Below are 63,293 nucleotides of genomic sequence, written 5' to 3' on the forward strand. Positions count from 1 at the left end.
TTCACTCCTTTTCCAAGTTACGAGCTTTTACCTTGTAGCAGAGCAGTATTAACATCTAGTTGGTTCGTTTAGGGAACAAAGAGGCTGACCGTGGGGCTCACCGAGTGGCTGCTGGTAACACTGATAGCTGGAGAAAGTGTTTCTATGTAATATGCTGAGGTGAAGACCTTAGTAGAGAAATGTAAAGACTGAATTGAATTTTAAAACTAATGTGAAATCTTGGCAGAGAACATTGTAATAAATAAATGCCTTAAGAGTATTTAAAATATGCTTCCATATTTCAAAATATGACATGTAATGTGACAGGAGACTTTATGTGTTTGACATTGTGTCTGAGGAACAAAGGACCTTGGGACCTGCTGTTCACAGGCCTTGCCAGGCTGCTTGAATCCTCAGAGGCCTAGACATTGGCCCACAAGGAAAATTTAAAAGGTTGCTCTGTAAAGCCATTTGGTGTCTTTTGACCAATTGCATCTCTGCTAAGAAGCAAGAGGTATTGTTGCCTGGATGAATGAGGATGTGGTACAGCCCTGAGACATTTTGAGTTGAAAAGCTTGATTTTCATTGAACATTTTTCTGATGATTTTTCCAATTATTCCTGAAATTCTATGTATCGTGTTTCTTTGAGAAATGAGGTGTATCCAGTTTTTAAAAACTAACAAATTACTTTTGGGAACTTGCCCACATCTCTGGGATTTGAATGGGGGTTGTGTCCCATTTTACTGTCTTTTTAAGTTTACATTTAACATGTTTTTCTCCTCTGCTCCCTGTGCCCACTGGGGACTCCTCTTTGGCTCCTTAAAGTTTGCTGCTTAGAGAGGCTGTTCAGCAGGCAGGCGATGATGCTGCAAGTTCTTTCTGGACCTCTGGCAAAGGGAGTGATCAGTGAAGGCCATCGCTACCTTGGAATCTGCAAGGCTGGGTGTTTTGGTACCTGCTGTCCACAGCCCTCCACTGTTATCGGAATACTTTGCCAGTGCACTAATCTCTGTGGAGATAAAATTTATTAGCGTGTTACTAAATGTTAATTTTCTTTTTCAGAAAATACAGTACCATGTCCGAATTAATTATTAATATTTAAAATATTTCATTCCTTAACTCTCCCTTATTTGCTTTGCCCACAGCCTATTCAGTCTCTGTTTGGCAGAATTCTGCAAAATGTGTGTCACCCACTACTGAGATTGTTCAGATCCTGATGTGTTTGTATTGATTTGTTTCTGGTGATAGCTTGTCCTAAAATGTGTGTAGAAAGCAGATATTTTATGATAAAATTGTTGTGTAGTGCATGCTTCGTGTGGAATTCAGAGGAAAACCCAGATTCAGTGATTAACAATGCCAAAAAAAAAAAAATGCAAGTAACTAGCCATTGTTCAAATAACAGTGGTGCTATTTCTCTTTTGTGGCCTTTTAGACTTTTGTTGCCCTAAAATTCCATTTTATTGGGAACCCATTTTCCACCTGGTCTTTCGTGACAGGGTTTTTTTCTACTTTGAACAGTTTCTAAATAAAATTCTGTATTTCAAGAGTGTCATGTCTTCTGGAATTTGTCTTGCCCTGGATATATGCTTTAGGTTCAAGTGATAAAGTCCCAATGCTTCTTTCCTAAATTAGCGCTGATCTTTTCAAATCTTTTACTATTTTCTTTAATGTGCTTGTTTGTACACCTGCTTCCTTTTCTCCCCCTCAGTTCTTCACATTATTTCTCAGTTCTTCACACTACATCTCAGCCTCTTGCGTTTTTACATTCTCATATTCCTGAGAGGTCTCTCCTCGAAGCCCTAGCCTTGGCCTAGCTGCCCTGAAATCTTTTCGGGCTCTCTCAGCCTGAGAAATACAACAGGATAGGATTTGGTGGACACCATGGGGGATGCTCTTTTTTGGCTTTTTTTTTCTGAAAATATATTTCAAAGGTAGCGAACACAATTTTTATCTATAAAATGACCTGAATTGTCACCATTTTTCCTACATTTTAAAATTCCATATGCTTTAAGAAATGAGTTCTAAAGAAGAATTGTTGCCTTTTTTAGTATGAAATTTAAATGGGCAAAAAGTAGTCTTCCGCATGATTTTGAGCACCTACACAGTTATTACGGGTGTTTGTAAACCCAACGCGATACTGCTTTTGACTAGAGTTATACCCACACCATTACTTCCTGTAGAAGTAAAATAATTTCCTTGCAATGTCATTCACCATCAGAAGAAAGGTGACCCCATCTGTGTTGGCAGTCTCTTAAGAAGACACCTGAAGAAGGTGTGGAGTTGTGAAGGTGCTGTCGGGTGAAGTCACCTTGGGAGGAGTGAGGCTGCTGCTGACTGTACTTGGCCTGAGTCCGTTGACCTAGTCGTTGCTGAGGTGCAACAAATCTTTTGATGTGACTGATTCCGGGTAGGTTACTAGTGCTGTAAACTTGAACAAGCTGTTTGGTTTGCTTGGCACGTTCTGTTGCATGGAGGATAAGTGAGCAAATGGGTTTTCTGACTGAATTTGGATTTAGTTCACTCGTCCAGCTAATGGTCCTCAAACCTCAGAATCACCTTTGGTGCTTCGGTGATAAAATGTTTCTGAAGTGTCTGCGATTCGGAGGGGACTGAAAATCGTGTTTTAGTATGTCCCTCAGGTGTCCTGGGTTGGTGGAGTCCTCCGACCTGTGCTTTGGCCTTGCAGAATGTGCCTGTGACCTTGAGTCTCAGTTCTGGCAGGGGGGACGTCAGATTGGCATACTTGCAGGTCCCTCTACCTTGTGGCATGAGCTCACTGAACTCTCTTGTTCTTACCTGCAAAGCTAGGATGATGACGTTGGCCGAAATACCCCCGCACTGAGTGCTTGTGGGATCGGCATGAGCTGACAGATAAAAGCAGCCACACTGTTATAATCCCTGCATGGACTCTCCAGATCATCTGAACTCTGTTTATGGGTCAGAAAAGCTTAGGACAGGGTTTTTGTGTCTTGAGACTTCAGGATGGTGTTCCTTACCCTAGATAGTCTTTGGATATTTTGTAAAATAAGTTCTTTTGATGTTTCTTTTCTGGCTAGGCTGCATTGATGTGTCCAGCTCCTTTCTATTTTCAGAAAAGATTCATTTCCATCCAGTTTTTCCCCCAAGTGAAATTGAGGTCTAAATACACTTTCTACCATTTTCTTTTACATGAAAATTCATGATGTACTAATTCACATCCACTGATTTGAAAAGTTGTATGTTCTTCAGGGTTTACTCCAGAACCCAAATGGTGTTGGAAATACCAGTTTTGCTAATAACCAAAGGGGTTCTAGAGATGTTTTTCTTTAAGGGTCTTTTCGAAGCTTTGGTATGAGGTGCTCCTTTTGTGATGTTTACCATAGTTCACCATAGTCTTCAAGTAGAACCTCGACTTTAAGCCTCATCAGCCTAGCCAGATTAGCTCACGAGAGCGTGGGTGCTCCATATCCAACTGCTGTCAGCAGAGAGCTTGCAAGTAATTGCTTTGAGCCTGTGTTCGGTTTTCATGAATTGCCAGGCATTTCGCTGGTCTGGCACTGTTGCTGTTGATTTAAAATTAGGAATATGTCATACGTTTGAATTCACACATTTTACTCATAAAATTGAAAAACCAGATGAGATCATAGTTATTTCTGACACTTGCTGCTTTTTTCTCGTAGTTTTCACGTGTCCACATGTGAGAGCCCTGGACTGAAAGGACACCCACGGAGGCGTTCAGTACACTGAGAGTGAAGTGGACTGTAGTTAGAAGCACATTGTTGTTCAGGTAGAATCTGTGAAGGGTCAGTTTTCCTTTTGGTTTAAATCTAAATTGGAGGGCCTCCCCGGTGGCGCAGCGGTTGAGCGCTGGGTTGCGAAGCTGCCCGTGATCTCTGTGGTGTCGGTTCGATCCCCGGCTGCTCCCCAGCCACCGGAGGAGGGTCCCACATGGCGCGCAGACCTCTCCTGCCGCCCGCTGCTCCCCTCAGCAGTGTACTTCGGTCCTTCTGCCTGCTCTGCACCCCGCTCTGGCTCTGGTGAATTCTCTCACCCTCCCGCGCTTCTGACTGTACCCAGTGCATGTATAAACAAACAAACAAACAAACAAACAAATAAATAAATAACATGCCTCTATTAAAAAAAAAATTTAAAAAAAAATCTAAATTGGAAACTAATGTTACACTAATCCTTGGAGCTCAGGATCTTGCTGTCTGAGGTAGTCAGGTAGCTTCAGTAATTTGGTTTTCCAGCCTCAGAATCAGATTTCTAGGTCCCTCAATCCAGGACCTTTAGTTTAGTTTTTATTTTTATTTATGCATAACTGAACTGGGGTGTAGGCCAGTGGTGCGGGGGTGGGGTGAGAGGATTCACCAGAGAAAAGAGTGGGGAGCAGAACAGGCAGACCTATTGAATGAAGTACACTGCTGAGGGGAACAGTGAGCAAGACAGGCGAGCTCTGCTGAGCCGTTTGGGTCAGCTCCCTGGCCAGGGGTCGAACTCGTGCTGCAGTGGCTGTGGATAGCTTAATAGTGCTGGGACTTAACCCCTTGTGCCACCAGAGAGGCCCCAGGACCTTAAATTTTGAGACACACACATACACACTTAATATTAAAACTTAAAATGTAAATCAACCTGTATTTCACTTGTATTTGAGACTCTGAGGTTCTGAAATGTAAAATGAAAATAGCCTTCACAGGTTTCTGCTGGTGGGGAGAGGCAAACTAGTCCTGTGACCGTTTGAACGCAAACCGGGTTAGCCACTAAAGCCTAGAACTTTGTAAATCGTGTCAAAATATAGATCCAGAATTGCAAAATGATCTGTCAGCAGTTTGGAATTATGTTATATCTTAAAAATGTCACTAAGTTTTCCCATTAACTTGATTTACTTTTGAGTGTTTTGTGCAGTCTGTAGGAATCACTGGTGGTGATAGTGTGGGTGCAGGTGGGAGTAGTAGTAATGGGTTGAATTATGGATTACTTTAAGTTTTGGTGGTGAATGAATTTGGGACTGCTGGTAGGTGAGTTTGAGTCCACCACTTTTTGGCTTTTACTAGTTCCCAATGGGGTCAGAGAGCAGTTTCTAAGATTCAGCCTTGTTGGCTGATGGTATTGGAAGCTATTCAAGTTAAGCCTGAGATCAAGCACACAAGTGCCCAGATTAAATACATAAAGGGGTCGGGTGGCACCTGCCCGCTGACCTTGACCAGAATGAACGAGACAGTGCCATGGTCATAAGGTCAGGGGCAGGAGTTGAGACTGGGGTTTTCCAGGCTTTGTATCCTCAGTCTGCAGAGCATGACATTTCTTTGGCTCAGAAATGAAATGAGGATGGTTTCCCCAAGATCCTTTCTGGGCTAGAAAAAGTTACATGGGTCTGTACGAGCAGTCCAGGCAGATGTTACGTCTGGAGGCAGTTTTTGTCAGTGGAAGGACAGTGTTGCTCAGCTACATCTCTCCTGTGACTTTTTGAAAACAGTTCTCACTGACAAATGATGTGAAGTGTACAGCTTTTGTGTTTTAATACAGGTTTGGTGCTAAAAGAAGCTATGACAGGAGAAGTAACTGATTCAACGTGTGTATTTGACTCCTCCCACATGCCAGCTGCAGGGGGCACTTTGCTGACGAGTCACCCCTGTGTCACATCACTCTTCAGTGCAAGACTGGCGTGCCAGTGTCTGTCAGTCTATCTTTGTGTAAGTCTGAGAGACCTTCAGATAGATGTCTTTCCTCTCTTGCTTGCTTCTCACTGTTTTATCATGTTCTTACATTTTTCATACTGGGGCCTGTTGATGTATTTTAAGGTAGCTCAGTGATTTTTTTTTTTTTTAAAGAATTAGCATACCTCGAGGTCATCTGGATTTTAGAATTCTAAAGGTTTCTAACATGAAACCACCTTTTTGGGATATTTTATATGTTTTTCTACAAAATACTGTGAGAGTTGAACATGTGTAACTATGTGATTGCTGTTTTTACTCTGAAACTTTAAACCTTGCTTGGAATGGAATGGAATAAGCTATTTGTGTTTTTGACAGGTTTTTATAGACTATCCCAGTTTGCCCGTGTGCATGCCTCCTTTGCTGTTAATTTTTAAGGCAGAGAAAAGAAATAGCAATTGGATGTTAAATGGAATAAAAATTACTTGAAGACATCTCTTAAGAATTTTTAGCTTTCTTTTGACTTAATTCCTACCCACCCACCCCCAATCTTGAAGATATATTTCTCTTCCCCTAGGCAGGGGATTTGGTGGGGAAGGACATCGGTAAGAAGCTGTGGAACTAGACTTGACAATCTGCCTTTTCCTTGAATCATAGTTGTTTAAATCCTTGACATTTGAACCTGGAGTTCTTTGGCATGGTGTGGTGGGAAGAGCATTGTTTTAAATGTCATATGACCTCAACTCAAGGTGTGACCTCAATCCTAATCTTCAGGGTCCCCTCCAATTGCAATGTAGTGTGTTGAAAAGGAAAAACCCTTTATTCATGGCTATCAAATTGCATCTTAAAAGTTTGACAAATTATAGGAGGACAGGAGTGTTGACATTTTCCAACCCAGAACGGTAAAGCTGGAACAGACAGTATTGGCCGTGTTGCTGATCAAGGGGAGTGCCTTTTCTGGGGTACTTCCATGTGTCTGTGTTCACTGCAGCCCTGGCTGCCCAAATTGCCCCCATTCCTCCCAGCGTCCCATTTCCTTTCCAGGGGCACAGTCTCCCTAAACTCGTCTAAAATAGGACTTTGAGCTTTTTTTTTCCAGAATTATTTTTGCACAGAGGTTTATCTAGGAGATTTTTTCTAACTGCCCTTCCCCTAACTTCTGGGTTTTTAAATTTGGTCTGATTATATTTTTACTTGAATTATTGATGATCGTATTTTCACTCATTTTAGTTGGGAAGTTTCTGAACTTTTCCTTACTTAAAAAGTGGATTGCATCTTAGTATTTCCCCCCCTTTTCTGATGTTTTTTTCAGGGTGGGAAATATGTATTTATTGTGACAGAAAATAGTGTATTTTAAGCCCATGTAAATTATTGATAAATGCAGGAATTGTAATTAGGAATGGTAACATTGGATTGAAAAGTGAACACATGCAGCAAAAAGAAACCCAAATAACAACAGTGGGAAACAGTTAAATGTTGAGCCTTTAAAAAAGAATAAACCCTTCTAGTTTATAAATTCCCACTTTTAAAAAACCCCAATTTAAAAGATTGCTTGCACCTTTGATGCATTTATCCACTAGTTTCCCTGATGTTTTACAATATAAGATCCTTTGTCGCTCTCATTGACGATATGGGAGCAAAAGTTTTCCTTTATGCTGGCTCAGAACTGGGGAGAATGTCTTGCTTGGTGGTCAGTTAGCTTTTTGGTAACATCTAGGTCATCGTGAAATATGACTGAGATGAGTATTTTACAATCTGGAATCCATCTCTAAGGAGATTTACCCTTGACCAACTCATCTTGGCTGCACTGTTTCTTGGACCAAGATTGAATAGTGCCCCATCCAGTCCAGGCCTGCTCTCAAGTCTGGGCTTGTAAGATCCCCACCCTCCCACAATGCCGTTGTAGCCTCCTCTTTTCAAAGAAATGGAGCTCATGCAAAGGGCAGGCTAGAGAGCGACTGTGCCTTTCATTGTCCCAACTTGGAGCCAGTGGCCTTTTGATTTTGGTGACCCTTGCTTTTTATCATAAGGGTCCCTGGCATTTTCCAGTTTCCATGAGTGATAGGCACTCTTTGCCATACTTGTCCTGTGGGGGGTTCTGTGTTCGTTCTTGTCCTGGCTGCATGTGCTGTAGCTCCTGTCACTGCTGTAAGTTCAATATAAATAAAAAGAATATCTCAAATGGATAAAAAATGGCTGCCTGGTTGTAGTTTGTGGGCTGGGCTAATATTTTGTTGGGTTCTGCACATGGAATTCTCTCATTTTCCCGATTCTAAACATGCCACTCAGCAATCAGGTGGAGGCCTTTGGAATTCCGTGGTGACATCATAGAGGGGCTACTTTGGATGTAGGGACGACCGCCAAGATGTCTGAGACGAGTGGGAAGTTGAAAATCAGTCAACTGCTATCAGGTTTAGTCAGCAAGTTAAACCAGGGAGCTCAAATTGAGTCAGGGTGAGTGAGGGCTTGGGATTTAATTAGTATTTAAAAGATTGGGCACTTGGGCTCTATGATACATTTGCCTGAGATCAGAGACTGATCAGGAGACCTCTGATGGCGTTTGGCTTTCTAATGAATGTAGCAAACCAGTAATCCCCCTTCCATCCCTAGCAGGTGCTTCCCTGATGGTTGCTCCAAACTGTCACCCCAGTTTTGCCCCATCTGCACCCTAAGGATGTGGATTCTTGCTTTCTAATTCTGACCTTACGGTTCTCTAGTTCTAAATAGAAAGTTCATGCTACACCTAATTTTCCCCTTCCTTTCATCCAGTAGTGGAAGACAGCTTCTTACTCTCCTGTCCTTTTCAGTGTCTTCAATATTTTTTTCCCCCACTTGTTGCTTTTGCCTCAGTCTATGAACGTGCATAGAACCTCTCTCTCTGGTTACAAACTTTTTTTTTTAAAGATTTAGTTTTATTTATACAAGAACTGGGATACAAGCCAGAGATGGGGGAGGGTGAGAGAATTCACCAGAGACAGAGCGGGGAGCAGAACAGGCAGACAGACCAAAAACACTGCTGAGGGGAGCAGCGGGTGAGACAGGAGAGGTCTGCCGCGCCATGTGGGTATCTACCTCACTGACCAGGTATCAAACCCGCACTGCAGAGGCTGTGGACAGCTTCACAGCGCTGTGCTCAACCTGCTGTGCCACTGGGGAGGCTCCTGGTTACAAACATTTCTCATCCAACTTTGTGTTGATGAAATAGTTAAAAACATAGGAAATAGTTGTAAGAATAGTATAAAGAACTCCCATTCGCCCAATTGACTAGTTGAGTGTTTTGCCACATGTGCTTTATTATTATCCATGTGTTTGTTGAACCATTTGAGAATAAAGTACAGGCATTATGCTCCTCTATCCATAAATACTTAAGTGTGTATTTCCTAAGAACAAGGCCATTCTCATAACCACAGTACAATTGTCAAAAGCAGGAAATGCTCTAAGAGTGTAGAGTCTATTCAATTTCTTCAATGGTCCTAAAATGGCCCTCAGTGTTCCCCCGCCATCCAATTAAGATCATGTGTTGCCTTTAGTTGTTGGCTTTCTTTAACCACCTTTAATCTGTCCTGCAATTTGGGGTGGCCTGGTTCCCATGAGTCCATTAGGCTGCCCATGCTGGTGGGCAGCACTACCTGAATGATGGGTTGTTAGTGCACTGCACTATGGGTATGTGCCCTCGGGTGATACTAATCTCTTGGTAGTGAAGACCTCAGAGCAAAGCAAAATTCACTTTTTTTTTTTAAGATTATTTATTCATGGATACAAGAACCGGGGTACAGGCCAGATGTGTGGGAGGGTGAGAGGATTCACCAGAGACAGAGTGGGCAACAGAACAAGCAGACTGACTGAAATACACTGCTGAGGGGAGCAGCGGGCGAGACAGGAGAGGTCTGCCACGCCATGTGGGCATCTCTGTAGGCTGCTGGGATCAAATCCGTACTGCAGACTAGACAGCTCCACAGCACTGTGCTCAACCGCCTGTGCCACCAGGGAGGCCCCAAAATTCAATTTCTTAAACATACCCACGCTTGCCTACTTTATAGAAATGTGGTGATACACGTGCCGGTTAGTGCAGAGACAATGTGCGCACGCTTTTTTTTTTTTCTTCATAATGGCTCCCAGCGCCCTAATAACCCATATCAACGGGTGTGACGTTCCTTAATTTTCTCAGCACTCATGATTTTTTTAATTAACTTTATTTTTTTAATAAATTATTTTATTTTATATAATTCAGCACTCATGATTTTGTACTTCAAGTATAGTATCCCCTCAGAGCCAAGCAGGAAGTGCCCAAGTCAAGGCCCCTGACTTGAGCCTTGAGCTTTAGAGTGTCCCTCACCTGGCTTTGTCCCTCTCCACCAGGTGAGGAATCCTAAGGGACATGGCCACCCAACGTACTCCCCTTTCTGCTCTCCAGCCTCCGAGTCCAGGAATTTCTACTCAAATGACTTTGAACCTGACTGCAGGGCAGTTCCTTTCGCAGGGCATCATTTTTTGAGAGCAGCTTTTCCTGGGTCTAAGGTGGTGGTGGGACAATGGAAGTGACAGGGAGGTGCATCTCAGATGCATGGGCTGAGCGCCACATGCCAAAACCCACAAGCCCTCCCCAGACCATTCTTGTACAGGGGTCTTCCACAGGTGAGAGATACGAATCACTCCCACCTCTTTACCATTCCACTGAAATACTTCTTAAAGACGCCATCAGCCTTTTTGAACTGAAAAAAAGTGCAGCATTTTGACTATAAAAATGCTCCGTAATCTCACCTGCCAGAGATAACTCCCATTAATTTGGAGTATATTTTTCCAGTCTCTTCTATGCCTGTGGCAACATACATTCTTGACAGACATGGACTTGTCAACGCACTTCTGTAGCTTGTCTTCACTGGTGACCTTTAGTTGTCATGTTCCAAGGTCATTATCACCTTGATTCACTCTGGAGCACCCATCCTCGCTGGCTCACCCTGACTTTGTGTGTTCCTCCTTTCGCTAGCCCCCCGTGTAGTTCCTCCTCAAGCGACAGTCCTATTTCCCAAGTATTTGTGTCTCATTTCTCATCGGACAGCCCGGGATCACATGCATGAAGTCACTTTTCCTCCTTGTTCTCTTTTCTGGAAATGCTTCTTCTAGCGTTGCCCTCAGTCACCCGGGTTCTTGACTTCCAAATCTTTCCTTTGGCTCTTTGCTCTCCTTAGGCGCTCACTTCTGAGCTGTAGCCAAGATACTGTCAGGTTCGGACACGACTGGCCAGCCTCCAATCGCCATCCATCTTATGCTGATGAATTATCACAATTGTCCTTTATCCTGTTCAGACTCTCTGGTGAACTTTTTAAAAGTCTCCATTTTTCCAATTTTTCTTCTCGCTCACTATCTCTCTTCCCTCCCTCACCTCTCAGGGGCACTTTGTCAAACCAAGCTGGCTTGGCCGCACTGTCCCCTGTGCACGTGTGGCCTTGTCCTTCCGCTGGCCTTTCCTCTGCCATCCTAGAGTGCCCTCTTGATTCTTATGAAGGGACTCATCGGTGGGGTGGAGCCGTGCCCCCAATGATCCTAACAACACCTTCTTCCATCTTGCACAGAGGTGCAGTGACCCAGTGGAAATAGGCCCTTTATGTCCTCAGAGCAGATCCCCATGACTGACTCTTTGCATCACACCCCCGACCCCCTGAGGAGGCTAGGAGGCTACTGTCAGAAGACCTGTCTCCAAAGGCATCCAAGGGCAGGTGTCGGCAAGGGCAGGTTGGGGGGTGTGAAATGGAAAGACCCACCCTGTCCCACTTCATGAACATAAGTTAACCTTTTGGGCACATGCCCACACCTGGGCCTAATGTGTGAATTGCGGTTGGACCACTGCGTGGGCCCTTGAAACCTTTGCCCTTCATCCAGGAGCACAGCAATTTCAGTCAGGCAACTCCTTACCATCAGGGGGAAGAAGGCCCCAAGATCTAAGCTGGGAAAAACTCCCTGCTGGAGAAGCCCCTGCAGGAAAAGTGACGCTCATCACGTGTGCTGGGCCGGGGTTGGGATGTCCATGGACGGACTTCTTTTCCACCCTCCTGTGATGTGGCTGGGTGGGTCCCACACTTGGTCCTTATAAAGACTTAACTTGAGTTAAAGCAACTATGATTCCTTATTCTAGGTTAAAGCCAGTGTCTCCCCATGACTTAAGAGAAAGCACTCAACACGAAAAGGTAAGAAAGCCAGCAGAGTCGATAAAGGGAGGGATGTTCTTGTGTGACCCCAAACACCACTCATCTGCATACAAGTCTCATCATCAGTCTCAGGGGCAGCGAGCTCAGGTGTCTGTAGGCCTTGTGAGGCCTTCACTGTGTGCTGCAGCGGCTGGTTTTTCCCTTGAAAGCACCACATGGGTCAAAGGCAACAGATCGGGCTACCCATTCGCAGTCTCTGCAAGGACTAAATTTTGTCTAGCCAAATTGAGATAATGCTGGGATGGGCTGTCCATATTTTTATCCAGCCAGATAAGTATTATGTGTGTATTTTGTACTTGGGGTTGGGGAACATAGAGATAATTAGTATAAATTAAATGAAGATAAATATGCCCTTGCTTTCAAAGAGCTTCCTCGACACTTTTAATGTGAGGCTAGTTTGCTGGGACTACACATGTTGAGGTGTCATTTAGGTTCAGCCCAGCTTGGCAGGGTGGGTGGGACGGAGCTATCTTGCTGGTGAGGAAACGTGACTTGAGAAGTGATAGGACATGCCCAAGATACATTAGCCTGTGAGCAGGGAGCCCGGCAGAATTCTAATGCAGAGCTCCTGACACTTTGCTGTTTCCAGGGATGGTCATACACGGCATCATGCCACGCAGGCATGGCAGCTATGAATAGAGTTTGGGAGTGCAGAGGTGGCAGTGATGATTCTTACCTGAAAGTTAGGGAAACTTAGAAGAGGTGCCATTTGAGCCAGACTGGGGAGCATGGGTGGGAGTTACCCCTCAGGGCTGCGGGCCCTTATGGCGCAGTGGGTGCAGTGTGAGCAAAGCTGGACTGCTTGCTGTGTTGGGGATGGTAGAGGGGAGTTGGTGTGCGGACCAGCGTGTGCCCATGGGAAGCCAATTTAGGGCTACATGGTAAAGAGCAGGGGATTGTCATGCTCAGGACTTGGGCGTGAGGGCACAGCTTGCACAGTGCCAGAGCCAGGGGTGTCACCATCAGATTTGCCTTCTAGAAAGGTGATTGGTGCCATGTTGGGAGAGGGGGAAGGGAGGCAAGACTCTGGTCATAGTTAGGGGGAGCCACTAGTGCTGCAGTGGCTGCGGATAGCTTCATAGTGCTGAGACTTAACCCCTTGTGCCTCAGCTTCATAGTGCTGACTTAACCCCTTGTGGCACCAGGGAGGCCCTCATCCTTCCTTTTTTATTTATTTTTAATTTTATTTTATTTTTTATTTTTTTGGTATTTTTTTTTTTCTTTTAAGATTTACTTATTTATTTATACAAGCCCTGGGTATAGTAGGAAGCTTGGGAGGGTGAGAGAGAATTCACCAGAGCCAGAGCAGGGAGCAGAACAGAGAGATTGACGAAATACACTGCTGAGGGGAGCAGCCAGCGTGGCAGGAGAGGTCTGCGCGCCATGTGGGACCCTCACTGGTGACCGGGGATTGAACTGGCGCTGCAGAGGCTGCGGGCAGCTTCGCAGCCCAGCGCTCAACCTCTGCACCACCAGGGAGGCCCTTATTTTATTTTATTTAAGATTTATTTATTTATGCATACAAGAGCTGGAGTACAGGCCAGAGGTGCGGGGGGGTGAGAGGATTCACCAGAGACAGAGTGGGGAACAGACCAGGCAGATTGACTGAAGTACACTGCTGAGGGGAGCAGCAGGCAAGTCAGGAGAGGTCTGCTGCGCCATGTGGGTAGCTCCCTCGCTGGCCCGGGGATCGAACTCGTGTTGCAGAGGCTGCAGACAGCCCCATAGGTTGCATCTTAACCCCTTGTGCCACCAGGGAGGCCCCCTTCCTTTTTTAATCGATTCTTACCCCCCATGTATTTCTATTTTTCACGATTTTATATTTTTTAAGTAATAAGTCTAAAGTAAGCTTTTTTTTTAGTGAAAAGAGTCTAATATTTAATTAATAGTGATTTTTACATACTTGGTACCTAAGTTTAATTTTTCTTTATTTAGGGATATTTTACATGTCAAATATCAACGTGTTGCCTTATGCTTGAAGTTGGTAAAAGTTAAGAATACATTTATAGGGGCCTCCCTGGTGGCGCAGCGGTTGAGCGCTGGGTTGTGAAGCTGCCTGCAGCCTCTGCAGCCGGTTCGATCCCCGGCTGCTCCCCGGCCACCGGAGGAGGGTCCCACATGGCGCGCAGACCTCTCCTGCCACCCGCTGCTCCCCTCAGCAGTGTACTTCGGTCCTTCTGCCTGCTCTGCTCCCTGCTCTGGCTCTGGTGAATTCTCTCACCCTCCCGCGCTTCTGACTGTACCCAGTGCATGTATAAACCAAACAAACAAATAATAAATAAATAAATAAATAAGACATGCCTCTAGAAAATTAAAAAAAAAAAAAAAGAATACATTTATAAAAGATGTTCTCAGTTTGAGTCCTGGATTCTCTTTTGACATGTTAGCAATTTCAAGATTCTTTTTTTCTTGTAAAAACTTAAACTTTTTTCCACCTTGTCTTTTGGATTTTTGAACCAGATTTTTTTTTTTTTTTTTTTTTTTTTAATTTTCAAGGCCCAAAGCTCTCAGCATGTTAACGCTTAATGGTTATCCCACAGCCGCACCTGAGTCTTTTTTGGGATGTTAGCCTGATGATCTGAGCCTTTGGTGATCTGAAACCTTGTTTAAGTGTCAAAATGAGTCACATGTAGGAGCTTTGCAGAGGCAGCCTGGAAGAGGGCTGGAAAGGTGGGGCGGCTACTTGGAGAATCCAGGAGAGTGAGTAGGAGGGAGCTGAGAGACCCTGACAGGGGGTCTGCATGACTGTGATGTGTGCAGGTGCGCTGGTCCCACCCAAGTGGGATGTCTGAGCTGCTTGGGGCCAGATCTGATGGACTGGGGTAGCTGGAACTGGATTGCTTGTGGTCCTCAATTCAGACCACTAAAGATTTGAAACAATATCGTGTCCTGTTATGTGTAAAGTGGGATCTTGACTATGTCTGTTTACCTCACTTGAGCCTCAGTTGTGACAGCTCGAAAAGTAGAATAATAGTTACTCAAAGTCAGGAGAAGCAATCTAGATCTTTCTTGGTCTTCCTAGGTCTGCAAGTGATTAAGACTTATTTGTGTGTTTTGCTTTGTAATACACCATAACAATATGCACCCTGTCCTCCTGGGGGGGCTTTCTTTAAATAAGATGTACATAAAAATGTTCAGGTCAGGAAATTAACCCTCTCAGTCCCTGGTTCTTGTCATCATATTTGTTCCAGCTACCCATCCCCGGCAGATTAAAGAACACGGAGGGTGTTATCTCCCCGATGCCATCCAAGACCACCTTAACTCAGAGCCAGACACGCAAACTCCAAGAACCTCAGCTGTTTACTGAGCTAGACCTGAATGAGGTGGAGAAAATCTTTGTGACCGATGCTGATTCAACTGGAGGTAAAGATGCATTGAGGTCTCAGGCTCTGCGGCTTCTGCAAGGGGTGAGAGTCAGTGCCTGGGGCGTGTGGAGGGTTCAGATTTGCCAAACATTTTTGCATCTGGTGTCACCTTTAAAAGTCCTTTATCACTGTAAGCATGGTGGGCATATTGGAGGCTATTTAGTATCTAGAGGGAAAAAACCCAACTCAGACACCAAATAGTCACTGTCAGTACTTCGGTATCTCTTTAGCCAAACAATTTTTTTTTTAATTACATAAATAAGAACTTTATTTGCATACTTTTTTTTTTTAAAGATTTATTTATACATACAAGAGCCGGGGTATAGGCCAGATATGCGGGAGGGTGAGAGGATTCACCAGAGACAGAGTGGGGAGCAGAATAGACAGACTGACTGAAATACACTACTGAGGGGAGCAGGGGCGAGACAGGAGAGGTCTGCTGTGCCATGTGGGTTGCTCCCTGGCCGGCCGAGATCGAACTCGTGCTGCAGACACTGAGGATTGCTTCATAGTGCGGTGCTTAACCCCTTGCGCTACCAGGGAGGCCCTGTATATTTACTTATAAACAATATCCTTAGTTTATTCACTTAAATACAACTTCATGTAATCAAAATTCTTAAAGGATTTGGTCAAACAATTTCCTATGTCGATTTATCATCTATTAGGTGGAACAGTAGTCCCATAAACTTAGTGGCTTTGACCACCACGTGCTTATTATCTCACGGTGTTCGTGGGTCTGGAGCCCAGGCTTTGCTTGCACCCCTGCTGGGGGCTCATGAGTCTGCAACTAAGGTGTCTGCAGAGGCTTGACCAGCAAGATCCTCTTCCAATCGGGTCTTGGAGCTGCAGGACCAAGGGTTTCCTTTCCTTTCTGTTGGCTGGTTCCCAGGGACGGAGATGCAGCAATCTCATCACCAGGCAGTCACGGGCACATCGTCACCTCGGCCATATTCAATCAGTTAGAAGCCAGCCACATTCCCACCACACTCGAGGGGAGGGGATCCGAGGAGGACAAGAATGCCAGGAAGTGGACATCATGGGGTGGCCTCCAGTCTCTGCCACATGTGGCCATGACTTTCCCTGTCTGTGCTTGTACCGCCTATGTGATTTCAGGCCCTTCTTGTTTTCCTAGCGTAAATAAATACCTTATGGGCTTGTCCATGTGGCTACGTGGCTACCGAACCGTCCTTACTATTTAGGTGCTCCTATTTTTGACATCTAGGTTTTAGTGCGTTTAAATAATGTTATGAACATCATCTTTGGGCAACAAGTTTTTTCTCCCTTTAGAACTTAATTTCTCCCCTCGGCATGATACATCGAATAATAACAAATAGGAATATTTGAATAATTGGAATACTTAAAGGCATGTTGATTTCTAGCCACTAGGCTGTGAGCGCCAGTGCTGGGGCTGTAAAATTCACCCCATCAGGGCCTTCCCGGTGGCGCAGCGGTTGAGCGCTGGGTTGCGAAGCTGCCCGCGGCCTCTGCAGCGCCAGTTCGATCCCCGGCTGCTCCCCGGCCACCGGAGGAGGGTCCCACATGGCAAGCAGACCTCTCCTGCCGCCCGCTGCTCCCCTCAGCAGTGTACTTCGGTCCTTCTGCCTGCTCTGCTCCCTGCTCTGGCTCTGGTGAATTCTCTCACCCTCCTGCACTTCTGACTGTACCCAGTGCATGTATAAACAAACCATCAAACAAACAAATAAATAAATAAAACATGTCTCTATAAAAAAAATAAAATTTAAAAAAAAATTAAAAAAAAAAATTCACCCCATCAATATTTTCTGAGTTTTACAGCCACTCTGAGGTGTGGCCAGAGAAGCGGAAGAGGCCTCCATTTCACCAATGAGTGAAGGGAGGCCGAGGGGAGACGATTCGTGTCTGACCTGCAGATGCAGTGGTTCCTAAGTGCACTTGGGCAGCCAGGAGTGGCCCTCTGCTGTCCTCCAAGAGGACCCTGACAGTGCCAACTTTGGCCATGATCTTTACCATGTTTGTGCTTGTTTTGAATAGGTAATATGTTCACACCATTCAAAACTCTATAAGTGCTTTTCCCATGATTGGGCTCCCTTGGCCCAGGCCTGTGTGGCCCAGTTCCATCCCTTCCGGCTGGCTGGCTGCTTGCAGCTTCCTGTGACCTTTACACACACAGGTGCATTTCTTACACGCAGCGGCAGCGTGCTGTCAACAGTGCACTCCTTGCTTCCCCTGCCCCCAGCATTATTGAGGTATAATTAGCAAATAAAATTGTTGTGTCTTCAAAGGGTACAGTGTGATGATTTGATATCTGTAAACACTGTGAAAAGATTCCCACGATTGTCTTCTCCCAGCTTTTAAAAAAAATTGTAGCAAATTTCCGCTCTTGCTTTTTACCTAATATATCTTGGAAATCTCTTCATAGCAATGAAAAAAAGAGCTTCCTCCAAAAAACGAAAAAAAGACCCAACCAAAAAAACTGGCCATGGTTTTATTTTATTATTATTATTTTTTAAGATTTATTTATTTTTATACAAGAGCTGGGATACAGGCCAGAGGCGTGGGAGAGTGAGAGGATTCACCAGAGACAGATCGGGGAGCAGAACAGGCAGATGACCGAAATACACTGCTGAGGGGAGCAGCGGGCGCGACAGGAGAGGTCTGCTGTGCCATGTGGGAATCTCCCTGGCCAGCGGGGAATGGAACCTGCGCTTCAGAGGCTGCGGCCAGCTTCACAGTGCTGCGCTCAACCCACAGCGCCACCAGGGAGGCCCACTGGCCATGGTTTTAAATGGAGGGAAGTTCACTGTTAGTTGATGTAGGATGAAGAAAATGGGATTGTTTGTCTCTTACGGAAGTCTCTGGGCTGCGTGAGCTGGCAGCTGCTGGGAGGAGGCAAGAGGTGGAGCTGCTGGGGCCAAGGTCATGTCTGACCAAGAGGTTTCCTGGGCAGCAGAAGCCACTCGGTTTGGGGTGAAAGAAGCAGGTCAGGTGCAAAATTGAAGGAGGGTTCGGGTCCCATTTAGCACCCAGACTAGTAGCGTGAAGTCATGTTCACTTTGCTTAGTCTGGGGATAGAGCCCTTCCCAGCAGTGCGAGTGCAAGGACAGGCTCTCAGAGAAAGGAAGAGGGAAGAAGACCTGGGCCTAAGAAGAGGATGGAGAGATGGAGGGTAGGAAGCAGGGGAAGAAAATGGACGCTGTAGTAGTGAAGAGTAGACATTTTTTGGCCTTCACTGTTCCAGTGAAGATTTACATGCTGGGAAAATTGCTCTTAGTATGGGTCAGGGCTGAGAACTGATTTTTATTTTCCCAGTAATCCATGTTTTGCTTGTCTGAAAATGATTATAAATGTGGAATTAAAAATATTAGAGTTTACTGAATTTCACATTGGCTTGCCGATCCAAAAAGAAGTTTGTTTGCTGAGACTTCTGTTTCTGAAGATGCAGTTAGATTCCGAACAGTGGAAGTTTGGAAGTTGCACAGCCGGGTCCATTGGACCAGAACACAGGTGCTGGAGTAAGCACTGGGGGAGAAGGACAATCTCGAAATTGTGATGGAGCGGGCACAGGATGCGCTTCCCAGGATGTGGTTCTGAGGCTTTTTCTGTTGGATCTGAGTGTGCTCACTTTTGACACATGATGACCAACAGAAAGGAAGAAATAAGGAAATGCATTACGGATGTAGAACAGAATGCCTTGACATTTAGGTATCAAGAAATTAAACCAGAAGCATGAAGTGTGGTTTTTGTGACAAAATGCCCACATGATGAGCATGTACTTTTAGCTAAAGGTGCATAAAGTAAACTAGTGCAGGGGACGTACATGTTAGAAAAAAGACAGACATCTCTCACATGAGATTTAGAGACCTTGAGGGTTTTACCCTATTCACTCGGCCCCTGAATCCTTTAGAATTTTGTGTTCTTAACCAAAATGAGCCTGAGAGCTCAGAGAATGGTATGTGGAGACCAGGACCAGCGGATGAGGAATGTCAGCGTGACACTGAGGGAGACTGTAATAGTTAATGAGGCCCATGGAATCACATGTATGGATTGTTTTGTCCTTGTCTTAGCTTTATATTATTAACTAGTTGGGAAAGAGGCTGGCTCAGTGGAGGTCACATCTCCACAGCGAATCACATGCCTGTTAAGAAATATTAATTCCTTGGACCGGGAAGGTGATAATTAGTACATTGCTTCAGGTAAATAAATGGCAACATGGTTATTTTAAGAGTCAGTGTATAGTTCACCAAAAGTTCACCTTTACACCCAATACTTTCTAGTAATCAGAATTTACTTATGAGGGTGAAATCTCAGAGTCAGGGGAGAGCTACTGATGGGGGCCCTCTAACCAGCGTGGCACTTAGCTTCTGCCTTGGCCTTCCTGAGTAGACTCTGGTGGCTTACGTGCCCAGTGGACTCCCCCCTTTCATCAGAGACATTTTACCCAGCACTGTGAGCACCAGTGTGGGACAGAGCTTTGGGTTACAAAGCCCTTGCTGGGTCTTATTCAGAAGCCTGGGGCTTTGCTCACACAGACTTCACAACAGGCCCCAACAGAGCAGCTCTCTGACATGAGGCCTATATGCTTTCCTAGGCACCCCAGCCCCCCACACCTGCAATACCTCAGACACCAAAGTAAATGAAGGAAGCCCGCTGGTGGTAGCTCCCAATTTCCCCGGAGAGCCTCCTTGCAGTGCCCTCCCTCTGTCACCCTGTCCCCAGAGGGGCAGCCATGCCTGTGCTTATTTCACCCTGGAGGGCAGAGGGGAGGCTAGGAAACATCTTTTTTCCTAAATATTTTTGATATAACATATATTAAAATATAACTATATAAGAATGGAGGTAATGTAGTTAACCCCCATAACCCCACTTCTTGGCATTACAGACAAAGAAAAAGGGTGGGGGGGGGTGCAGGATGTCACTTGAAAACAGAAGTGTGTGTGGCTAGAAAATTCAGACAGCACAGAGAGCTGCAGACTGTGGGGTGGAAGCTTCTCCCCTCTTCTTCCTCCCCCAGTCCCCCCTTACAATCAAGGAAATAACCTCTACTTGCCAAGAGTTGGGGGAGGAGAGCCGTTCCAGTCAGGGAACAGTGCGGGAGAGGTGCAGGAGGCTCAAAGGTGTTGCCGGGTGGAGGGAGAGGCGGTTAGTGCCCTTGGCACCCTCTGTGAACTCCAGCAGTGGAGCGACAGGGAGGTGACCCTCACAGGCTACCCAAAATAGGGCAGCAGAGGTTGTAATGGAGAGGTGGGCTGGCTTCCTGTTTCAAGTCTCAGCTGTGTCCTCTCCAGACCTCTGTGTCCTCTTGTCCAAAACGGGGAGAATGAAAGTGCTCGTATTCTAGGACAATAGGATTTTTGTGAGATTGGGGGTGGCCTTGAGCCCTGCTCTCAGGTGAAGAGCTGACCTCTGAAGCCATGGGTGTCTGGTGGAGGTCACACCCTGAGTGGAGACGGTGAACACAGGTGAAGAAGGAAAACGCAAAAGTAAATAATGACAACAAAGACATACATGAATTCAAAATTATCAAGGGAGCAGGCAAGTGCATCTTTTAAAGGAAATTAAAATATGAACTTTGGGTGTAGGGAAATACGGGAGGGGCAAGGTGGAGCGGGCAGAGAGAAAATATTCTCCCAGAATTGGCTTTTGTGGTATAAGAAGATTGGTCTTCAAACTGGGATTTTTAAAAATAAGCATAGTCTTTTTAAAGTGCTTCCAAAACCCTCTGCAAATATTTGGACTTCTCGCGGTGGCCTGATGGCTGTGCACCGCTGGCTTCGCTCAGCCTCCCCCCCCACCCTGCCCCCTCATCTTGCTCCAGTCACAGCGTCCCCACAGTTTCTCACACCACCAAACACACCACCACCTCAGGCCCTTTGCACCATCTGGTTCCTTCCACAGGAGGCTGCCTGGGCTTCGAGGAGGACCGGCTCCTCTGTCCTCCCTGATACTGCCCATTTCCACTCTAGCCTGTGATCACTGAGCCAGGGCGGGCCTGGCCCCCCAGGACACCCGTCCCCAGAGTGTTTCTGAAGGCACGAGGCTGTGGCGGGGACGGAGCCGTGTGTGTCTCTTTATACTGACTACCTCACGGGGGTCACCACGGGCTGGGCACGGTGGTGCCCAAGGCAAACCCCACAGTCTGGCTACAGAGGTCAGCTCTTCACCTATGCCCTGTTCCTCCTGAAACACCCAGCACCACAGCAGCAGTGATTACTGTTTGTTGCTACATTAAGCAACAGATGAAAGCCTGACCAAAGCACACCTTGCTAAAGAAGGAGCCATCTTGGAATATAGAGAAACATGCTAAGGGCCAGTCAGAACCAAATCAATAATGAACTCTTAACATCTGACAGCAAAACTGAAGCAACCGGAAGGGGAGGGTAGCAGGGTGGGAGCAGCAGATTATTGGGGCACTGGTGGTGGACACGTGAAGATATGCACTTGTGGGGGTTTTTAACTGTAACTCCCAAATGTACAACGATGTAAACCAATTTTACCTCAATAAACATAGGAAGAAAAAAAAAGCCTCCATCTTGCTTTTCCAAAGCATAACCAAAGGGGGTATGCCTTGGGAGCGATACTTTTTTTTTTTTTTAAAGACTTTATTTATTTATGCATAGAAGAACTGGGGTACAGGCCAGAGGTGCGGGGTGGGGGGGGGCGAGAGAATTCACCAGAGACAGAGTGGGGAACAGAACAGGTAGATTGACTGAAATGCACTGCTGAGGCGAGCAGTGGGCGAAACAGGAGAGGTCTGCTGCACCATGTGGGTTGCTCTTAACCCCTTGCACCACCAGGGAGGCCCTGGAGCGATACTTAATGGTCCCTCTGTGTGTGAGAGGGACCCGGGATGACCGTCCATGAGCATGGACAGAGCTGGAGGTCAGAAGACCTCTCTGCAGCCTTTACTGAGTAGACCCATCTTGAAGGGAGCTGCTGTAGATCAAGTCCCCAGGCCCGCTCCTCTGGGGCTGCTGGTCCCACCCCACTGTCTGCTCCACCTTTTTTGGCTCCCCTGGGTGATTGCATGGCCTGACACCCCCGAGTGACCTCACTGAGTCAGCCAGCTCTACATCTCAGGAGAGAATCTCTCCAGGGTTCCTCACGCTATTTCCAAGGGGAGCCCCTGGGCCCTCCAACTCAACATATTACTTTTATCCCAGAGTTTGCTGCCCTCTCCTGTGTTCCTGGAAGTTCCTCTTTTTTTTTTTTTTTTGTGGGACCCTCGCTGGTGGCCGGGGGAACGAACCAGCGCTGCAGAGGCTGCGGGTAGCCTCGCAGCCCAGCGCTCAACCGCTGCGCCACCAGGGGAGGCCCACCTTTTCTTTTTTAAAATACAGTCTGCTTCCTCCTCTTTTCCATTTTTGGGGAGAGTTATCACCAGTTTTGTCAATGCCTGGTCCATCTTGTTCAGAAAAGAGCTCCCCTTTACAGTAACGCCCGCCCCGCCCCGCCGCGGGTGGAAGGCATTCAGCCGGCGTTAGCGAGCTAACGTTAGTGAGATGTCAGAGACCACCCCGCAACCGTGATGCTCTGTGTGTCCCCCCTCAACCCCCAGACACCACGAACACTGTGGCCAGTGATGCACTAGACAGTGTTCTCTCTTTTGAAGCCATGGACATGAAAACTTTCATTAATGGTATGAGGAAGATTCTGAGCAACCTGTCAGATGAGCTGCTGGAGGCGCTGTTTCTGAAGATCGACGCGGACTGCAAGGGCTCTGTGACGTGGGTGAGGAGCACTCCCTAAAGCCTGGGGAAGCTGGAGGCAGGAGGAGGGTGGCGCACCAGAAGAGCTTTTAGACGACTGACCATGGGGAGGCAGACACATCCAAAAGCCTCCTGGGGAACCTGGGGTGCCTGCTGGGTCAAGGGAACCCTCAATGTCTTTGAGGGGACCCTCCTGAGACACCTGTGAACTGGGATCATTGTGGCTCCTTCCCTTTCTGTGGTACAGGAGAGTATCTGACATGTGAGTGACCCCTGCGTGGTTCTCCCCCCTACCCTGTCCTTCCCCCTCTTCATGGTCCCCCCCACTCCTCTATAGTCCTCTCCTGTCCTGCCCAACACCTCCCGCTGGGCTTAGGGCAGTCCAGCCAGGGCCACAACCACCTCCTGGCCCTGTGCAGTCACTCAGGAACAGGTAAACCTGGGACTGTTACATGCGAAAATGTCCGGGTTCTAGAGCATACTAATCACAACTCTTGTTTTTTTTTCCCCTGGAGTATAAGTTTTCTATGATGAGCATATGTAGCATTTAAGAATGCAAAATACAGAAGAATGCAAAAGTACAGATAGAGTCTGCATACTGATGTAGCCGTGATGACGGTAACAGGCACAGTGCTAAGCCCTTTGTGTATTACTTTAACCTCACGGAGATCGTCCGGGGTGGGTGGTGTTATTTACCTCCTTTTGGCAGATGGGAAACGGAGGGTTAGAGAAGCCAGGAAACTTGTCCAGGGTTCCAGAGCTAGTGAGTGCTTGAGCGGGTCTTCAGGTCTAGAGTTTGCCTCAAGAGCCCAAGGGTTAACTGCGGCACCACACCCGCCCTCAGGCTGGACATACGTTCTGTTATTGGACCTTCTTTTGGTTTCCATTTCTTTATTATTCTGTTATTCTGCAATGAACAGGTTTGCATTATCCTCTGCTCCTGAGCAACGGCAGACTTACTAGCTCCTTGTCTCTTGGTGTAGCTTCATATGGCGGCCTGTTCAGCCTCAGCCGTATTTTCGTGAGGCTGGTCAGTACTGTCTAGAGTTGTCCTAGCGGCCTGGCTTCGGGGTCTTCTCCAGCCGTGAGCTTGATATAGCAGCCGGGGTGGCTCCAATGTACTGCCATGCGCTCAGTCTTATTCTCCAGAGAGTGGCGGTGAGTAAAGGAATTTAAATGAGATGCGGAGAGTGGAAGTGAGGTGAAGATATATTTAGCGTTACAGACACCCAGTAAGGAGGGAGGCGCTGCTATGTGCTGCGGGCAAGAGCCCTTCAGATATTCCAGGTTTAAGAATAGTTCTGTGGCTTCTGAGCCCCTTGGAAGGAGCTGGGAAGAGATGGGGGGCCACCGGAAGCCAGGCCTGGCTTCCCCAAACCCAAAGCTCAGACCGTTTGGCCGACGCCCTCCGTCCTTCCTTCCCGAGGCAGGAGAAGTACGTGGATTACATGATGCGGGAGTTCCAAGGAAAAGAGAAGATGGCACAGAGCCAGTATCGCCTGCGCTTTCAGCTCCCCATGAGGATCATCCACCTGTAAGGACCCTCTCCCTGAACTGAAGGAGTGTGCTTAAGCAAGACGAGGGCCATCTGCAGTGAGCGCCCCTTCCTCTACCCCAGAGCCACTTTTGTTGGGGGTCATGAAAGGTCTGGCACCAGGCCTGGTGCTTGATAGTTTATAGCTCGTTTCAGCCTCAAAACCTTGGATGTGGGGGTAAGCATGGCGGGAGCCCATATACAGACAAGGAAACAGGCTCTGAGAGGTCACATGAAAGTGGTGGCTTATTCTGTTTGACAGTCCCTATCCCCAAGCATGGCGCACAGCTCCTGCTGCTTCCTCTCACAGCTGCTGCTGAGTGCGTCTGGGAGCTTGTCCACAGGGCACAGATGGCTCACATAGAAGGGACAGGTGACAGAGCATACAAGCCATTGCAGGAAACAGCTCTTCTCCCGCATGCACGCCAGGCCCAAAAGGGGCAGTCCACCACTCCAGAGCATGCGGCCTGTCCCTGCCTTGACCTTTGGCTGACCCTGCCTGCTCTCTCCTCCATGTGGCTCCTCCCAGACTGGTCCCCTGGACCTTCACCTTGACCTGTCTCTAGGCCATGATCCTGACTGCACCCACCCCTCTAAACTCCCTGAAAATGGGGAATTCTCCAGGGATCGCCTCAGGCCTCTTGAGCTGGCTAACCCTAGCCTCCCGGCTCCTTTTCCCGAGCCTGGGTTTGGGCACCAGCTGGCTGCCCGGGGCAGGCGGGCAGGCGGCTGGGGCTGGGGAGCCAGGTTCTGTGATACAAGGTGACTGCCTACCTTTGTTTCCAGCCTGGTTGGGAGGGGTTGTGGGTGGGTCTGCCCTCAGGGGGCCACACCTAGAGCAGACCGCAAGTTTATAATAGAGTGGGTGGCTTAATGAAAACCACAAAAAGGGCACTTAACAATTTTTTGGGTCAAGAATAAATTGAGGACTAGCCAATAAATATGAATGATGATTTTATACGTTTTGACATGAAAACTTGGCTTGTTATAGCCAAGCCTTCCCTGGCTTTTCCATTTTTCTTGAGACATTTAGATTCCCAAGGTTGCTTAAAGGGTCTGAACCAAGAATGCCAAGAAACTTGCCCCTATTTTCTCCTTATTTGCTCAGTCCACCACCCACAGAGCATTTCTAATCTGGCAGAGAAAACAGCCAAATAATATTTAATTATCCTCATGAAAGAGTACCTTTTAAAAATTGAGTCACCTTTCTTGAGCCTGGGCTGAGCTCCCCAAATGCAGCATTTCCTTGATCCCGACTCCATCTGAGGAGGTGGCAGGGCCATCATCATGTAGAAGAAACCAAGACTCGCAGAGGTGATATTTCCCTTGGGGCCTGTCCGCTTGTCATTGCCCTCAACTGTGGAGTCTTGGCCTCTATCCCTGTCTCTTGGCCCTGAGGTGGAATTGGAGGTGATAATGCTCAGGGAATGACTGAGACTCTTCACAGAGCAGTAGGCTGAAGGCAGGGAGAGTACCACACACCACTCCCATTCTCCTCTGTGAAGACTGTAACAGTAGAATTTCACAGTGACCCTTGAGCTCTGGGTAAGGTCGTATCCACACCAACATTGGGAAAGTTTCTTCTGGAGAAGGGATTGGAGTGCTTGGGTGAGGTAACTTTACCTGCCCTGCAAGGGTTAAAGCACATGCACATCAAGCATGAGAGTGTGGGCTGTGTTGTGTATGGGTGTCAAAATGTGGTGCCCAAGATGGCCGACTTGGCCAACTTTGGTGCAGGAAGGTAGGAGGTTGCATTGCGACTTGCCGGGAAGGCTGAGCAGTGAGGCCAGGCCTGCCCCAGGAACTGCTTTCTGTGCTCAGAACCTGTCCATGGAGTTGAAGAGTTGCGTGTCTGTGCTTTGGTTTCTCACTGTTCGCTTACTCACTATTATCTGACTTTTGGGCCCTGGTTCCTGCTCACCCCAGAGTGCTACAGCAGTTGTTGGAAACTTATTTTGGTTTCCCATCACAGGCAGGCCCCACTCCACTTCCCTTCTGTGGGCCATTATTCCTATAAAAGAAGGTTTGCAAAAACCTCTGAATTTCCACTGACCCATCCCATCATGAGGAAGTGACTGACTTTTTTCATGGGATAAGCTCACAGCTTCTGGCACCCCCCTCTCGTAGCATCGGACTTGGGTCTTATATTCCCTTGGCCACCAGTGATGATGGTAGCAATTCCCATGGAGAAGGAGGAAGGCAGAGTCCCCCACATCACAGGGCCTGTGCCAATTTCTCAGTGGGGTGTGTGTGTATGTGTGAAGCTCTTGCTTGCTTTTGCCTTTCCTCTTCTGTGCACTTTGTTCTGTGTTCCCCGCTCCCCCACTTCTCTCTCTCTTTGCCTCCCATAGGAACCACAGCTGTGAGGTGGTGAAAGTGCAGTTCTTAACTCAGCGATATAAGAAGACTGGGTATTTCGTGACTGTCACCAAGGACGGGACACTGCAGATCTGGTCTGAGTCCTTCTTACTGATCAACTCTTTTAAGGTGAGGGATCCACATGTAGAGCATCCTGGTAGTGAAGGTGACCCCGATCCTGAGGGCTCGTTCTTGGGCTTGTCGTCTAAGCAGCCTGCATGTACAGTCACAGCTCCTGGCTCTGCTGTGGACCTTGAGTCTCACATTTTTATTCTCTAAGTAGGCTTCCTCAAACTCAGTTTGTCCCTGTAGCCCTCTCTGCCCACCAGGATTTCTTTTCCTGTGCTCCATCTCAGGAACCATGGCTACTGTGCTAGAAATTAGCCTCTTTTCTTTCCTATCACATCCACTCCATCACCAGGTTGTGCCAACTCAACCCTTTGCTTGAACCAAGTAGGAAATCACAGCGGTTGAGAGCATGTGTTCTGGATTCCACCTATCACCTTCTGTGACCTTAGCCAAGTTATTGTTTAGCTCTTTGTGCCTCAGTTTCCTCATCTGTCCAAATGGGACTAATAATAATACCTCCTTGCTGGGCTGTGGGAGGATTTAATGACATAATGCATGGCTGGTGCTTGGAGCAGGCAGCCCCCAGCAAGTCCTTGAGCAATGTAAGCTGACATCACTGTCTTTGTGCTCTCAGCTCCCAGCCAGGGCAATAAATGAGAAAACACACAGGAAAACCCTCTGTACTTGGTGTTGCCAGCCAACCCCAAATCCTCTAGCACACGAGAGAGGCACAACTCTCCAGAGAAGAAAGGCTTATTGAGAATGAGGCCAGCAGCGGGCAGGCTTTGATGAGCATTCAGGCTTTGATGAGCCTTGTGTAAATGCAGAGGGCATCATAGTAGCTTCAGGGGTCATCCCTTGGGTGGGAGAGTTCTGGATCATTCCTCTACCTCCAGTTGCCTGGGGAGGGAACTAAGGACTGTGGTGGGCCACGACTCTCCTGGGTGTGTGTGGTTGCCTAAGCCAGAGGACAAATAATACCTGTGTTCCTGAGGCCAGGGATTCCAGCACACTCCACTCTATTTCCTCTGTGCATTTATTTAGTGATGGTGGGGGTGAGGGTGGGAGTGCTCATTATAGCCTGAACTTCTGGTTGTGTCTGTTACACAGGCCCCTCAATACCCCTCATGAGCCAAAGTGTGGGAGGGCCAAAGAAGACAGAGGAAGCTCCCCTGGAAGGCCCAGCAGACCTGGCTTTCTCCCTGCAGGGGCTGCTTGGACAAGTGGATGTTCTCCAGTGTGAGCTGCCAAGCACCCTCTGCAAACACCCACTGCAAGCCCCTGGTCATGCAGGTGGAAAGCCCCAAGGCTTGGGGTGGGGCCAGGGCTTCAATTCCCAGCTGCAACCCTGGGCAAGTCACTGAATTCCTTAGGGCCCTGTTTCTTTTCTTAACAAGGGGGTGATGAGTGTTACCATCACTTCCATTGTGTGTGGTTTAGAGGCCTGAGGGGGCCCTGGCCAATTTTCCTCACTACTCTAGCCTTCTGGGGGGGCCCTGCGCATGCACAGGCCTCTCTAGTCCTGGTGTCCTGAGTGCTGATGGCAAAGCCTCCCTCCTGTGCCTGTCTTCCTCATCCCTTCTGAATATTCACTTAGAAGAACTGTCTGAAAATCCAGGAGCTGGGGCTGCAAGTGCAGGCTGCTTAGACCATGGACCCTGAAAACGAGAACCCTTCTGCAGATTGCACTCCTGTCTGCAGACTTATGTTCGGGGCCTGTGGTGTTATTCTGGAGCAAAATATAAGTTATTTAGCTGATCATCCCAACCCATTCCCCATCTTCTCCAGCCCACAGACTGTCAAGCTGGCCTTCCCTTTTCCTTGACCATAGCAGCTCATTTTTGCTCATAGGCCTTTGCTCAAGGTAGGGTCCCCTGCCTGGAATAATAACAGCTCAAATTCCATCTGCCTGAGTGTGCTGTCTACGAGTGTAGCGTAGGCTGGTATCAGAGCATGGGTGGGGGGCACCCATGCCTGGGTAGCACACCAGACGCTTTAGCTTTCACAGTTCCTTTTTGTTCCTCACAACCTGGCAGGATAGATTCTTGTTAATAAGTGGCTTTGACTGGTGACACCCACAGATGGTAAACAAGAATCAGACAAAATAGACATAGAAAAATGGCTATCATGTTACATGTCCAAGACAGCACAATGAAACAAGAAGATTCAGACATGCAGAGGGACAGAGAGGGGAAAGGAGTCTTCCACTCACCAACCCCAGTTCTTCTCCCGGAAGGCAACTGCTAGATCAGTTTTGGGGCTCTAGCTAGAGTGGGTAGCATATTGCAATGTTGCTTTCTATCTTGCCTTTTCACTTAATGAAAGACTTTGGCATGCACACTCTACAGCATGCACACTCCTGTCCCGAATGTCTGGGCGGTGTCTGAGGTGTGGGTTCATAGAAGACCTCCCAGCCTTGCTTACACTTCCCATGAGTACATGTGAACACATCTATCCATGCTACTGGGAAATAGATCCTGAATACTAGCCCACTGAAGATTTTGATGAGCTTGTTAAACTGCTCTAGAAAGGATTTGTGAGGATGGGTGTTTTTTTTTTTTTTTTTTTTTTTTGTGGGACCCTCACCGGCAGCCGGGGAACAGACCAGTACTGCAGAGTCTGGCGGGCAGCCTTGCAGCCCAGTGCTCAACCGCTGCGCCACCAGGGGAGGCCCAGTTTGGGTGTTCTTTAGTCCATTTTACATATGCAGTGATTGGGACTCAGGAAGTTAGGGAGTTTATACAAGGCCCCATCATCAGTGGCTTTGATGGTGCTGGGATCCATACCAGGTCTATGTTTGGCTCCAGGGTCTTGGGTGGCAGGAGAAGGCTAATGGGGGCCCTGCGCTCCCGATGTGCTCTCCTGGGCCAGATACCCAGTCCAGGTCTCCTCTGTTCCTTCTCTTAACCAGATCCAGCGGTTTCACAGTCAGCCAATGTGGGTTATGGACATGGTGTGTCTCCACAACATGAACCTGGTTGCTGTTGCATCTACAGACCAGAAGATAGGTGAGTCACTGGCAGCAGCTCAGGCCTGTGCTCAGCCATTGGAAGCTAGGCATTTGCACTTGCGGAGATATGGCACCGTGCCAACTCTGAGTGTAGATTAGAGCTCTCTGGGAGTGTTGCCTGGTGATAGATAGTGAAGCTGCTCATTGTCACTGGAGACCACTTAAAATAGCGCCAAGATGGGGCACACAGGTCATTGTGGGTTCTCACCCATGCCCTGACAATTGCAAGACTGTTCAGGCTCAGGGTACAACAATGGGGCTTATTGAGCAAACAGGAGGTTGGAAAAAAGGAAAGAGTTTCTAAGGCTACAAGTGGCCAGCTGCCTAGCCCCGATACTGTTCACAGTGTCCAGTAGTCTTAGACAAAACCACTTGTGCAAAATGGTGCTATCCCATCAACGAGGTCCTGGAGCTGCTTATATCCTCTTCAGGGTCCCCACCCAACAAGCCTGATTGGATTGTTTTTCAATCCTAGCTTTGATTGGTGCCAGTTAAACACCAATCAGCTCATTCCATTTTCAATCCACATAATAGCTCACGGATTTGAATGACAACTGGGGAGCTCAAACTTGATTGGTCTATTGAGCTCAAACCTGATTGGTCCATTCACAATCCCAGTACCAGACACAGAAGGGAAAACTCTGGTGCCCGTCCAGACCTAACCGGCACTTAGAGCAGGGCAGGCTTGTGGGCTGATGGGCTCTGGGGAGCCACGGCCAGAGCTGGCCTCTGTGGGACCAAAGACACACTGCACTGAGCACCCCTCAATGGGGCTGTGTATAACAATGCAGGGAGTCCTGCAGCAGTGCTGGGGCATGGGTCCTAGTGGCCAAGGGCAGGCTGCTATTGGAAGCTCATGTTTGCCTGGCATGCTGCAGGCCTCTCTCCTTGAAGCTTCAGGGAGTCACAGTACCCAGTTATCCTAGTGGGGCCCAGTGCTGCTCCCAGCAGCCCCAAAACAGGGACTGTGAGACTTGGGGATTGCTTCTATTTCAGGAGCCCCAGGGCCGGCTTGCTCTGGAGTAGTGGCCACTGCTGCTACAGCCTCTGCCCATTGTTGGGGTGGCCTGGGACTGCCCGCAGACAGTGGATGCTGGGGTTGGTTGTCAGAGGAGTTCCAGTGGGGCTGCTTGCACTGGGAATGGCAGGTGGGGAAATGCCTGCCTCCATCAGAGCAGCTGCTGCTGCTGTTGAACAGGCTGGCTGAGCAGGGGCCAGAGGAGAGGCTGGCTTTGGCTTGGCACCAACAAAGGCACATGCCCCACTGCTCAGGCACAAGCTGTGGGAATCCTGTTTAATTCTGAGGCCTGGGACACATCTCTTCTGTCTCTTCCCTAGAGTTCTTTGACATTAGTAAGCACAGATGTGACCGGGTCTTCACCTTCGTGGACCTGGACAGCTGTGTGCTGGTCATGGACTACTGGTGAGTCCTGTGGGAGACTGGCATCTTGGTAGCAGCTACATGACTTGGTGGGGTTGGGACCCCCCAAAAGCCTCTCTGGAAATAGCCCTGTAAAGAGTCTCCCTCCTGGCTGCTTCTCTCGGGTCCACCTTTCACAATCATTCAGACTTTGGAGTCATCAGGGCCCCCTTCCACGTCCTCTCCTTGCAAGTCAGCAAGGATACCCTGGCAGAGGCTGGTCTCACTGGGGCGCCCACTGGGAATGCCTCAGTCCATTAGTAGGGGTCACTTGACAAAGAGCAGCTGGAGGAACAGGGGTTCTTTTATTTTGGGTTAAAAACAGTACTGGTTTCTTTTGGACCTGGTTCACCTGTGGCCTGAATCTGGGTGGTGGGGTCCATGCTTGGCAGATGTTGAGGGTAAGGGCAGAAAGTTGTGAGGCATCTGTTCCCACACCCAGGGTGGAGGAAGGTGCAGAGTCCAGGAAGGGTGGAGGACTGCGACGGATGAGCCCAGCTGGCTCCACAGCCCTGTGTGTGTCTCCATCTCCCCAGGTCTGACTATCGCAGAGGTGTGTTCTGCTACGGGGACACCAAAGGCAACGTCATCATCTTCATCTCTGACAGTGTGAACAACGGGCTGTTCAACCCCCACTTCTTCCCCAGGGCCTCCAAATGGGGTAGCTAAGACTCTGGGGAGGGGGTGGAGACTGCCCTGCCCCAAGAGACCTTTCATGCTCCCCGCCTCCCTGCCTGGAAGCCTCGAGAAGCCTGGCTCCCTCAGCTCAGGCAGCCGAGCTCTGCATGCTCAGCTCCAGGGGTCTGCGGGAGAGAAGGTCAACCCAGGGGGGAGGCTGTGCAGCTGAGGGCTGTGGGGGGTGCTTCAGGACCCTCCTCATCTTGGGAGATGTACCCATGCCAGCTGTGTGACCACGGGTGATCACTCGCCCCCTCTCAGCCTGGGGGGAGAGTGCTAATTTGCACCTGCTTATGAGGAGGGCTTGTTCTCTTTGGCTGAGAGCCACCCCTGGGTGGTGGGAGGAGGAGGTAGGGAAGTTGCCTGAAGGTGGGCTCTGCGGGTCTGGAGGAAAGCTCGACTCCGCAGCCTGTGAATAAATGCAGGGATTTCTGTTGAGCTCTCTGTGCCTAGTGCTTTGGGTAATTGCCTCCTACGGTCCCCCACCCGCGGCCAGGAGCAAGCTGCTGTTGTCATGGTCCACTTTGTGAGGCACTTATAGGTGCCTGGCAACTTCCTCTCTCACCCTGCCCTGGCTCGCCCGGCCTAGTGGGACAGAAGGTGGGCAAACTGCCCCGTGCACAGCCTGCCCGGATCTAGTGACCTTGAGTAACAATCCCCCTTGGGGCTTTCTTTTCAAGCATCCGCCTGCCCTGCAAGATGGTCTTGGTAACTCTGTAGCGGCAAAAGGGTTGATATAAGCCCTCAGACCCTCTCTCTCTTTTCTCTCTTTTACCTGGGAGTTTCCTCGGACCTGAGTCCCCACTCTCAGTCCTTCTGACCTACCTGCTTAAACCCTGCTCTGGAGGTTGGCCCATGCCTGGCCCCTGGTCCGCAGGTTCTGCTATCTGTGTCCCCGCCCCTCAGCTCGTGCCTGACTGTGCTTCTCTGGGGAACTCAGCTGCTCCGGAGGGTGGTTTCTGTGCTGGGGCACTCCCAGTCCGCTGTGCTTAGTGCAGGTGCTCCAGGCTTGCTTGGTTTCTGATGCAAGCCTGCAGCCTCTTCTTGAAACTGTTTGCTGGACGAGGGGGCATGGGTGTGAATGAAGCATGGCAAAGTCCCCCATGGTTACTTTCAGAATGAAGAGCGCCGAGGGCCTCAGCTCATTCTCCACCCCTGGTCAGTGGAAATTCCTCGTGGAGCATCAACTTATTTAGATTGCAGCTGCTGGGGAGAGTGAGGGGCCCCAAACTCTGGTTTGAGCTTTGCCGAGGGCTGGCAGGGATTCCCTGGGCAGTGGTGCTCATCTGCCGGGCCTGTGGTCTGGGCGTTGAGTCCATCCCTCTGAACTCACCAGGACGCAGCGAGGCTCGACAAGCGTGTACTGATAGATGGGCATCACTCAGCTACATAGTCGTTGAGAACTAATTTAAGTTGCCCTCTGAAGTTTGACCTGTCTGGCAAAAGGGAAGAGCTGGGGACCCAGGCCTTGGTTTTCTCCCCAATCAGGTCACAGTCAGTGGTTCACAGTTTCCGTGCAGAAGCTCCTGAGTGAGATGTCCCCCTTGTTTAGAAGTTACCGACTGAAGGTAAGCCATCTGTCCTTAGCCTGTTAGCATGGCCACGCTCTTGACACGTCACCACTCGAAAATAAAGCACAGAGTGGATTTGCCCCTGGAGACAGCCTTAGACCTCGGGGCTTGGTCTGCGGGAACTGAGTTGAGGCAGCTCAGTTCTGCTCCCTTCTGCCAGCACAATCCTTATCTGGATCCCAAGCGCGGCTTGCGTCTCTCTCTGTCTGTATCCTCAGCCCCCACCTAGCACGTACCACCAGTCCCCTGGATGACTGCCGTGGCTTTGGGCTGTCTTCCTACTTTCTTTCTCCTCGCAGTGCTTTTTCTATCCAGCAGCTAGAGGAATTATGATCTAGAGATACAATCATCTCCCTCCTTTGCTCAAAACTCCCCTGTAACTTATCATGTCTGAACAAAATTTCTCCCCATCTCAGGACCTGAGATGACCTGTCCCCTTACTTGTTCCCGCTCTTGCTTTCTCCTTGTTTACTCTGCGGCAGGCAACCTTCTCTGAACACACCAGCCCTTTCCTACCTCAGGACCTTGGCACATACTCTTCCTTCAGGCTGCTGTGCTCCACCCCCTGTGCATCCTCCAGGTTCCTAGTCAATGACTCTAGAATAGCCTTTCTGCCTGCCCTGCCTTTCTGCCTTCACCCTGCAGTGCTTAGAGGAATCTGACACCAACTAGGTGTTTTTTCCTATCAATTCTCGGACATCAGCTGGGTGTCCTACAGTCAAACTCAGTTCTGACACTCCCTACCCAGAGCTAGAGATAGCGTCAGATTCCACAGGTTAGGGGCTCAGCCCCACAGGACTGCCCCTCTTCAGATGCCAGTCCCAAGTCCGGGTTGTTACCTCTGCTTCTGAACAACTGGTTATAAATCAGAGGTTCTCATGACCCGCCTCCTCATGTTTGATTAATCTGCTCAAGCAGCTCACAGAACTCGGAGAAACATTTTACTTACTAGATCACTGTCTTCTTATAAAAGAATTCACGAACAGCCAGCTGGGAGAGATGCCAGGGTGGAGTATGGGGTGATTAATGTTCCAGTTTCCTTGCTTCTAATTGGTCTGTTCAGGTTTTCTCTTTCTTCCTGATTCAATCTCAGAAGTTTGTATATTTCTAAGAATTTGTCCATTTCTTCTAGTTTATCCATGTATTGGTGCAAAGATGGTCACAGTGGTCTCCTACGACCCTCTGTATTTCAAAGATATTTCTTGGGATCTCTCCTCTTTTGTTTCTGATTCTGTTTGTTACAGGCCAGGATGAGGGGCACCCCAAGACCCCCAAACCTGCCCACTCTAAATAGGTTCTGCCATCTGCTGCATTAAGACAAAACATACTCTAGTGCTTAAGACCTTTAATGGAAAGGAACTTTAATGCAATTAGGGTTCAACATAGAGAAAGGAAAGAGTATAGTTTACAAATCAAGCACCCGAAGTTACCCATGCTCTTGTGGGTAAATGCCCAGCCAAACAGGGTTGGCCCAATGCAGAGCCACTGAGGCCTGAAAGCCTGCCACAAGTCTATGGCACCTTCTGGTGGGGACCTAGGAACAGAAATGGCCAGACAATTCTGGAAGGAAAAGAGCAAAATCAAAATTAAGATAAACTCCGCCATTGTTAACCTGCCCATGGGTCTCTCACCCACGTCTCTTTCAACTAGTCCAAGGCCAAGAAGCAACGTGGTTTTTTCACATGTCTCTCTGTTCCCTGGGCCTCCTCCAGGTCTCCTCCTTGCTCTCCATCCTCTCTTCCTTCCTCCTCCAGTCTCCTCTCCAGCTTTTTCTCTTCCCTGTCAGCGCCACCCCTTCCTGGGTGGGGCAGAGAACCTGGAACCTCCCCTTTTCCTGGGGACCACCCTGTTACATATTTAATGGAAGTTTCTCCCCAGTCTAGCTAGAAGCTTGTTTATTCTGTTTTCAAAGAATCAGTTTTCCATTTCATTGATCTTTGTACTGTCTTCTTGATTTCTGTTTCATTTATTTCTGCTCTAATTTTTTTTTTTTTTTTTAGATTTTATTTATTTATTTATTTATTTATTTTTTGATAGCGGCATGCTTTTTATTTATTTGTTTGCTGGTTTGTTTGTTTGTTTTGTTTATACATGCACTGGGTACAGTCAGAAGCGCGGGAGGGTGAGAGAATTCACCAGAGCCAGAGCGGGGAGCAGAGCAGGCAGAAGGACCGAAGTACACTGCTGAGGGGAGCAGCGGGCGGCAGGAGAGGTCTGCACACCATGTGGGACCCTCCTCCGGTGGCCGGGGAGCAGCCGGGGATCGAACCGGCGCCGCAGAGGCCGCGGGCAGCTTCGCAACCCAGCGCTCAACCGCTGCGCCACCGGGGAGGCCCTTCTGCTCTAATTTTTGTCATGTCTTTCCTTCTACTGGATTTTAGTTTTGCTTGTTCTTGCTCTACTTCCCTAAGGTGTAAGATTAGATTATTTATTTTAGATCTTTGTTTTTTTGAGGTGGACCTGCATTGCTGCATCTCAAAGTTTCTGGTAACTCATGCTTCATTTTTGTTTGGATCCAGGTTTTTAAAATTTTTCCTTTGATTCCTCATTAGCCAAGAGTCATTTAGTAGTATGTTGTTCATTTGCACATATTAGCAGTTTCTCCTGCTTACTTTCTGAGGTTGATTTCTAGTTAGATAGTACTGTTTTTTAATGTCTGTAGCAGTACCTTAGAGGGCTGTACTAACTTTAGTTTTCCCACAGGTGGTGCTGTGGTTTGTTTGATTTGATTTTAGTTTTTTGGCCTTTGCTGAATTCTGTAAGTAATGAGGTCAGTTTTGCAGTTGCTGAGTCAGCCTGGTGGGAGAAGCTTGGTGGGTCCAGCTGTTGGTGTCTTGAGCCTGGGGGTGGGGACTTGCCTCATGTTTGTGACAGCTGAGTTCTCGCCTCTCTGGGGCTTGGGGTCAGAGACTCAGCAGAAGCCCGCTGATCAAGTGTTAGTTGTTACTTTTGGTAGCAAAGCCAGGAATCTCCTCTGTCACTGTCATGCCCACTTTCTGTTCCACCTTTTGGATAAGACCAGGTGCCCTGCACTGAGGAGACCCAGGGCTTCACCCTGGCAGTGCTTCCACCACTGCTGCCTCCACAGCAGGCTAGTTCGTGGCTACTTTGAGAGCCATAGCCAGTGTGATCAGGCGCGGCTGCCTGGCTTATGGCAGCAGCCTGGCTTACGCCAGCTGCAGCAGATATTAGCCTTGTGCACCACACATCCTGCGAGCATAAATGGTCTGGTACATGTGGGCGGCAGCGCTGGGGCCAGGAAGCACAGGCTCGTCGGGGTGGGGCTCCTGTGGATAACAGGGACTGTGGATTAGGCAGACTCGAATCCATCCTTTCTCCTGCCTTCGTGGGGGCGGGATTACAGACCCCTGGATGAGGACTACAGGGCCATGTCACTCTGCAGAGCTGTGATTACTGGAAGGATGTTGAACACGGGGACCTCTGGGCCTCTTTAGTTCCCTCTCTGTCCTGGGGACGAGCCTTGGAAGACTATCTTTGGGTCGGGTCTCCCACCACTGCTGACCTCTCCCCAGGCCTTGCATTCCAGCTGGTGTGAACAGGTCAAGTTCATTCCCCAGCTGAATCTGGTGGCCTCCTGTTCAGCCATCGAGAAGTCCTCTCTGGTGCTGACAATACTGCCCTCCAGAGACTGCGTAGAAGACCTCAAGTAAGGAGCACATTTTTCCAGGCTGAGGTGGCTGGACTGGGAGAGGGTGGGTGGTGATGGTGCTTTGGGGGGGGGGGGGGGGAATCTGGCTTCTTTGGGCACTCCCTGCCTGGCATGTGCCTGCCTCGGGGACAGTGGCATCTCCTGTGGGTTGTGCAGTGTCCTGTGGGCTGCCAGTGAGGCTTAGTGGTTACAATAGGGGTTCTGTTTTTTTGTTTTTTTTTTTTGAGTTGAGACTTGACATATAGCATTACGTTAGTTTCAGGTGTGCAACATTGTGATCCTATACATGTAACTGTTATGAAATGATCACCACAATAAGCCTAGTTAACATCCATCCCCTCCATAGTGATCAATATTGTTTTGATGATGAGAACTTTTTATAGAGTTTGGTTTGAATCATTCTGGCATTGCCACCAGCTGCAAAACTATGACAGGCCCCTTCTATCTACCAATTTATATGCAAAACTGCATAGAAGGTGGTACATAGTGCAAATAGGTGGTCAGAAAGCTGTCCTCTGAATGAAGGAGTGAATGTGACTCCCCTCTGTGCTCTCCTCTGTAAAAGGGGTGTGTGTGTGTGACGCCCTTACTGCCCTTGCCTCTGCCTCTGGAATTGAGCAGGTGCTGTGCAAGGCGGTTTTCCTCCTGCCTTCCTCCCTGCAGCCTTTGCATCCAGGACACTTAGCTCCTGAGCAGGCTGTGCAATGAGCAGCAGACCCAGGCAAGTGGTCTGGGGGAGCAGCAGGGCCAGAAGGAGATGGGAGGCTGGTGTCAGGGAGCAGCTGGTGAGGTACGGGGTGGAGGGGAGTGAGGACCATTTAGGCCCTGTCTCTGCCTGCCACTCCTGGTTCTGGTCGTTTTCCAGAAGGAAATTCAATCCTGGGGGAGTCGGGCTAATTTAGTCTAGCTGATTTAGTCTCTGAGACTTGAGAAGGAGAAGTGGCCGTGTTAGAGGTGGGGTTGAATCCCAGCTTCATTAGAAGTCCAGTATGTTATTTTAAAAATTGGGCTGAAATACACCTTGGATAAAATTTGCCATCTTAACCATTTTTAAGTGTGCAGCTCAGTGGTTCTAAGTGCATTCACACAGCTGTGCAGCCTTCACTACCATCCACCCCCTTAACTCTTTTCATCTTGTGAAACAAACTCTGTTATCTATCAAACAATAATGCTCCATTCTCCCTACCCACCCCCCCAGCCTCTGGCAACCTTATTCTTTCTGTGTCTATGACCTTGACTACTCTAGAGTTTAGGGTTCCTGGACCGGAGTGAGTGTGGATGCTTCTCCACACCAACAAGTGATTCTTGGACACACCAGCAAGGTCCAGTAATTCAATTTAATTCAGCTCAATTCTGACTCTGTCTGCCCAGAGACAGCCTCAGATTCAAGAGATAAAGGACTCAGTTTCCCAAGACCATCCTTCACGTCAGATGCCAGTCACGAGTCAGGCTGCTCTCTGTGCTTCTGACCAACTGGTTGTAGATTGGATGTTCCCAGGACCCAGGTCAGGTTTGATTCCTTTGCTAAAGTAGCTCACAGAAATCAGGAAGCACCGTTGCTCACTGGATCACTGGCCTATTATAAAGGATATATAATTCAGAAACAGTTATGGAAAAGGTGCATAAGACAAAGTCTGGGGAAAAGGCATACCATTCTCCTCAACTCTCCATATGTTTACCAACCCAGAAGCTCTCTGAACCCCTCCTTTTTGAGTTTTTATGGAGGCTTCATTACAGACTTAGTGGATTAATTCTTTGGCCATTGGAAATTGAAGTTACCTCTAGCCCCACTCCGCTTCCTGAAGGCCCCAGCATCCATTCCATGTTGTTCTCCCTGGCAGCCCCGTCTTCAGGGGTTTTCCAAAAGTCACCTTCACTAACACAGCAAGAGACTCTCTTCACTAACACAAGAGACCCTCTTAATACTGCATACCAAGGAAATTCCTAAATTTTGGGAGCTGTGAGCTCGGAACTGTGCATGAAAACTAAATGTATATGAGAAGTACATTTTGGTTATCTGGATGACCAAATACATTTTTAAAAAAAAATTTATTTATTTATACAAGCACTGGGTACAGTGTGGGAGGGTGAGAGAATTCACCAGAGCCAGAGCAGGGAGCAGAACAGGCAGAAGGACCGAAGTACACTGCTGAGGGGAGCAGCAGGTGCGGCAGGACCATGTGGGACCCTCGCTGGTTGGCCATGTGGGACCCTCGCTGGTGGCCGGGGATCGAACCGGAGCTGCAGAGGTTGTGGGCAGCTTCGCAACCTAGCGCTCAACCGCTGCACCACCGGGGAGGCCCAACCAAATACATTCTTAAAAAAAAATTATTTTTGTTTATTTATGCATACAAGAACAGGGGTACAGGCCAGAGGTGCAGGGTGGGGGGTGGTGGTGAGAGGATTCACCAGAGACAGAGTGGGGAGCAGAATCTGCAGATTGACTGAAGTACACTGCTGAGGGGAGCGGGCGAGACAGGAGAGGTCGGCTGTGCTATGTGGGTTGCTCCCTGGCCAGCCGGGGATTGAACTGGTGCTGCAGTGGCTGCGGATAGCTTCATAGGTTGCGTCTTAACCACTTGCACCACCAGGGAGGCCCTTGAGATATATTTTGACCTATATATTTCCAACCTATATATATATAGGTTGGAGAATATATTTATACACTGGTGCACCGGCCCCCTCCACTCTCGCACCTCTTCCTTCCTGTCTGACTGTAGTACACATACTGGTCGGCAGGTGGCACCATTGACCGCTTGCTTGGCACCATTTTCTGGTGCTGACCTCTGCAGGTGGGATCTGGAATTGCAACCCAACTCTGCCTTGGCCTCCAAGACACCGTGGGCCTGAGGGTCTGCATCTGACAACCAGCCTGAGTTTAGTTCTTCAGGTGGTTGGAGCCAGCAATGAATCGGCTGGCCGGAGGACCCAGGAGCGGAGGTGGGGTGGAGGGGAACTGCGCTTCTTGCTTCCCCTCTCTTCTTTCGCTTCAACACCTAGTTGAAGCCATGGGCATCTCCCGCCTGAACTGCTTGCCATGACCCTTGTGAGCCCCTCAGACCTTCCATTCCCTTCTCTGGCCAGCAGCCATTGCTTTCAGTTATCACCTACAAAAATCACCGGCAGGACTTGCCGTCATTTGTAAATACACATCTCCCTGCCTGTTCCTTTGTTGTGCCTGCTGCGTTCCTCTGGAACGGAAGCTCTGTGAGGACAGGGCTATCTCATCTATGCCTCTGTAATCCTGGAAGACTTTGGAGCCAGTGAATATTTCTTGGATGAATGAATCAACCTGAAATAATTTCAAGTAATGGTTTTTATAATCATTCTTCAAGATTTTTCTGTACAAACTGTCCTTTCAAAACTCAGCTCAGGGCCTCCCTGGTGGCACAGGGGTTAAAGTCTCAGTGCTGTGAAGCTATCACCAGCCACAGGGGTATGAGTTTGATCCCAGGCCAGGGAGCTACCTACATGGCGCAGCAGACCTCTCCTGTCTCACCCGCTGCTCCCCTCAGCAGTGTATTTCAGTGGATCCACCGGCAGGTCTGCCTCCAGCTCCTCCAAGTAGGCTTCAGAGGCACCCCTGAAGTCAGTGCTCCCCGCCCACAGCTTCACCCATTTGCTGTTGTAGGTTTTCAGTGATCAATTTAAGAAAAGGGATTCTTTGCTTTGATTACTGTGCAGACAAGAACTTCCTGGGTAAGTTATCTTCAAGTCATGCAGAAGCTACTGGTCTGTCAGAACTGGGGTGAAGGCTCCCGGGGGCATGGGGGTCATCAGAGGCGAGAAGGCCCTGCTGTGTCTGACCACCCTGTTCATAGGCACAGGGGTGGCTTGATGACACGGCGCCACCTAGCCTGTTGGTGTGGGTGGGCAGGAGGGGCAGAGGGATGGATTGTAGTGACGCCCCCTCCTCTGCCAAACCTAGCTGGGGTCTGAGGTCCTTGGAGGTCAGGGTGTAGCCCCGGGGGGCTGATAAAACCACGTTTTGACTGCAGTGACTGGTGGCTATGACCCCCTCATCCGTCTCTGGAGTCCCTTCTCGAAAAAGCCGGTGTGGATGTTGAAGGGGCATCAGACGTCAGTGATGCACATTCTCATAAGCAGCGACAAGAACAGCGTGCTCTTCAGCATCTCTAAGGACAAGGTGCTGCCCTTGGGAAGCTTGGCCCTTAAGCCCCCCAGCTCTTCCTGTTCCAGGAAAGACGGCGGCCTCAGGGCTGGTGATCGAGCTGGGCCAGCCAGGAGGCTGACGGTAGTGGGAGTCTGAGACCCAGGAGAAGGGTGTGGGCTCTTTACCTGTGGCCCCACACCTGACTGGGGCCTACAGGGAGGTGTGCCAGGTGGGAGCACTGTGAGGGCGCCTGGGGGTCTGACGGCCCGGTGTGAGCAGTCCACAGAGCCAGGTTCCCATGTTGCCCAGTCTGGCTTTGTACTTCATGGTCCTGGGCACAGCCCTTCTCTTTCCCGAGCCTCAGTCTCCTCATCCATAGAAATGGCTGTTGGTAGTTTAAAGGAGAACTGGCAATAAAAGAGCATTGCCATGCCTGGCACTTAGTAGGGGAGCCATTCTCCTCCCTTCAGACTGAACTCACTTCTTGATTTTCTAGTGAGATATTCTTGGTCGTCTGGGTTGTCAGGGCCTGACTGGACCTTCCTTAAAGGCCCAGGATTCCCGCTGTTCAAAGTCCCTGTCACTTAGCTTCTCTACAGCCTTTGCCTCAGGTTCCACCCCAGCTCAGGTGTTCCGACCAGTGTGGAGGTGCAGGCCAACGGCTCCAGATGCCCTCCCTCAGGGAACAAGGCAGTGTCTTCTGGGACTCAGTAGATCGAGAGCTGTCGGGGCCCGTGGGTCACCCAGGCCACCCTCCCCAACGCACCTTCACACTTAGGTTGTGTAGAGTTCTCCTAGCAGCCCTGGGAGCTGGGCATCAGCACCTTTGCCAAAGGATGCCAAGCTGGAGCAGGGGGACAGGTTTGCTGGAGCCCTCACGGTCAGCACTGGGCACAGCCAGAAGGTGGACCGGTGTCCGGTCCACTCCAGTCCATGTCTCTGGGCAAAGAGGGTCCTGGGAGACTCCCTCCCACAGGGGGTCCCTAGGAACAGCTCCCCCCGGGATGAACATGAGGGGGCCACTCGGGACAGGTGGGTCTTCTCAGCAACTGTGTTGGTCCACTCTGTGTTGTGCGTGGCTTTGCTTGGGGGGAGTTGGAGCAGGAGCTGGTGAGGGTCTGCAGGGGCACTAGCTGCCTTGCTGGGGGTTCGTATTCAGCTGTTGAGCATCAGCTGCCTAGGCAGGATAGCGGCCTGGGGGAAGCTTGGGGTGCAGCGTGCCTCGGTTCCTTCCTCTGAGCAGAGCAGCATCTCTGTCGAGGGATGGTGATACGTGGTCTCAGGGCAATGGGCTTGCTCGGTGCGCCCCAGGAGCATCCAGGCCTCAGGTGCAGCCTGACCCCACAGACCCCTCTCAGCCTCCTGCATTCTGTTTCCTGTCCCCCAGAACATCCGAGTGTGGGACCTGCAGGAGTACACGTGCCTGCAGTCCCTCAGCGGGAAGTTCTTTGCCCTGGGAAGCTTCCCTATCACCAGCACCTACTTCCACAGGGCTGACCAAACCCTCATCTGCAGCACCTTCTCGGTGAGTCTGGCCAGGGGGAGGCAGGGTCTCCAGTCCCATGGGACACCCAAGGGTGGTCACATCCTGTCCCTCCCAAGACTGCTCTTCCATGAAGACAGAGCTGCTGGATTCTGTAACCTGGCCCGAGAGTCTTCTGCCTCTTGGGATTTCCTGGTAGGCTTTCTAGGCCCTGGCTTGGCACCTTCTGTGCCTTGGCTCTCTCGGTTCTTTTCTCCACCCTTATACCCTTCAGGCTCTCCTCTTGGGCCTACCAGGATGCCCGGGCTGGGGCAGGAGTGCCCCCTCCAGGAGGGCCCACTCCCAGCAGCCCCTCTGAAGGAGAGAAGGTGGAGAGACTGACGTAAAGACTCGCATGAGTTCTGACTTGGCTGGTGCCCGGGTGTGGTCTGTCTGGGCCATGGAGGACAGGACTGACTGGGAGAAGCACGGGCAGCTGGCTGACCAGGCTGGCAATGGGACCCATGACAAGATGGGAGCTGCAAGGATCACTGGCAGCTGGCCGATGGGGTGATTCTGTTTAGAAAGGGAGGCGAGGTTGCCTTTGTGGCTGGAGGAAGGGGGAGCGTTGCTGAGATCCCGCATGCTCAGTTGAGCAGGCCACCCGGCCAAGCCATGTATATGCTCCCTTTGTTCTCCCCCAGACGGCAGTTTCGTGAGGAGAGAGGTCCTGGGTTCCTTCTTCTCTGCTGAGTGTCCGGCTGGCTGCCAGCACTTGTTGAACAGAATGGATTTTTGAAGTTCATGTTAGATTGTCAAGCAATATCACCCCCTGCTCTTTGTCAGGAGCAGAGAATTAGACAGTGCTCTCTCCCTTAAGAAACCTACAGGGTAGAAGGAGAGCAGCTAACTCCAGTAGAAAATGCTATGTGTTGTGATAGAGATATATGTGAGATGCTTCAGAGATACAGAGGCAGGGTCGTCAGTCCAGCCCAGGGCAGGGGGTAGTCAGGGAATGCTTCTTGAAGGAGGAGGCATTGAATTGAGGCTTCAGACTTCTCAGAAGTTATACGAGGGACCTTGGATTTAGACCTTGGAGGTTGAGCAACACTAGGCCTTAGGCCCCTGATCTCAGGGTGTGGGGTCTCTGGACTTAGGCGTAGGGGAGAGAAGTGCCAGCAGCAGGCATAATGAAGAACTGAGGGGCCTTGCTGGGCTCAGGCCTACAGGATGTCTCAATTTATTGCCAGTTTCCCCCTGGGGCCAGTCATGCAGAGGCCTTCTGACTGTCCAGCTATTTGTCTCCTCAACTGCAGATTGGAATCCTAACGGGGTACTTGGATCACCAGAGGCCCATGAAGGTGGGGGAGAAGGCCAAGGTGGTCGGCAGGTACCTGTGCACCTTCCTCTACAGCAAGATCTTTAAGCAGGTGAGTGTGTTGGAATTTGACTCCAAGCCACAGGTGTGCTGGACGACAGGGCCAGGACTTACACCTCCCCACAGCCTGGTCCATGTCCAGTGGGTGATCCATGGGAAGGACCCATAGCTTCAGTGGTGGTGAGGGAGCATGGCCTGGGGTGAGAAGCAGCCCTGCAGAGGGCTTGGCCACAGGTGAGGTGAAAACGCCACCACTTGGGCTGCAGGTCACCTGGCTCCCCCGACCTGCCAGCCCCTGACCCGCTCTGGCCCAGGAGCCTTTCACATAGAGTGTGAGATGAAACATGGGGTGTGGGCTGCTCTCTGTGAGCCCCAGGCTGGGTGCTGTTCCTGGGCACTACTTTGCAGGGAGGCCTTGGTTTGACTGTTCACTGTGGGAGGGAGGCAGCTTGCTGTCCTGAGCAGCGATCTTGGGGGCAAATGGTCTCTGAGGTGTGGAGACACCTCCTTGGGGCCCCTCCTTTGCACTTGTGGTACAGTGGGTGGCCTCTGTGGGCTGCCTTCTAGCCCTGGCTCCTGGCACCATGTCCCGATACCTCAGGCTTTTTGGAGGGCTGGTCTGGAATCCCTCACTCATTGCTGTTACATTTTAATGGTTGTGATGGCAGCAAAATGTGGCACCGGTGGGGTGTCCGTGCTTCACGCTCAACATTTCCCTACTTAGGGGCCAGCTAGTGTGTGTCCTGTTTCTATCCCCCCATGATTAATGATGCTTCAATAAAAGTCTTTTTTTGAATTAGAGAATTTTTTTCTCTAGATACATTCTAATAAATGCTGTTTCTGAATTAAAGGGAATTTCCCCAAATTTCTTTTAGAAGTTTCCTTCTAAAAGAGCTGCGGCCATTTGCTGCAGAGCAGAGGAAGGCCTGTTTGCCAGAGGGGCTTACCCGGCAGCGGCCGCCCCCCAGGCCTGTCTGCTCAGCGCATGGAGTGGGAGCTGGGCTGGCCCCGGCCTGCCCAGAAGGGGGGGGTGCGCTCCTCCCCAGGACCCCAGCACCCCTTTCCTCACAGGTGGTGATTGGCTGCCTGAATGGCCTGGTGACAGTGTGGGAGCTCGTGACAGGCCAGAGGATGATGGAGTTCTCTGTGACGAGTGACCAGTCCATGGAGCTGACCGCCATGACCCTGGATGAGTCGGAGCGATGTCTGCTCACTGGCTTCCGCGACGGCGCCCTCAAGATGTGGAACTACAGCCTTGGCGAGTGCCTGCTGACCTTCCCCAACCCGGAGGGGCTGGAGGTGCGTCTGGCCCATCAGCTGGGGCTGGGGGGGGGGTGCCTGGAGGAGGAAAGCAGTTTTCTCCCCTCCCTGAAAGTCTGTGTCAGACCCCCTGGCTTCAGGCTGCCTGAGCCTGGGTGTCCTGCCAGGAAGGGGAGACAGTGACAGCGCCTGTCCCCGGCGACTGTCCACAGCGTAGCTACCTCGCTCCTTTAGTTCCCTCCTACTTCTTAGCCTGCACACGGGAGCTTTGCGTTGCATTTCTAGCAGTGGGGGCAGCTATTTGGGGAGTGTCAGGGCAGGTTATAGGGACAGTCTCTGGGTAGGGCACAGCACACAGCCAGCAGCTGCACTTCGGCGCCAGGCCTGCTACTAACCCCTGTGCACGGCCCTTTTAACCAGCTCGGGGGAGCACCGGGCCCAGAAGCCGGGCTGGGAGTACTGGTCCAGATCCCATCACACCGTTAATTTGACCTCAGCCGAATCACTTACTTGTTTGTCTTCCAGTTATCTTCTTGTAAAACAGACTCAGCTGCTTACCCTGATTTTCCTCTTCCGAGCCCATTGGATGAGGTAGCGGGCACGAGAGCACTCCAGGCGCCGCTCATGGTGGTACAGAGTCCTGGCTTCTGGCTTGGCAGGAGCAGCAAGACTCTCGGGGCCTGGGGCCGTATTCTCTGCGCTGCCTTAGAGTTCTGTTCCCTCTCACTTTCAACAGATTAGCGCGATTATCCATATGAACAAAGTGTTCTACGTGACCGGGTGGAGTAAGAGAATCACTTGTTTCATGTGAGTGGCTGGATGCCCTGGGTGGGTGAGGCAGCTACCTCTCCTCCCCAATCTTCAGATGGGTCCCTCCATTCCTAGCTTTGCTGCTGGCTGCAGCACCAAGCAGGAAATAGTAATGGTCAGTGTCCATCAGCATCTGTCCATCCATCCATTCATCACCCCTGCTGCCAGTATGCTCCATGCTCTGTGTGAGGCACTGGAGATGGGTAGCAAGACTGTGCGTCTCTGTCTTCCCAGAGCTTCTAGGAAGGGGCAGACACCAACCAAATAACTTATTTGATCACAGTAAATTCTCTTGAGCACAATGGAAAAAAAAAGTGCAATTTCTATGGGGGAGAATCTGAGATCTGATTTAGTCTCAGCAGTGGTCAGGAAAGACTCATCTGAGAATGTCATGGGTGTGTAGGATCTGAAGGGTGAGGATGGGTCTCAGTGCAGCAGCAAAGGGACTGGGCTAGGAAGAACATTCCAGACAGAGGCAGCAACACAGGGAAGGCCCCTTCCTTATCAGAGAAACTTTCTAAGTCCATGTTCTTTCATTTTTAAATTTTTTAAAAAGATTTATTTATTTATTTATACAAGCACTGGGTATAGTCAGAGATGCGGGGGGGTGAAGGAATTCACCAGAGTCAGAGCGGAGAGTAAACAGACGGACTGATGAGGTGCATGCTCAGGGGAGCAGCAGGCAGCAGGAGAGGTCTGCGTGCCATGTGGGACCCTCGCCCGGTGGCCGGGGATCGAACCGGCGCTGCAGAGGCTGTGGGCAGCTTTGCAACCTAGCGCTCAACCGCTGCGCCACTGGGGAGGCCCCCATTTTTAATTTAAAACCTAATCCTTACTCAGGTGTCTGAATCGGGTAAATTTGTGAGTGTATCTAAAGCCCATAAAACAGGGCCTTTAAAGTAGGCACATAGCAGGTGCTTAATCAATGAAGTCAGTGGAGCAGGGCCTCAAATTGCCCTGACATGGGAGGGTGTCCATTTCTGAATTGGCTCCCAGAATCCTAACAGCTGTGATGTTCCCCCAGTAGAACATTAAAGATGACCTCTTGGCCTTCCCATGCGCGCAGGTTCCACAAGACCAAGCCGGTGCTCCTGTGCCAACACTCGCAGACCTACCACACGGAGGACATCCTGAGCATGGCCAAATTCCAGAACCAGTTCATCGGGACCTCCTCCTACAATGGGGACATCCTCTTCTGGAACGCCAACATGCTCAGGCCCATCCTCAATTACAATGCCTCTGAGAGCCCCTTGCCCTTGCTGCTGAAGAAGGTATGGCCAAGGGAACACGCTCTCTCCCCTCTCTCAGCTGTGGGGTGGAATCATGAGGGCGAGTGGGGGGAGAAGGGAGTGTAGGAGGGAGGGAGCACCTCAAGAAGTAGGGGGGCGGTGGTGACTTGTTCTGGAGGAGGCTGGGAGCTCGATAGGTATGTGGTAGTTTCTATAATTATCCTCAGTTGACAGTTAAGGAAACTGAGGCACAGAGAGGATAAACATCTTTCTTAAGGTTACACAGCTAGATAGATAGATCCAAATGCAGGTAGTCTTACTCTGAAGCCTGGAGGTGATAGAAGATCACCTTTTCCTTGAAGGTGGCCTCACCTCTTGTCCATCACTGTTACATACTACCATTCCGGGCCCACTGACAGGAACTTAGGAAACCCACGCAGTTTCTGAATTACTCTCTTTGCAGATCAAAGCTGAAGGGCCCTTGAGCGTCACCTCATCAGTAGTTTTTCTTTCTTTCTTTTTTTTTTTAATTTTTTTAAAAGATTTATTTATTTATTTATACAAGCACTGGGTACAGTCAGAAGCGCGGGAGGGTGAGAGAATTCACCAGAGCCAGAGCGGGGAGCAGAGCAGGCAGAAGGACCGAAGTACACTGCTGAGGGGAGCAGCGGGCGGCAGGAGAGGTCTGCGCGCCATGTGGGACCCTCCTCCTGTGGCCGGGGAGCAGCTGGGGATCGAACCGGCACTGCAGAGGCCACGGGCAGCTTCGCAATCCAGCGCTCAACCGCTGCGCCACCGGGGAGGCCCCTCATCAGTAATTTTTCAAACTTTGTTGTGGAGAGATGCTTGGAGGCTATTGCAGGGGTTTCCCCGAGATCAGCTCAACTTTCAAAAATCTATTTTACACTTTTGACCTTTCATTAAGATCAAAGCAACCTTGGCAGTATTTGCAAACCATTGTCCATTTTACAGCTGGGGAGACTAAGTCCTCTTGGGAGCCATCTCCTGTCTGGGTACTCAGGGTATTGGTGATTGGCCCAACAGTGGGATTCGAAGCTCTGGTTTGATGCCTTTAAGGGTGCTCAGTTTCTAGGAAGCTAGCCCTGGGGCCCCCAGAGGGCTTCTAGGGGGGCTGCATTTCCCTCTGGGGCATTGTAGTACTCCAGGGGCTGCTTTCTCCCAGGTTCAGATGCAAGAAGGGGAGAACAACCTGCTGGCGAGACAAAAGTCTAGAAGACCCTGTGGAGATAAGTGGGCACAAAAACCAAAGACAAAGCCCGTGAGCCTTTTAGCCAGGGCGAGAGGCAATGCCAGGCTGCGGAGGAACATGATGTCGGCCCCACCAGTGATGAGACACCCCAGAAACGAGCCAGGCGTGCATGTGCACCCAAAGGTGGGAGTGCAAGTCGAATCTGGGGGCCACCCTCCCGCTTCTGCCACCTGGGTTCCTCTGTGGTGTGTTTGTTTCCTAATCTAGAGGCGCTTTTCCCAGACTGTCTACAGGTTCACAGCACATTTGTCTTGAGTGCGCTGGGCTGAGCAGGGTTCTCCCTGATCAGCCCATCCTATCCAACCTGCTCTGCTCCTTCAATCCTGGGCCTGGGCCCCTCCCCAGAGCACAGCTAATTCCAGACCCCTGTGTCTGCAAGTTTGGGGGCAGCACCTGGAGGGAACACAAAGCAAAGCACCTATAACTGGAAGTAGATCCTGGCTTCTTCTTGGTCCTCCAGCTCATCTCGCTCTGTAGCTTTTTCAGTAGCTCCCTCTGCTCTCTGTCTCCCCATATGGTAGGGAGAGCTCTCATGATGACCCGAGAGGCCTATTTTGCTTTCCAGAAATTTCCCAGCACTGGCAGCCCCAAGTCGTCAGTAACACCCCAGGATCTCAAGTCAATTCTCAAAGAATCTGAAAGAGGAAGAGGCGATTTCCAGAAGAAGTTGCAGCAGCCCAATGCCTCGGTGGAGAAGGTTGGTTGTGCTCTAGCAGGGTCTGGGTGGGCGTTGGGTGGACTCTTAGGTGGGGCTGCTCAATGCAGTGCTTACGAGTCCAAGCAGAGGGAGCATCATGCCCAAAGGCCCTCTTATTTGGAACATTCAAGAAAGAGCACTTTTCTCTTTCTCATTAGAAATTAATACATACCTGGGCCTCCCCTGGTGGCTCAGCTATTGAGCACTGGGCTGCGAAGCTGCCCACAGCCTCTGCAGCGCCGGTTCGATCCCCGGCCGCTGGCGAGGGTCCCACATGGCGTGCAGACTTCTCCTGCCATGCCTGCTGTTCCCCTCAGCAGTGTGTTTCATCAGTCTGCCTGTTCTGTTCCCCACTCTGGCTCTGGTGGGTTCTCTCGCCCTCCCACTCTTCTGTGTCCAGTGCTTATATAAATAAATAAATAAATCTTAAAAGTAAATAAATAAATAAATAGCTCTTCTAAAAAAAAAAAAAAGAAATTAATACATACCCTTCATTAAAACAAAAAACTTCTAGCCTTACAGGAGCATATTATCCATATACTTTTCTGCAGCTTGCTCTTCTCCACCCGGTGCCTTGTTCATCCTCTCCATGTCGCTGTGTGGAGCCACAGCCTGCCTCTGCATCTGCGTGATGTTCTGGGGTACCTTGGGTGGGGTACCGCTTCTGTGCAGCCAGCTTGCTGTTGTCAGTGGACACTTAGGTTTCTAAGTTTTTCCTTTATAGATTTGTTTCCACGGCTACCCTTGTACATAAACATTGGATCTCTTGTCTATTTCCCAGCTAAAACCCTAGCATGAGGAGTGTACTCTTAGGAAGTTTAGATATGTGTCATATTTCAGTCTATAGGAAGTGGCTGCTCAGACTTATTGAAGCCTTAATACCTGTGAGGCAGTGAGCCTAAGATTTTACATGAATTGCTTTGACTTCATACCTCAAACAGTCCTACACACTATTACTATTCTCATTTCATGGGTAAGAAGCTGAGGCTCAAAGAGGTGAAGTGACTTGGCCAAGATTCTCGCTGCTAGAAAATGACCATATGAGGACCTGATTCCAGATCCATTTGTTTTCAGAAGTTTAATTCTTTGTACTGCCGCTGCTGGGAATTCCTTGGAATTTTTAATCTTTGGCTTGGAGGGTCTTAGTGTAATGTGGATTTACAACATGAATTTGACTGAGTTTTTGACTAGGAGTTGCATGTAAAGGAATGAATGTCTACTGGTGAGATTGCCAGCTCTGTGACTGGAAGAGATGTCCTCTCTCTCTCTGTCTCTCTTTGTGTGATTGGCTGGCCAATATTGTCTTTCCCTGTAGATGTGCATGAAAAGGAATGAGTTTGCTCTCCAGATCCCTTTGAGTTAAGGTCCTGGAAAATCTTGTTTGAATCTTAGGATAAATCAATTTTGCATGTCTTCATTCAAAAAACATTACTTAATCATGTGCTGTGTGTCAGGCGCCACTGTAGTTGCTGCAGGTAAAACTGAGCAAAGAAGAACAGGAGCTCACAGCCCAGTGAAATATTCCCCCTTGCTGGCTAGGTAGGAAGGGTGGTATCCCATCCCCATTCTCAGTGGGCATTTAGGAAAATGAGGGACCAGGTGGGGGTGGTGACATGCCCAGGTCCCTCAGCAAAGTCTGACAATGGCCAGGTGCCTGTGGGCTCTCCTCTCTTGCACAGATAATCTTCCTGCAGACCAGACCTCGCCTGCCACAAACGGCCGCCCTGCTGAGCAGCTGTATCGATGGCTACATCTATGCATGGTCTCTGCATGGGGCTGGAGGCATGCTGGGGAAGTTCCCTGTGGACCTCAGAAACGATAGGGACATCGTGGTGGGTGCCATGGCCACTGATGAAAATGACTGGATCCTTATCACAGGGGATTGTAAAGGAATCATCAAGGTGAGGAAGAACTGGAGGTAGGATTGAGGGGCTGGCATTAGCCAAGCCCTGACTACATTTTTTCCACCTGGCCCTAGCTTAGTGCCTACCTCTGCTGGCTACAAGTTTCATTTGCAAAACCGTGGTGAGTAGGGTGAGTTACCACAGACAGCTTCTCTTGCTTTGGTGTGTGCCCAGTGAAAGGAGGGCTTGGTTCAAAAGACTCCTCAGAGAAGCTTTCTCCTGTGGTACTTCGTTCTCTGCCTAAACTCCCTCATCCCTGGCCTTGTATCTAAGCCAGCTGTCTCAGAAACTGGTCGGAGTGAGACACGAAGCAAGAATGTCTTGTCTTAGGGCCTGTCTCACCCTCTCTGCATACTAATTATCAGGTCTGGCCTAGAAGATCCATTGGGCCCCATGTGTCTGGTTTCACAGAAATGTAAGAGCTGTTCCCCCACAGTCAAGAGAAATGGTGTGGGAAGGGCCCACAGATTCAATTGGTGTTGGGGTCAACGGATGTCTGGCCACTAACCCACACTTTGTGCCTAGATCTGGGACATCAAAGATTACTGCGTGTTCACTGAAAAGCTGTCATCCCAACCCACAGAGGAAAAGACTTTGTTTGAAGTAAACAAGTTCCGGTTTTTAATTCCTGAACAGGCCCAGATCAACCTTCCATACTACATCCCCTTGGAGGAGAAGGAGGTAGGAAAATTACTGGGAAAAATGATACTGAACCCTGCTAATGAGCTGAGACCGTGATTTTCTTGCTGAGATTCTAAGTCTTTCATGTTTCCTGTTCAAGGGAAGATTTTTGTTAACCAGAGATTACTATGAACCAGTAAAACACAAGCAGACACCCAACAAAATGTACCCTCTTACATATATACCATGGAATATTACTCAGCATTCAAAAAAGATAAACACATGCAATTTGCTGCAACATGGATGGCGCTGGAAGGGATCATGCTCAGCGAAATAAGCCAAAAAGAAAAAGAAAAATACCGGATGGTCTCACTCATAGCAGGAATCTAGAAAACTTAAATAATGGACCAGGAAAATGAATAACTATAAGAAAGTGAAAATCAAAATCAACAAAAAACTATGAACCAGAGACACTTTTAGGGGGGCGGGGGCGGGAGGGGAGGGATTGGGGTCAGAATGGGGGGCTGCAATTGTATGGGGAATATAACAATAAAATTTATAAAAAAAAAAAAAAATGTACCCTCTTCAACACACACCCTCTTCTCTTCCAGGGGTTTTGATCTTTGCATGAGGACCCTGAAGTTGTGAATTATTTTTTAAAATAATAAAAATATGTATTTTTCTGAGTAGGTACTATATTTACATTATTCAAAAATCACCTGATATTTCCTCAACGACTGATAAAGTTGAAAACCTTTTCATTAGTTATCACAAAAATGCAAGTTATAGCTACAATGCAATACCACTTTATACCCAACAGAATGACTAAAGATAAAAGACAGGTAATACCAAATGTTGACAAGAATACAGAGCAACTGAAATTTCCATAGCTGTTAGGGATATAAATTAGTGTATTCACATTTGGGAGCTGTTGTTGGGCAGTAGTTATAAAACTGAATACAGGACTACTCCATGACCTAGCAATTCCACTCCTAGGTTTACACCAAGAGAAATCCATGCGCTAAAAAATGTCAATAAGAATATTGATAGAACTACTATTTGGAATAACTCTGCATTTGAAAAAAATCCAAATCCTCATCTGTTTAGACTGGAAAAATAAATTGTGGTATATACACTGTCACTCGAAATGAATAATTTATAACAATTCACTACAAGTGAGTTAAGTAAAAAAAAGCCAGATACAGGAAAATATATTGTATGTTTTTATAGTTCTATTTATATAACGTACAAAGGTTGACAAAATAGACCATCAGAAGTGATTATCTTTGTAGAGGGAGTAGAGTGGAGCATGAGAGGGACTTCTGGGGGTACTAACAATGCTTTATTTCCTTGTCTGGGTCTGATCATACCATCACCTGTATCTTGGTGTAAGTAGTTCTCCTATTCTGTCCCCTGTAGGTTGTGGATGGGCAAACCATTTCCCTGGTTCCCCCCAAGCTTCTGGCTACCTGGAAGGGCCATTTGGATAGTGTGGCCGAAATCCTGTATGTGGACAGCTTCCAGGTGGTTATCAGTGCCGGCCAGGACTGGGATGTCAAGGCTTGGAAACTCTCCGGTGAAGCCATTGGTATGGGTCCTGCTGAAGTTCAGCCATGCCCCCTGGCTCTCCCTGGCCCTGGCCCAGTTAGAACGGAAGCTGGCATAAACCTTATATCTTGTGAGGTGGGAGTTGCAGGCCACAGCAGCTGTTTTACTCAAAAAGTATTATAAGATGTGAGTCTTCCCAACTGTCCATCTGGCAGTCTGTCCATTCAACCACCAATTGTCCACCCACCCAACTTTATTTGCCTTTTTATATTTTTGCAAATTATTTATTATAACTATAATATATAGGTACACTGATAAGGTACACTCCTTTCTATTTAATCATTGCATTATGACAGAAAGAAAAGCACACAAACGGAAAGGTTTCAGCTTGGGGAATTTTCAGCAAGTAAGCATATACCCTTACAGCCACCGTCACATCAAGTAACAGGACATAACCTGGGTGTTCTCCTTCTCCCCCACAACCATCTCTACCTACTGTCTCCCAAAGCAACCGCTCTGGAAGCAGAGAGAGTTTGTCTGGTTGTGAACTTGGTTCAGATGGAATCATGTAGTAGTGAGAATAGAGCAGTGCCTCTCTTCTTTGTCTTCAAACACCATCCTGTTGTGCAATTCAACCATTTGTTGTATCCTTCACCCCCATCGTTGAACAGTAACCTGTTGTTGACATATTATAGTAATCTCTGCCACTGTTGGTGGGCGCTCGGTTGTTTCTGGCTATTAAAAATAATGCTGCTGTGAACATTCTTACACAGCTGTTTCTGGACAGATGTATGCATGGGATGTATGCATGACCTCTGCCGGATGTATATCTAGGCATGGAATTACTAACTCATGGGGCATATATATTTGGTCTCAGTAGACACCCGTTTGTACCCTTTCACCGGCCATGCAAAAAGCTCGTACTGTCTCCTAACAACTGTCTTCAGTTGTTTCAAAGGTGGGTTCTGCTGTGTGTGTTGTTGGCTTCTTCCTCCAGGTCTCTGTCTCCAGTGCTCTCACTCTGTCTTTCAGGCCCAAACCTCAGATGCTCAAACTGCCTTCCCTTTCCCCTGCCACCCGCCCCCACCCCATGCTTAGCTAACATCCTGTGCACTGGGGCTCCTCACACTTGATCTATCACGCCAGCCAGAATGACTGTCACGAGCTCTGCTGCTTGCCCTGCTTTCCAGTAACTTCCTTCCACCTAAGCTCATTCAGCCTGTGCCCAGACTCAGATGAAAGTTACTCCTCATTTCAGTTTTTCTTGGAAGAACTTTTCCCTTCTGTTCATCTAGTCCTCTTTGCTTCTACATTTCTCCACTGATTTTTAAAAATATGATGTGACAGCATACCTGTGCTATTTTATAAATTCTGCAGCAGGAGATTGCCTAGGACTCACTATATCCTGCGCAGAAGCAGGCCCGTGTTTCTCTATTCTCACTGCCGGCTTTCTACTCCAGCCTGTTCCTTCCCAGCCCCATCCCTAAACTCACCTCTGATGGACACTGGGTCATTTTTGCCATTGCCACTTTATACACGAGCTTCCTGAGGCCCCACCCAGGGCCTCTCAGTCACTGCTAGTTGCTCTCTCCAGCTCATCCTGTGTGCATGGAAGGATGCTTTGGGCCTGAGCTTCAAGGCTAGTGTCTGACTCCTCCAGATATTTGCTGGGTGCCAGCATAGTGCCTAGCATATGGTGGGCATCACGAAGTGTGGGAGAGGGGTCAGGGGTAAGGGAGAGGGTGAGGGAAGGGAACTACACCAGACCTTATTACTGAATTGGGTCTGATTAAATCACAGGGACATTTGGCCTGAGTATTTGGAAAAGGCTGAAGGTTGTTGAGATAATTGGGGATGATGAACTAAGAATGAATGTCCAGGGGCAGACTGACCTCACAGATACCATCCAGAAGGACTTCCTTCCAGAGTTTCCGTGAGTTACCACAGCCCACTTGGTCTCCTCTGGCCTGGAGCGGGATGCGATGCTGAGAGCCTCCCCAGGTCCTTGGTGGCCTCACCTGGGATGAATGGTGCTGGGCACATTCGGGGAGAGCCGTCAGAAGGACCTGTAGGTGGCTTTACCCTACGGCAGCAGCTGTGATCTTGGAGTCAGAGGCTGTGTTCTCTGAGTCAGCTCAGCTGAAAGACTGAGCAGTACAAACCAGCAGTAGATAAAACAACAATAACACAACAACCAAAGCACTTAAATGGGACCCTGCCCCAGAGCTAGGTTCAGATTTGCCAGGACTGACTTCCCTGCAGAACTGTTCTATGTGGGCAAGGCCCTGGCAGGAGAGTTCCCAGGGTTCCTGTCTTGAGCAGCTACTTGTGTTATTTCTCTGATTCTTGGGGAAGGCTACTTTCTACTTGTTCCTTCCTTTGCGGGTTCTTATTCTTGTGCTCCACCTTCATTCCTGACCAAGTCTCAAATAATTTTGGATCATTCAAAAAATAATTATTGAAGTCTTGCTGACTGCCAGGCCCTGTGCTAGGTTCTAGAGATACCAAACAATCTAGCTGCAGGTCCTGGCTCAGAGAATTCAGAGTCCACTTGGGGAGATGGACATGCAAACTCATGACTGCTCTTCCATGTGATAAGCGATGGGACTATTAAGAGTAGGGATGGCTTGGAAGACAGTCATGATTGGGTGGAGCAAGTTAGGAAGCCTTCATAAGAGAGGAGATTTTGGAGTTGGTTTTTGACATAAAAGTAGGAGCTTGCCAGGCACCTATCTGGCTCCCATGTTCCTGTCAAGGCATACATCTTTACAGTCCTGTGGGGGGATATCAGATAAGGTAGAGGCAGTGTTTTCCTGGAAGGGAGAGAGTATTCCTACAGGGGAGGTCCAGGTAAGGTCAGAATTTGGTATCAGGCTTATATATAGAAGGGCACAGGGTGGTGGGAAGTCAAAGGACTTGTTGGAGGCCACCTTATTTATTTATTTTTTAAAGATTTATTTATTTATTTATACAAGCACTGGGTACAGTCAGAAGTGCAGGAGGGTGAGAGAATTCACCAGAGCCAGAGCAGGGAGCAGAGCAGGCAGAAGGACCGAAGAACACTGCTGAGGGGAGCAGCAGGCGTGGCAGAAGTCTGCGTGCCATGTGGGACCCTCGCCGGCGGCTGGGGATTGAACCGGCGCTGCAGAGGCTGTGGGCAGCTTTGCAGCTGGCGCTCAACCGCTGCACCACCGGGGAGGCCCTAGAGGCCAGTTTAAATGGGGGTTTTGCTAAAATTAATTGAACACTTGCTCAGTGGTGGACCCTGACTGAGTATGGCCTCAAGGGCAGGATGAGAAGGTTGGGAGGGTCAGGTCTGGAAGGGAGAAACCTTGGGGCTGTTGGGAGGGCTGTCTCACCTTATGACGTGGAGGGCCTCCTGTGAAGGAAAGCGCCTTCCAACCCACCATCAGGGAGAAGGGGGATCTTGCTGAGGCTCTGGTGTACCAGCGGCAGGAGCAGGCAGCCCTCCTGGCCCTCCTGAATGGGAAAGGAGACACAGAGGCTGAAGCCTGGGCCAAGCTGCAAATAGTAGCCTCGAAGTCCCTGTGGCCTGGAGAGCGCTCCCAGGAAGACATTGAGAACAGCTGGCACAATTGGGAGTCCAAGGGCAAGCAGGTAAAGCTCGCTGGGGGACACGGCCTGTAGAGGGCCCCCCATTCTCAGCCTGAGCCTCACCTTGCCCCTGGTTCCTGCAGGAGAGCAAAGTCATCGGAGCAGCATACAAGCCCAAGTGCCGGGCACGGAGCCCTGAGCTCCTGTTCACCAAAGTGCAGTATGGCTGGATGAGGTACCAGGTGAGGTACTGGGCTCCTAAGATGAGGGGACTGGGGCCTGGGGACTCTGTCTCCCTCACTGGTCACCCTTGTGCCCACATGGCCCTCCAGTGGGGGTGAGGGGGCCTGCGGTCCTTAACAGAATTCTGGGCCACAGACAGTTCTGGAATGAGGCTGGTCTGACTGGATTGTTTGCCAAGGTCTTGGCTGAGGCTGTGGACACAAGCTTTGTCCTTGAAGATACACCCCATTGGGCCTGTGGGAGGAGGTCCCCCAGGGTGTGACACCTGTCGGTAGCCCCAAAGCATTTCCCAGAGTCTTTGCGTCTGCAAGAATGTTTACTGCTCGTGTCTCTATGCTGTGGGCACTGCCCAAGCAGACACAGGGGCTCGTGGAGCCAAGAGTGCAGTCAGTCAGAGATGGGGCATAAGAAAAGACCAGCCTTGAGGTCCAGACTGCCCCTCGCTGGAGCAGCTCCCAGCCTCTCCCTCCCCCTCTGCCATCAGGTGTTATGGGCCTGTGCCTCTGCAGTGGGCCCAGAGGAGGCAGGTGGGTGGGGAAGTCAGTGCGAGAGACCTGGCTCCACATCCTGTCCTGTCCTGGACGTGGATATCAAAGCCCTGCTTGGTGGGTCCCGATGGGAGAGGTGGGAGCACGCAGGGGGCTCCTTGTACCCGGATCCTACTGCTAAGCTGGGTACAGCCTGTGTTGATCTCATGGGATTGTTGCCAGTACCAAAGGATTGAGTGCTGGGCCTGGCACACAGTGGGCCTGCAGAACTGGCAGGCCGGGGTCACCAAGACAACTGTGGTGCTCCAGGGACTTCTTTTTTTTTTTTTTTTTTTAAAGTTTTTTTTTTTAATAGAGGCATGTTTTCATTTATTTATTTGTTTGTTTGTTTGTTTTGTTTATACATGCACTGGGTACAGTCAGAAGCGCGGGAGGGTGAGAGAATTCACCAGAGCGGGAAGCAGAGCAGGCAGAAGGACCGAAGTACACTGCTGAGGGGAGCAGTGGGCGGCAGGAGAGGTCTGCGCGCCATGTGGGACCCTCCTTTGGTGGCTGGGGAGCAGCCGGGGATTGAACCGGCGCCGCAGAGGCCGCGGGCAGCTTCGCAACCCAGCGCTCTACCGCTGCGCCACCGGGGAGGCCCCACCAGGGACTTCTTTTGTGTGGGAAGAACCCAGGGCCTATAGTTTCTGAGCTGCTCAGAGTCCCAGAGATCCCCCACCCCAATACTCCCCTGTCCTGTCTCGACAGATCTCTCCCCAGATCTACCAAAGTCTTCGCTTCAATGAACTGGTGCCCACCAGCCCGCTTGACTACTTGCAAAAGGCCCTGGACCAGCAGGGCAGATTTGCCCTCAAGATCTGGAGGAAAGTGAATGCTGACAGGGACACCTCAGTGAGCACGCCCACCGCCATCTCCCTGTTCTCCCCCTCTTGCTCTGCCTCCTTGTCAGCCTCCTTGTCTGAAGCCCCAGCGTCCAGAGCACTGTCTTCCCCAAGGGCCCAGTCCTCCCTTTCCTTGCCGCGGCCCTAGTCGGCCTCCGAGGCCCAGACCACTCTCGCTCCAGTCCCAGGGTCTCGGAACACCCTGCTGATGTTCTGAGCTCCGCTCCCAGCTCCACTCCTTCCTCCTTCGAACAGTCCCCAAGGCCTCTGAAGGCCACCCCTCTGTCCCCAATGGAGATGGGCGGTGTGGCTCCGTTCTGCGACCACCCTTCTCGGTAGACCTCCCTATGGGACCAGGCCCATAGGGTCCTGCTTAGGCCCCGCCAGGCACAGAGGATAGGGACTAGCCCTGACTGTCCCTGTTCTGTCTTGTTGGTGAAGTTGATCTTTGCCAGAGTTCTGGAGGAGAAAATAAATGTTCTTAGATGTTGGAGTCTCACAGCCAGGAGTGGGTTGTGTATCCCTCGCCCCGCCCCAGGCACTAGATCTCGTCTCTGAGGTTGGCTCACTTTCCCTGGAAGACGTAGGGGAGAGCCCCTGCCCACAGGACACTCAACGCAGCTGTTTGGGGGGACATGTGGTGGGGGGGGTCACGTGCAGGGGTGAGCTGGCCGGCTTGGGGACTTGGTTCACCTCAAGGCAAGAGTGAGGCCCACAGCCATGTAGAGATAGGCGCCGCTGCCACCCCTGCTGTGTGTCTGTCCTCCAGGGCGCCTTCACCCCACCTCCAGGCGTGCTCCACTGCAGGGAACCCTGTGCTGACAAACTGTCCTGTCTGGTGCGCAAGGAGGACCAGCAGCAAGGAGGATGGCCGCCCAGCCTGGCCCGGCCACTGGATGGCTTCCGAGTCCCTTGGGCTCTGGGCTCCTTGCAGTAGTAGTCCTGGGGGGTGACTGCATTCCTGCGGCCCTAGGCTCAGCCCTGGGCTCAGCCCTGAGGGGCACATGTGTGGCTTCCCTGTACTTTCCACACTTCCTAGGGTACAAGAGGGACACCCCACATCACTGTGCCTCCCTTCTGGGACTGTCCTGTCTTCCTGCCACAGAAAACTGGCTGAGCCCTCCAGTGCTTGGCCCTTGAATTAAGGAGTCAGGGATCCAGGAGCAGGATTGTTGAGACCAAAATGCATTTGCAGGCTGTGCCCCTGTCATCCCTGTACCTGCTTCCCAGCGCTGCAGGAACCAGGCACTGCAAACTGGTGGCTTCAAACAACAGAAATGTATTGTCTCACAGTTTTGGAGGCCAGAAGTCTGGGGTCGGCAGGGCCATGACCCTGGTGACCCTGGTGACCCCGCTGAAACATGTAGGGAGTATCCTCTCTCCCCTCTCCTGGCCTCTGGTGGGGCCCAGCCATCCACTGTTCCTTAGCTTGCAGCTGCAGCCCTATGGCCTGTGTCTACTCCACGGTGTGTGTGTGTCCCCTCTTACAAGGACACGAGTCACTGGTTAGGCCCAACCTACTCTCACAGGACCTCATCTTGATTACTTACACCCGCAGTGCCTCTATTTCCAAATGAGTCCATAAGTTGAAGTTAGGACACCAAAGTGCCTTTTTTGGAGGATACAATTCAACCCATGCCCAATCTCCAATTCATAGATCCCTGCAAAAGACCTGGGAGCTACCCGAGCAGTAGAAGCCTGATATGCAGGATGTGGGGGGGTGCACAGTGGATCTTCTGAGCACAGGAGATCCTAGGATCCAGAGGGGCAGAGCTAGAGAGTCTTCACCCCCCTCCACAAAGGACTTGGCCTGCCACATTCGTCCCTTGGGGCAGTTACACCAGTGCTTCACTGTGCCTGTCCTCTAGGCCCCTGGCTTGGCCTCGGGGGCCTGCCCGCCTTTGGGGTCCCGAATATTAACATTGGCCCCTAGGCTCAGCTGGTCCCTCCTCTGGTGCTCTGTGTCCTCCGCTGGATTTTGGAGTGTCTTTCCCTGGTGAGGGACCATATAGCCTGTCTGTGAGCCCAAGACTTTGGGGAGCCACTAGGGAGGGTCCTGGGGCCTGCAGTCCCAAATGGTTCTAAGTATCTGGCTTCTTTCTGGAATCTAGGCAGGGCAGGTGCTGATGGGGTCTGGAGGTGTGGGCAGATCTTGGGTTGGGAGGTGTGGGGAGCAACCGGCAGTGTCTGTCAGGACATTTCAGGGGCAGAGTGGTGAAAAGGGAGACTGGTGAGAGCAGGCTGGAGGTCACTGAGGCTTGGAGGGCCTGACTGTAGAGCCCATGAGTAGGGGGCAGCTGACGCGTGTCCCCAGGGGACAACTCTTGCAACGTCCTCCGCCCTGGGAGTGAAGCACGGAGCAGGGCAGAGTCTCTTGCCCCAGGGCCTGCACCAAATCCCTCTGAAAGGACAGAATTTGTATTGAACAGAGGTGCCAGCAGGTCTTTTGGGGGCAGTGGGGTGGGGTCTTGCAGCAGAGAGAACAGTCAGGGAAGAAACCCCCAGGAGGGATTGAATTGTCAGTTTCTGTAGGAGGCGAGGTGGCTCAGTGGGGTGTGGCTCAGCGGGGTGAAGAGAGAAAGGGGGGAGACTCAGGGCTTTAGGAGGCGGCCTGGTCACAGGTCTTTTTTTCCTCTGGGGAGTCCCAAGGGCTTTTTAATAGAAGGGGCCCCACAACCTCATTGGGGTCCTCAAAAGTTCCCTGTGGCTGCCCAGTGGGGATGGGCTGGGGAGGCTGCTGTGGCCCCAGGAGGGCGGTGAAGTGTGGGGTGGGGCACACTGATGGCCAGAGGCTTGGAGGTGGGGTGGGGTTGGGATGGGCTCTGAGGTGTGCCTAGGAGGGGCTCTGGTCTGCCAGGAGCTGCTTTTCCATGAAACCTCTTTTCTTTTTCTTTTAACTACAAGAGCTATTTCACACATACAGATTTCAATTTTCAGGCATAATTTTATTTTTTTAAACTCAAATTTTATCTCCTTCAGAGCAAAACAAGATTTAATTTACAAGATTGAGTTGCAAAATGCTGTTTTTCTCTCATATATCCCCCGATTTGATCTTGGCTGCCAAAATCAGACAGAAAACAGGAGGACGACTTTTCTTATATCTGTAGTGGAAACCCTGGCAGCAGATCAGGTGTAATTTAAAAATAGTATTAAATTTAAAAGGGTTTCAGAACTTGGGATGTGTCTCGTAAGTGATGTAATACAGTCAATAAATCCGTCCCTCCCCGTCCCCAAAGCTGGTGTTCAGGGACCTTGTGCTCTGGAATCCGACATGGCAGTTGAGGTGCGCCTGCTGGGAACGAGCACCCCCTCGTGGTCGGATACCCGTCATGGCCTCTGGCCGCTCAGGGTTCCTTCCCTGGGAGGGGGAGTTGAGCTTACAGAGCAGATTGAGGTGGGTGGGCAGCCCCCAGTTCTTCCCCATGAAGCCTGTGGGCAGTGACACAAAGAGACAAAGACACCTTTCAATTTTCCAGATGTTTTACACACATTTTCTCACAAAGTTCCTAAGACGTAGGTCATCTCTCCCCGGCTTACAGATAAGAAAGGAGAGGTTCAAACAGGATGATGAGTTGCACAGGGTTACCCAGAGCAACATTTCCCACTATGGATTTTAGATGCTGCTGTCATTTCTGGGCTGAGATGCTCAGGCTTTGAAGGTGTTGCGTTTGGGTGGGGGGTCGTGGGAGTTCCTTGAACCTGGAGGCAGAAAAATGTGGGGAAGATTCTTATGACAGGAGACCCCCACTTCCTCTTGCAGACAAAGTCAAAGGCCAAGGAAAGAGGAGTGTCCTTTTGTCTCATGTTGTTATTCAAACCTTTCGTCAGGCTGGGTAGCCTTGAACAAGTCTCCTTTGTCTGAGCGGTGTTTGTGTGTCCTCTGACCTCTGGGCTCCGAGGGTGATAGGGCATGCCTCCAGTGGGTTGAGGGGAAGTCTTGGTGGATGGAGACAACTGTCCCATGTGTTCTTTCCCTTTGCAGAGAGGTCAGCGGGCCCTTGGGGCCTCAGGACTGACCTCTGATTTGAGAAGTAGAAGAGGGAGGCCCTATCCTGTCTGGAGCCTTAATTTTTCCTTCACCCTCTTCATCACAGGAGCCAATAGAACTGGATGGGAACTTCTTTTCCCACATTTATCCCAATCACTATTTCTTAACACTCCAAGTTAAAGAATTTCAAAGTTGATGGGGTCCCTTAAATTTAATTTGTTCCAGGATGACAGGTGAGCAGAGAGATGGCATGTATACCACCACCCTCCCATTTTTTGCCCATTGCAGACATCACTAATGGACCATGCACTTTCTTGCATGGATGTGTTTCAGAATTCTTTCCCAGGCAGCCACCTCCAGTCAATCCCAGTTTACACTTAAGGTTAGATTTAAATACCCATGCTGCCCAGCCACCTGACAAGCTCTGCTCTGACGTCAGTTCATAGGTGTCTTGTGTAGATGAAAGACAGGAAGCCAGTCAGTTAAGGATCATTAGTAAATATCTTATCACTGCAGGCTGCTGAAGCTCAGTCTTGCTGGGGCAGGGTAGCACATGCTTCAAGAGATGAAAATTCAGTGAGCCCATCAGTGTCTGGCATGGAAAGTAAACAACTTTTTAGTAGTAGTAATTTTGTGCCAGACATGACCACATTTAACCCTCACA

The 63,293-nt window shown here is 49.7% G+C and overlaps 1 protein-coding gene across 1 annotated transcript; it reads left to right on the plus strand.

Annotated features, from left to right (window-relative positions):
* Nucleotides 1–15,057: 15,057 nt before the first annotated feature.
* EFCAB8 (EF-hand calcium binding domain 8) lies at nucleotides 15,058–59,578 on the plus strand (the record flags this gene model as incomplete). Its single annotated transcript, XM_084246657.1, has 26 exons — nucleotides 15,058–15,181; nucleotides 22,718–22,890; nucleotides 24,299–24,402; nucleotides 26,754–26,889; nucleotides 29,732–29,837; nucleotides 31,178–31,262; nucleotides 31,796–31,920; nucleotides 33,426–33,505; nucleotides 37,042–37,175; nucleotides 40,810–40,877; nucleotides 41,177–41,325; nucleotides 42,680–42,970; nucleotides 43,072–43,143; nucleotides 44,071–44,184; nucleotides 45,204–45,431; nucleotides 46,129–46,199; nucleotides 47,269–47,473; nucleotides 49,267–49,398; nucleotides 51,078–51,299; nucleotides 51,828–51,983; nucleotides 53,343–53,511; nucleotides 55,272–55,404; nucleotides 56,885–57,089; nucleotides 57,170–57,268; nucleotides 58,508–58,651; nucleotides 59,411–59,578. 26 exons carry the CDS (start codon nucleotides 15,058–15,060, stop codon nucleotides 59,576–59,578), a joined length of 3,693 nt encoding a protein of 1,230 aa, XP_084102783.1.
* Nucleotides 59,579–63,293: the final 3,715 nt, after the last annotated feature.

The sequence above is a fragment of the Talpa europaea genome (assembly GCF_964194135.1).
Source record: "Talpa europaea genome assembly, chromosome: 11".
Taxonomy (NCBI): domain Eukaryota; kingdom Metazoa; phylum Chordata; class Mammalia; order Eulipotyphla; family Talpidae; genus Talpa; species Talpa europaea.